Here is a 71,358-nt window from a genome sequence, read left to right as displayed (position 1 = left end):
TCCTTACCCTTTCAGGCAGCAAGAGGTGGTCCTGGCTCCCTGAAGGTGGAAACCCCAGGAAATGATACTTTGCCTTAAGGCTTTTCTATATCCTGTGTTCCTGTGCTCTGTAAACATTCCCTTTATTAAAACTACTCTTGGTTCCCCAGGCCCACTCCTTCTCACTAGGACCCAAGAGACACAAAGTTGTGGATCAGATAGCATCACATGGGTGTGCTTCTCCCAGGTGCCCCAAGGTCCACCCGGAGTAGAGCCTCCTTTGTCTCTCTCCTCCTCTCCCCCGGATGCAGTCAGGGTTCTCTACAGAAGAACGTGAATGACCTTCACCCTTTTCCCAGGAGAGACCAAGCTGGGGTCCTGTGTACCTCAACAGGCCCTTACTGCCTTCGCCAGCCCACCCCACAAACTCTGGACCCCTGAATCAGAGCTGAGCTATGCGAAAGGGCAGAGCACGGACCAAAGTCAGAGGGCCTCTGCTCTTTTCCTGCCCTGTGACTTTGGGTTATACACATGCCTCCTCCTTGGGGATGATGTGACATTTCATCAAGTCAAGCCATGAATAATCTTGTAGCTGAGAAAGGCCATGTGACTCATTTCTCATACATAAAATATAAACATTCCAATGGTACCATCAATTTCCCTTTTGTTTTTACCACCTTGCAATGCAAACATGATGGCTAGCACTTCAGCAGCTACCTTGGGAAGATGAGGTGATAGCAAGAGGGGAAAGATGAGAATGGCAGAGATGGTGAGATGGTGACCTTAATATTAGTAAGCCACTGAACTAATGCTAGCAATCGGCTACCTCCACAACTGTGTGTGGGGTGTGTGTGTGTGTGTGTGTGTGTGTGTGTGTGTGAGAGAGAGAGAGAGAGAGAGAGAGAGAGAGAGAGAGAGAGAGAGAAAGGGAGAGAGAGAGAGAGAGAAAGGGAGAGAGAGAGAGAGAGAGAGAACATTAATCCTTCTTTGTTTAAGCCCCCTCTTAATTAATTTTTCTGTTGTTTGCAGCCAAAGGCATTCCTGTCTGATATAGTGAATAATGTGTCAATAAAATAAAATCACTTCTCCTTCTCCAACACCCCATTGGCTTTTTACATTGAAATCTGTGTAGTGTAGATTTTTTGAGTTAGAGGGTTAATCTGTTTAACCCCCTTTCACCCTCTTTTCAGCAGCTCCTGTAGCCCCTTGAGAGCAGACGCCACACTGACATTTACATCCCTAACGATCAACACCACAGTTTCCGTGTAACTGGCATTCGATTAAAGACGGGCTTCAGAAGGTCCACGGAGGATAGTACAGTAGCTACCATTTATTGAAGGACTAATACATGCAAAGCATTTTCCAGTTCTCATTTCAGACACATCATATCTCTATTGAGCAAGTCTTTTTACCCTCATTTTACAGATGAAAATCCTGACACTCAGAGAGTTTTCGTCATTTGGCCAAGATCCTGAAGCTTAGAAATGACACAGAGGAAATGTGAAGCCCCAGTCTCCCAGCTCCCCTGTAGACATCGTCCCTGTGAGACAAACCATGCAGAGTGTAGAAACCACCCCCGGGGACTTTTTCTCATTTTAGCATCTGAAGACACCAACACACCCAGCCAGGTGCCGACCTGCATTGAAGCAGGCTCTGCATTAAACCTTCAAAGAGTCTAGAATTCGATCCCCGGAGGGTTCAGAGGATGCTGGTTTTGGGCTATTGAGAAAGTGCCCCTTTCCACTCTCTCATTTGCATGCTGGATGTCTACTGAAAGTTGCTATGGTGATCCGTTTGACCAGAAGTTTCCGCTGAATCATCCCAACACATACGAAAGCAGAGATGTGGTTTGGGGACCCAGAGCCCCGTCGCCGGGGGAAACGTCTCCATCTTTCACTTGTGACTCACTCGTGGTCACGCGTAGGCCCAGCTGGGACGAAAGCGAGACCTCTGGGACAGGTGTCGCTCCCTGGAGACATTTGCACAGCAGGGCACGCTGCAGTCGCCTCTGGGGACCCGAAGACTGGAGAAGGAGAGGTGGGAGCCGGCACCTGAGCCACGCCCTGCTCTGCAGGGTCGTTCCGGGGCTCAGGTCTTCTAAGCAAATGTCTCGGTCTGGAGACCCCTAACAGCAGAGGCTGCAGTAGGCACGTGGGTTCAGGTAGTCTATCTGAGAGCTGATGTGAGGAAGCAGAAGGGAAGGGGATTCTAAGCCAGCGTGAAGGGAGAGCCTTACCAGTGTGCTATCTGGGTGCTGCCGTGGGCGCTGCCCTGCTTTAGGATCTGTTTCTAGAGTAACTGGTGACAGAACGCAGAGACGATGGAGCACGGGACTCCATGTTCAGGTCTCCTGTGTTCAGGTCTCCTCTCTGCTCAGCGCGGTCCTGGTTGTAGGCCTTGATTTCCCTATGCACAGAAATGTAGAAAAGAATACCTCGTGTGGCTTAAAAGGAAATCACGTACATGGTGGGACCTGGTGCAGGGTCTAGCATGTGGCATATCTTCAGTCAGCTTTGCTTTCTCTCCTCTTCGCCAGAGCTTCAGCTAAGTGATACCGCTGCTCTTGGCTGAGAACCAGGCGTAGGAGCTTATGGACAAACAGTTAATTTACAAAATGTATAGATATGGGACTTCTCTGGCGGCACAGTGGTTAAGAGTCCGCCTGCCAGTGCAGGGGACATGGGTTTGAGCCCTGACCCTGGAAGGTCCCACATGCCACGAAGCAACTAAGCCCGTGCGCCAAGACTACTGAGCCTGCGCTCTAGAGCCCGCGAGCCATAACTACTGAGCCCTCGTGCCACAACTACTGAAGACTGCGCGCCTAGAGCCCGTGCTCCGCAACGAGAGAAGCCACAGCAGTGAGAAGCCCACACACCGCAACGAAGAGTAGCCCCCACTCGCCGCAACTAGAGGAAGCCCGTGCACAGCAGCAAAGAGCCAACGCAGCCAAAAATAAAATTAATTAATTAATTTTAAAAATACATATATAGATGGAAAGAGATCTAAACATAGCTCTCAAAAATTGCCCTTTATTTTGAAGTAAACGTTATTTGACATTTGATCTTCTTTTGAATTATGTCCTGTGTAACTAGATGAACATGGGTATCTTTAGAGAGAAACAATGTAGATACATAGAGGAAGTGGTGCCTATTCCCTTTTTTTTTTTTTTTGGCTCCTTGGAGACATTTAAAGGATGCTGCTGGTTGGGGTGCAGGGGGCTGTGTGGAACAGAATGTGGAAAAGTGGTCAAAGGAAAAACTCCAGGGCAGTCTGTTGGAGTGCATTAAAGGAGAGAGATTGCCGTTCAAATGGAGGCTGAGCTTTGAAAATTATGTAACACATTACATTAGCAACATGTTACATTTCTGTGTGGAAAGACAGGTACAACTTTTCTAGAAAATACTTTGTCATATCAGCACCCTAAAATACGTATACCTTTTAGCCTGCATATTAGTCAGGGTTCTTCAGAGAAACAGACCCGATAGGATATGTATATATTTCCTGTTGGATAACTATCTGTCTATCAATCAATCAGTCAGATAACCTGGAAGCTGGAAACCCAGTAAAACTACTGGTGTCATTGAGTCTGAGTCCAGAGGCCTGAGAACCCAGGGAGCCCACTGTGTAGATCCCAGTCTGCAGGGATCTGGGACCCCTTTTTTTTTTTTAATTTTTTAAAAAAATTTATTTATTTTATTTATTTATTTTGGGCTGCATTAGGTCTTCATTGCAGTGCGCGGGCTCGGGCAGTGAGACAGGAAAAAAAAAAGGGGCTGGAGGAGCAGGGGTGAGGGAGGTGAAGCTCTCCTTCCTCTGCCTTTTGTTCCACTCAGGCCCTCAACGGAGTCACCGATGCCCGCCCACACTGTGGAGGGCGTCCACTTTACTGAGTCCACAGGTTCAAATGCTGAGCTCATCCAGAAATATCCTCACACCCAGAAATAATGTTTCATCTGGGCACCCCGCGGTCAGCCAAGTGACACATGAAATTGACCATCACAGCCTGGTAACCCCAGTTTTTTCTCTCTGTCTTACAGAGATTATCAGATATTCAGAAATGTACAAGGGTAGAGATCAAAGCAGTATGTATATTACTGAAAAATTGGAAAGTATTTGAAAGTCCCACAATAAGTGAAGTAAATTCTTTTATGATCATGTGATTAAGTGCTATGTGGGCAGTAAAGACACTCTTGCCAGGAGTACTCAGTGATCAGGGAAAGCGTTGATGGTAGATTATGAAGTGAAAAGTTGGTTAATAAAGAGTCCATCTGATTCCAATTCTGTTAAACATACCCTTTCGTCATACAATTGCCTATCTGTGTATATATTTTTGTATACTCATTACCCAAAGAATAACTTAGGGGAAACACTATTAACAGCCACTGTTTCTAAGTGGTTCTCTTCCCTTTATTCTTGCTCCTTTTTGTACTTTCCAGAGTTTCCATAAGGAGGAGAAAACACTGTCATAATCAAAGAAGGAAACGATAGCTGTGATTTCTGAAGATGCTGAAGAAGTCAAACGTTAGATTCCTGCTCCTTTTGCTTCGGCTCCATTTCTCTTCAGAATACAGCCGGATCTGCCCCCGGAAGGTGAGGGTCAGGTGAGCTGCAGGGCCACAGGGGTCAGGACACTGTGCTTTGATGTGTGGCCTCCGCCCCCCAGGACAGAACAGTGTGGAAGGCAGCCATCAGAGGACAGCGTGGAGGGTTGGTTAGTCTCCCCAGGACTCAGGGCTGTGACACATTACAGTGCCTGCTGTCGCTTTGGACCTCTGGGGGTGCGTCCTTGACCGTGCAAAGAGGATGAAAACTAGAAGCTCCCCGCATCCTAACCTCCTGACCGGCTGTGTTTTCTCTCCTTTGATGGTACCTCCATTTCCACACCCCTCCCCCTTTCTCTGTGGCCCCCACCTGTGTCGTCCAGCCGGCTCCCAGCCCACTGGTCTGCTTCCACTCACACCAACATCTCGTGTCCCTCACTGACGATGCCAGAGGGTCACAGAGAGAGAGTGACCACGATTCCACCCACCGCAGAGATTTGTGAGACCCACAAAAACATCAGAATTGTAGTCAGGAGACCGTGTGGTTTGAATCTCTCTCTCTCGCCCTGCCAAGCTGTGTGGGCTTGAAAAGGTATCTTCACTTCTCTGAATTTTAGTTTCTTCACCTGTAAGCAGCCTGCCGCCTAATCGTGAGAATGACGTGAGTCTATTAGCCTCAGTAATCACGAGAGCTGCACAACAAAGACCGCAAGCTTCGCGACTTGAAACAACGCCCACGTATGATACCGCGGTTCTGTTGGTCCGAAGTCTGAGTGGGCTGAGGCAGGTTCTCTGCGGAGGGGCTCGTACAAGGCCGCAGTCAAGATGCCGGCTATGCTGAGCTCTTAATTGGAGGCCCTGGGGGAGAATCTCCTTTCAAGCTCATCCAGATTGTTGGCAGAATTAATTTCTCTGTCGCTGTGGGGCTGAGGTCCCCATGGCTTTTGTCAGCTGGGAGCCACTCTCTGTTGCTGGGGAGCACCCACCTTCCTTGTCACGTGCTCCCCCCACACCCGAAAGCTTCAAGCCAGCGACAGCCGGCCCAGTCCTCCTTGGGCTTTGAACCTCTCCAACTTCCCCTTCTGCTTCCAGCTGGAGAAAACCCTCTGCTTTCAAAAGACTCATGGAGATTGGAGACAATGGTGCGTGTAAATCGCTTAGAACGGTGCCTGGCATTTAGTAGATCAAGGTTGACTTCAGGACGGATACAGCCCAGGATACCTAGAAGGTTCTGGATCGGCTTTTATGGAATAAATGAGTGCATGAATGGATGCAGGAATGAATGAGCAAATGGGGAAAAAAAAAATCAGCTGTGAAGTTGAGTTCCTATTTTGGAGGGCGGAGGCAGTCAGCGAGGGACATCTCCAACAGCGAGGGGACCTTCTGATATGAATTCCATCAATCCACCCAAAGTGAGGATTCAATTAATACAGCTACTAAATAAGGTTTCGTCCTGCAGCGTGAGAGTACCTGGGGTGCGTCGTCTGAGCCCGGCTTCTCTGCTCGGAAAGCATCCCCCTCCGAGGCCCCAGGAAGTCTCACTGGCAATTACAGCCAAAGGAGCAAAATTCTGTCTCTAGGCACTTCCCCCCTTCAGCTTCAAATTGCTCTTGGGATCGCTATGTTTCTCCCACACGGGCTCTGCGCCAGGTGCCCAACTCACTTCCTGCCGCAGGAGGGGCAAGGACGTGGGTTCTGGATCTGGCCAGAGGAGCCTGGGGATTCTACCCTTAAAGTCTCAAATCCTTGTCATTTTAGCAGTCATCAGAGCATCACTGAATCATTACATCAGGCACCTCCAACACCTGTGAAACAACTCAGGTACCAAAGAGAAACAGAGCGAAGATGAAACCTGGTGTCCGATGGGCAGCAGTGCACTTGGTAAACTTACAGGCACCCCTGGCTTCCAGACCTCCTCCAAAGGGCTTTTATAGCTTCCTGAAAATGCTTTAGCACTGGGTTTTAATTAAACATTTAATATGCATCATGCAAATTTATTGCTTCTGCCAGGGGGAAAAAGATGAATCTTGTTATTTGGACATCTCCAGCTAAGAACACTCATATTTTCCCGGGGGTCACTAATGGAGCCCGCAGCTGCATGCAAGTTTGAACAGCACTGCAGGAGCCGGGGAACATCCTGGTCTGCACAGTCATGGGCTCGGAGCAGTTGTGTTCATTTCAGCTTCTCAGACTCAGTCCTAATACTAAGGATGTAGGGAGATGCAAGCTGTTGAAATTAACACGAAGCATTTAAAATGGACCCCTTTGTCATAGGGTCTCCTTCTGTGTTCATCTCTTCCCCCTTCCCATCACTCCAAAGTTCTGATCTCTGAAAAGGATGATCCAAACTACCTGGAAAAATACTTTGAGGAAATGCCTCAGTGTACAGGATCATACTATCTGCCTGACCCAGGAGGGTTAGGGTCCCACTGAGTTGGTATCTATTGACCAGAATTTTGGAATGAGGAATCTGGCATATCAAATATTCTCATTTACTGCAGATCAAGCACAAACTCTTTTGATTTCCAACCTTGTTGTGCAGATTTCTTCTAAATTCATACAGGCCTCATGTCCTGCCTTATTAAAGGGGAATTGGCTAAAACTCTTTGGTAAGGAGGGGTTGGAAATACCCTTGGCTGGTCTCAGCTCCAGTATTCATTGAACAAGACAATAGCCGTAGAGTCGTGGTTCTCGACTGGATGAGTTTTTCCCCCAAGGGACCTTGGCCATGGCTGGAGATAGTTTTGGTTGTTACAGCTGCGGAGGTTTGGGGGGCAGGAGTTGCTACTGGCATCCAGTGCCTGGAAGCTAGGGATGCAGAAACGTCCTACAACACACAGGATAACCTCCTCCACAAAGAATTATCCATTCCCAAATATCAATAGTGCTGAGGTCGAGAAGCCCTGATACAGAGGCTAAAAAAAAGGTTTGTAATACAGGCTGATATATTCGATGGTCGTCTAGAAGGAAAGATTTAAAACAAACACACAAACAAAAAGCCTTTGATACGAGAATCCAGTGGGGAGTCTGCCATCAACCAGCTGTGTGGCCTTGAGCAAGTTAATACACTGAATATACTGAATTCGATTTATTTACTCCTTCATTCGGGCAGCTTTGTGAAGAATGGCACGTTCTAATCTAAGCAGAGGAAGCAAAATAAATGATATGTGCAAAGGCTCAAGGCGGGAGAAAGCCAGTGTCCAAGGAAGGCCAGAGTGACTGGAGAATCATCAGCAAGAGGGAGGGAAAAGCAGGGGAGATGCTTCTGGACCTACTGGCCCAGAGCTGTGCTTTTATTCTGGGTGTCACGACCCAGCTGATGCTTTAATATCGGCTGACTGGACAGGACCTTGTCTCTCTGGTTCCCTATACAGGCTCTAAAAGTGTCTGTTGGGTGAGAGACTCTGCTCCCTGCTGCTGTGGTGAGGAGACCTGACCAGAGGGAGGGGACAACACTGGGGGCAGAGAGACCACTCAGCAGGCCACTGTGTGGTCCCACAAAAAAGAAAACAGCGGGGCAGTTCCTCACACAGTTAACGTTGTGCCACCATGTGACCTAGCAATTCCACTCATAGATGTGGACCCAGGAGAAAGGACGACATACGTCCACCCAACACCTTGTACACAACTGCTCATAGCAGTGTTGTTCGCAGCGGCCAAAGGGTGGAAACAACCCAAAGGTCCATCAGCTGATGGATGAAGCAACAAAATGTGGTGTATCCGTACAACGGAATAGTACTCAGCCATAAAAAGGAATGAAGTACCCACATACGCTACAACGTAGATGAACTTTGAAAACATTAAGCTAAGTAAAAGACACACAGGACCACATTTTGTATGATTCCGTTTATATGAAATGTCCAGAAGTGGCAAATCTATAGAGACAGAAAGGAGATGGGTGGTCGCTGGGGAGAAGGGGGAATGGAAAGTGATAATAGGTACAGGTTTGGGGGGGGGTGATGAAAATGCTCTGGAATTAGATGGGGGTGGGGTTGCACAAATTTGGATACTAATGGTATTTGCGGGGAGGGAAAACCAGCAACGGAGGCTGACTGCCTGCTTTCTCTGTTGCAGCTGCTGCCGCTGCTCTGATCTCTTCCTTACGGGGTCACATTCAATAACTACATGACAGTTTTCCCCACATCTACCTCTTTCTTCTTATTGGAGTGTAAGCTGCGGGGGAGGAAGTGCTTTGAGGAAGGGAATTTGCTTTTGCAGAGGAATCAGAAAACTTTCTTCTTGGTGACCTTTCCACCCTTCATTGCCAGAAGAGTTTGACCTCTGACCCCAGGGATGCTGGGGGAACAGGCTCCGGACAATAGAGCATTACAAATGCAGTGGGTTTTTCATGGACAAGATGTGGCACATTTTAGTGCAGATGGCTTTCCCCAGGTAGTAGTCAATGTACAGAGAGAGAATGATGGTGCTTCCTTTACTTAGAAACTTATCTTAGCCTTTCCTACACAAATAAGTGTCATTTCTGGTAAAGTCAAAAAGAGAAAGAACATTCTTTTGTGCTGATGAGAAATGAAGATAGGAAAAAAAAAAGCACGACTCAGGAACACAAAACTCATGGACATTAGGCATCAAGTTCTCGTGTCATTTTGGGAGGAAGGGTGAGTTTCAATCTGGTTTTAATTATGCTGACAGATAACAAACACCCTTCTGTCCTCACAGGAGTGTTCAAGGCTGGGGCAGGAGGCGACTTTCCTCATCGGACCCTGAGACAAGGAGATGCCCTCTGGCCCCAGAGGCCCCCCAAGAAAGACAGTCGCTGATGTTCAGAGCAGTAGCTAATTTCCAACGTTATTGACTTTTCATTCATGTAATGAAGCACATGCCTTTGGAGTTAAGAAGGGGATGAAGGTAAGATTCCATCCCTGCCCTCAAAGAGCTCACAGGTATATGGAGATAAAGACAGTCAATGATAAACTGTAGAAGTAGTATTCAAAGGGTGATATGAGAAGCATCCATTGATTGGGAGGTGGGTACACGATGTGGATTACCAAGGTGAGCGCATCGTCACGATGCAGCCGGCCTTTTATAGGGGCCCCGATAAGCCATGCACTGGGGGTACTGGGAAGAGAAATAAGGGACTTGGGTCATTATTTTCTTGTCTTACGTTCAAACGTCATTTAAGGTCTGCACTAGAATCGAAGGACCTGGGTTGCTCTCCTGGGATTTCTCAAGGCTTAGGTTAGACCTCCAGTCCCATCTTTCAAAGGCCAAGTGGTTTGGTGGCTCCATTCCCTCAACCAGGCAGCACCCGCCCCTCCGGCGGCCCTGGCTTCCCATCAGGGGAGACAGACAGGAGGCGGGTCTCGATCCCCAGGCTCCCACCCCTCCCCACACGCCGTGTGCCCTCCCTCCCGCGCCTGCCCGCCGGCACGGTCATCCTGGCTGCTTGTGTGGAAGGCTGTTCACCACACACTGCTCTGAGCCCTGGCTCCTTGCCCCGCAAGGCTCCCCTGCAGCCCCCTGGGGACTCGGCACCCGCGGAGGCTCCGCTGCCCAGGCCGCTGCCCTCACACACCACACGTCCTCCTTTCCCAGGCCCTGCTGCCCTCCCCTCCTTGGCTGGTGGCCCATCATGGCTGACCGACAGCGGGTCTGTGACTTTCTTCCTTCCTTCCCGGGCACAGACAGGGTGGAGCCGTCGGGGGGAGAAGCCGGGCTGTGGTCTCCCTCTGCATCCCCAGGGCCCCTCCCAGCTTCCTGGTTGCTGGGCTCACAGGCGCAGAAGGAGCTGGCGAGCCATCCCATCTGAAAAACCAGCTTGCTACCAGCAAACGGAACAAATGTAATGCGGAAGTCACCAGGAGAGTAACCAGGGAACCCTGCGGACTGTGTCATCTCCACGGAGTGGCTTTGCCCGGTCCTCTCAGACTCCAAGCCAATTAGAGCCTGGCTAATTAGTTCTGGGCACTGAACAGCATTTGTGGGGGAAAGGTCACTTTGGTATACGATTTTCTTTCTCTCTAAGCCACAGAACTTCCTCCAAGGAGCAGGCACTCACCTCCGGTTCTCAGAAGCAGAAGAAGCCAAGTCACACGTTTCTATGAATTCTCTCAGAAAGCCGATGATTAGTAATAATAGCAGTAGCCGTGTCTATTGATTGAGCACAGGTGCCAGACTCTTCACAGATCTCGCCTGTAAGGGAGCCTCCCAGAGATGTGGGCAGCTCCCTTCATAGCTAAGTCAACAACGTCTCAGCAGGGACAGTGAAGAGAAGCAAGGTCGTCTCTTGCAGAGCACGGGCCGGAAGTCCGGAGGGTCAAGGTCGTGCCCCGGCCCCAGCCGACCCAACGTGGCTTGGGCAAGACTCGTCTGCCAGTGGACATTCCAAAGCACTGTACCAAAGAGTTATTAGCTGCAGCGAGAAGGCACACGCTGGTGGATGATTTGATTGAAATGAAGTGTCTGTACAATGCGAGCGGTACCCCCAGCAGATATACTGACACCTCCCAGTGCCTCCCAAGTTGGAAATCAGGAGGAAACCAGTTTCCGGCTGCTGCGTGCCAGGCACCGTGTGGTGTTTCTGCTACACGCTTTGACACAGAAACAGCTTTGAAAAATGTGGGTGCACACATAGAGGCGTAGACGTCTAAGACATACTCCTGTGTGCCTCTGATGCAGCTCTGACATTTTACGGAGAAGAGACTCCCCTAAACATCTTATCCAGACAGGTTAGTTAACACAAGGCATAAGTACTGACTCCCTAGAGCAATGAGAAAAGCCCTGCCTCTGAGTGGGTCGTCAGTAATTATTCCCCAACCCCGTAAGTTGTGCAAGGGTATGTGGCCTTGACGACATCAGACCACAGCACGGTGCCCTGACTCGACTGTGCCTGAAGACAGCATAAGCACAGTTGTAAGCCCAGGCTTTGTTTTTTCTTGCATCTTCTCTCTTCTCATTTGTTTAGTACGTGTTTTCTCTTCCCAGCTTCTGTTGCGTAACATCAGAATTTGTGCCAAACCTTTGTAGACAAGGATTTGGCAATAGGGGTGCCTGCAGTGAGACTCTGTCACTGTATTTGGAAAAATTAGGTGACCAGCCAGTGGGATTTTGTTTCTAATAGCTGGGAAAGATCATCACAGTGCAGAATGATGGGAGTGTTCATTCACCGGCACCAATGAGCTCTAAACTGGGTTCAACGAGACACGCCTTTAAGCCTTCAAGGGCATATTCCATTCCATCCAAATCCATTGGTTCTCACAGAACCACAGGAAACCAGTGAGAATGACCCAGTCAAGGTGCCCTTCTGTCTGTGAGATGTGTCCCGTCACGATGAAGCTTCAGGAAGCCTCAGCAAAGTTGTTCAGGAGAAATTTTCTACTTCCCCAGGTGAAAGGGAATAATCACAGGGAATTCCATATGAAGTAGATTCCCCTAGAGAGATGAACAGATAGATGCCAATGAGGGAAAAAATAATATATTTTTTTCATTTCCCTGAGATTTTCATTTCTGGAAAACCAAAACACAAAATATACTAAGTGCCGGGGGCACCAGGGGCCTATCCACAGCAAGGGTTTACCTTTCTGTCAGATTTTCCAGTTTTCTTACTTAAAGCAGGAGGGTAATAACACCGGTTCCTTTTGTCACCAAGAAGCTGTCCTACGTGTATTCTAAGGGGCTGATGTTATGTCTAAGAGGCAAAGATGCGTTTGTGCCTAGAAGGTGCCTCAAAGAAGTTCAAAAAGCTACTGCTTTGGACTTCCCTGGTGATGCAGTAGCTGAGAGTCCGCCTGCCGATGCAGGGGACACGGGTTCGTGCCCCGGTCCGGGAAGATCCCACATGCCGCAGAGCGGCTGGGCGTGTGAGCCATGGCCGCTGAGCCTGCGCGTCTGGAGCCTGTGCTCCGCAACGGGAGAGGCCACAACAGTGAGAGGCCCGCGTACCGCAAAAAAAAAAAAAAAAAAAAAAGCTACTGCTTCCATGGCCTTTCCCATGTCCCCTGGAGCTACTAAAAGAAATTTGCACTCTGTACATGAAAATGGGTGGATGGACGCATGGATGGACAGGCGGATGGGTGGATGGATAAATGGACAGGCAGATGAAATGATATATGGCTAGGGATGAGTAACAGGATTTGTTATCCCTCTGTCTACCCGACTAACACAAAATCTGACACAGGACGAGCTTTCCGTGAGTAAAGACCTGATACTTAAGGATTTCAATGAGGGTCAACCGGTCACTCCCTTTCAGGACTTGGGCTGGGGGAAAACTCAGAGTCATCTTACATACGTTGGTATTTGTTCATTCATCAAAACCTAGGGATTCAGACTTGTCATTGGTGTCTTCATGCGTCAGTGATGCACGTGAGTAGGTCCTTGGGGTAATTTGAGGATCCCTGCTCCTCCAAGACGGTTTCCAAAAATCCTAAGAGTAGTAGGATGAAAAGCAAGAGTGGGCTAGAGACCAATTAAAGAAAACTTGCCTTCTTCCAGATCTGTCATGAGAAAGTCTAAAGAAAAATCCCAACACTCTTGCTGACGACCTCCAGTTCCTTGCTCAAGGCACTGTCCCCATCAGGGGAGATGTCCCCATGGCCTGAATCACCACGAGTCCATTTTCAAGTGCATTAACCTCAGAGCCCCCATATTCATGGAAAGATGATGCAAAAGGAATAAAATTAGGACCAAAAAATAAAAGTCAGGTGTACATGTTTCATTTTGCAGCGAAATCTACCCTTCCCTTAATGCAGGTTTCTGTTTGAATCACCCGAGGGGATGGTATTTTAAGGCCGTATGATGCCAGAGTTACCACTGAGATCTCCACAGTCCTCTCTAGAGGAAAAGTTCCCTTAAGATCGTACGTTGTTAGTGCTTCGTGCCTGGAGATGTTTTCTCTCCCTCTTGGCCAGACCCTTTCTAGACAGTATTCTGAGTCTCCTCCTCTCTTACTGTGGTAGAATTTGAGTCTCTTCTGCAAGCTTTCACGTAGGAGCACCTAGAAGTTAGGTGCTGGTATGAGTTAGCCTGAACCAGGACGCAGAGGTGAAACATAAGACCCTTGGATCAGGATGCTCTCAGCATCGTGAGGAGAATAGAGAGTAAACAGGCAATTACAAAAGTCTAGCAGGAGAGACCCTTGCGATGGAAATGGGGTGCATCCTGACCACGTTGGGGCGATCCTACAAATCTACGCATGTAATAAAATTGCATCTTATTCCCTTCAGCTGCACGTGGGTCTACAATTGCCTCAGATTTTCAAGAAGTCAAATATATATGGATAACTACAATGCACAGTCCAAAGGCCGTGCTGGCATTGGAGCATAGAGTGGACACATACCGTCTCACCGTGATTAGGAGAAGCAACCAGAGAAGGTCTCCCCAGGCAGGGGACCTCATCACAGGTAAATGCGAGGATGTGGGGAAGGCCATGCAGTGTAGACACTGGCCCGTGCCTCCCCCGCAAGCCGGCGCTCCCGCCAGTCTACCGCTGCCTCTCTGGGTCTGTGCCACTGCTTTGAGACCTAGCAGAATGTCTGCTTTAATCTGTAGCAGTCTCCCTTTCTCCCCTTCTCTTTTACAGGTCATTCACTTGTCAAAGAACCTGGAGCCTTTGTCTTAAAGAATTGCCCATATTCTGGATTTGAATGGTTCCTTCTTCGTGGGGTCTGGATCGTTTCTCTATCCACTGTTATCTCCTGATAGTGGTCATTTATCATCACCATCGTCATCATCACCATCATCATCCTCACCATCACCACATTGTACCAAATCGTCCCAGCATTGTTGGAAGGGTGAGAATGTAGGCAATCGAGTGCTACTTCTAGAAGTCTAATTCCCCTGTCGTGTAACTTTAAACCAAGCCTTTCTTCCCTGCGACGTAGAACACGGACCACGATCTCATGTTGGTGCTCAAGTCTGGGGAGTGATTCCCGTACAGAGACAATGCACGGACTTGTGCAATGGCCAAGAAAGGCCGGCCCTGCAGCTGCATTCAGAGCAGGGAGTTTCTGGAAACAGACCTTTCTGACGGTAAGTTCCAATAAAGCTGGTGGGTGTTATATTAGTGACTAGGCTCTTAGTCACCTCAAGGGAGCTGAGATCAGATGACACCAGGACGGTAGAGGAAGGTGAGATATTCGCAATTTGGACTGCAGATGTGAACATAATTTCACGGGCATTTTCATAATCGTTCTTATGCTTCGATTAAATGCGTCACATACTACTGGCCTACAAGCTGGGAGGCAGGGGCTGAAGTGAGGAAATCCAAGGTTATTTATTTGCCTTCAAACCTATGCTCTGAGAAGGCCAGGAGAGGGGATATACCTCATCTTTAAAACACAAAATCTTCACTTCTCAGCTCAACCTGTGCACTTTAGCACTCAAAAACAACCCACAAACAGACCAGTGCATAATCGTGTGTAGCAAACACCCATTCGGGGATAGTAACAGAGATTTCAAAAATGTCAAAGGCACTTTTATAGAAGGAGGGAAAAAGATTAAGTACAAAAGCCCTGTACCATTTGCCTTTGACCCTTAACTCGTTTTCCACCTGCCTGTAAAACAGACTTCCTGGGGTCTTTTCCACCTGAAGCGTCCAATAAGACAGTCTTAGGGACACGCAGGGTCAGCCTGACATCTCTAAACACCCACTACCAGTGGAAGCCAGAGGGCTATAGGTCTAGAAATTTCAGCTCACCTGATCTTTCCTCAAACTTTCTTCTTTTGATTATTTGTTCTTCTTAGGTGACCGAAACAAACATAGGAATGTAATAATAATGATGTTACCATGGCAGAAACAAGGTTCTCAGATCAAAGGATCCTCACTGTACTCATAGAATGACTCATTTGGTCAGGCTGGTCAACACTTATCCAGTACCCGTGATGCTCCATGCTGGTGATAGGTGTTCTCGGGATGGATACAAAAATGGACCACTTCCTTGGGAATTCCCTGGCGGTCCAGTGGTTAGGATTCTGAGCTTTCATTGCCGAGGGCCCAGGTTCAATCCCCGGTTGGGGAACTAAGATCCCACAAGCCGAGAGGCACAACCAAAAAAAAAGGACCACTTCCCAGTGCCTTTCCTCATATGATATATGATGTGATTTTACATACAACGCTATATTATATTATATAATACTATACTAACTTATGTGATACTATGCTATACCACATTACGTTATATAGTATCTTACAGTATCTGTTATTTGTCTATGTGTTTCTGGTATATCTCCCTCTCACAATAGATAATAAGATGGTTGGAGCATGAACTTTGCCGCCATGCTGGATTCATACCTTGTACCCCTCACCGGCTGAGAGACCTTGGAAAGTCTCCCTCACGTTTCCGTACCTTAGCTTCCTTCTCAGCTACATGGAAATAGCAGCACGTATCTCTGACGGCCGTTGTGAAGAGCGAGTGAGCTAAAGCCAAGGGCAGGGCCCGGGTGAGTAGCATGTTCGTTCTGGCTGTCGGTCATGTTGTCGTTTGGTGAGGGGCCCCATGCTGCGGAGGACAGCTCCTCCGTCACACTCCGTGATTTCCCGTGTCCCTGCCCGTCCAACCCCTGTGGCAAAGGGATGAAGTATGCTCACTGACTCAGACTCAGACTCACTTCCCGCGTCCCTGCCCACCCCATTTCTGAGTCTAATCTGAGTCAGTCAGCATATTTCATCCCTTTGCCGCAGGGGTTGGATCGGGGTGGGCGGATAGCCAGTCACGTGAGCCAGACCATTTCGACCCCAGCCATGACTTCCATGTGCCCGACTGGGGACTCAGCCCGACTCCCATTGGACCTGCTGGAGCTGGAGCTGCTCCCACAGGGAGCCCTGGCCTGGAGTCCAGGCACAAGAGGGGTGAGGAAGCCGGTGCCAAGGACATCGTGTGGCTCCTGCCTGCAACCAGCTCCGTTCCTGCACCTTTGGGGCACGTGGGCCCAGAAGGTCCCTTTCTCCTTCATTCAGTTTAGGTCCCAGTGTTTTCACCTGCAACACCAAGAGGGCCAATAGTTGGCGCCCCAGCATGTGCTGAAGACCAGGACTGGAGGAGCACGTAAAGGACTCAGAGCTCACACGGCGAGGAAGTAGCAAAAGCCCACCTTGAACCCGGTTCTGCCCAACCACTCCACCATGAGCTCCCAGAGCTCCAGAAGGCTCCGGAAGGGAGGTCAAGATGCACCTGTGGGAATCCACAAAGAAAAGGCGGGAGTCGGAGACGGCTTCTGGAAGCAGCAGCAATTGCATTAACGACCAACCTTTACTAAATGCTTATCAGAAGCCAGTCCCCGCGGTCAGAGCTCCATGGAGCCTCGCGCCAGAGCTGCGCCTGGGGGATGAGCACGATTTGGGCATGTGGAAATGGGGGCAGGCGGGCTTTCGTATTTGAAGATGACGAAAGAGTGTCCATGTCCCTCGAAGCCCTGGGGAGGCAGCTGTGACTCCAGGCTGGAATGGGGCCTGCTTCGGTGGCGGCGGCCAGCGCTGGAATACGGGTGGCACACCTTGGTACACCGGCGTATTTAATCACTTCCCTCCATTCATCCCGAATTCCATCCCAGCAAGACTTGCTGATTTCCACCTCAGTTCCAGGGCCCGCACATCTCCACCATGTTTCCACCCACTTCCTGCTCGGGAAGACGCAGGCCGATTAGGGAACAAGATAAGCGTCCTGGTAACGGAGGGATGCGCCACTGGACGAGTGAGAGGTGAGCGTGGGGACTGCCTTGCTGCAACACGGCAGCCACCTGGGACACTTGGCAGGACATTTCGTGTGCCTTAGCACTTCAGAAAGCAAGGCGAGGAACCGGAATGTTCGTGTAGTCACTGTCATTGAATAAATATGTGTTGAGCACCTACTGTGTGCAGAGCACTGCAGTAGGCGAAGAAGCTGGAGAGATGAGAGCTGTCGTCCTGGCTTCAGGACACTCACAGGGCAGGTGGGGAATTCACGTGGCACCATGAGGGCTCAGACGCAGTGAGCACAGGGACCGGACACCTAGCCCACCTTGGGGCTAGTGGACTGGCACAAGGACTCAGGTAAGGCTGTTAAGAGGAAACCCAAGACCTGAAGAAGGATCAGAATTAGCCAGGAGATAGGACAGAGGGAAGATGCGGGGGGGGGGGGGGTGGGGGGGGGTGTGGCGTGGAGTTCCAGGTGGGCGAAATTATACAAAGTCTCAGGAGAAAGGGAAAGAAAGAGGAACTCTGCCAGGTTTGGGGCTGACTACAGCTTGAAGGCAGGAGCAGAAAAGACAGAAGGGAAAACGTTTCCTGAGACCCTGGAATGCACGAGGCGTCATAGATGGAAACGGTGTGCGTGGGACGTCAGCACGGCCTTTGGCACATACTAGGAGATCAGTTCTTTTGAGCACTCACCAGGGGACTGGCTGACGTATGCCAGGCACTGGGTACCCATGCTCATCGTGGTGACAAAAACTCTCTCCACCTTTGACCCGGGGGAGACTGAGGCCCAGAGCCTGGGTCAAACAACTTGCCCAGGTCTCACACCTGGGATGAAGCAGGATTCAGACCCCATGTCGGCCTGCTGCCAAAGGGCAGCATCTCCTGGCTCAGCAACCCTCAGAAATCCATGCTTTACCTTCTCACTGCTCGGCCACTAAAGGCTCTGAACATCGTTGACCTAAAAGCCCAGCATCGTCTGGCCTGGAGATGCAGGAGGCTTTGGCCCTCCCATTCTGCCCCACCTCACTGGCTCTGTCATTTTGACCTCAACGATATCGTGACCTTGTCATTGAGACCCACCAGTGCTTTACAGCATCACAGCATGTCAGCTCTGTCTCTGCATACGGGTATCTGGGCCATGCTTACCTAGCCCGTATTCAGCCTCAAAGGGCCGAGAACATTCCCTCCGTGCAATTCAGATTTGTTTTTTAACGTCTTCGTGCAGTCCAGCCCATTTTCAGCTTGAAAAATGAGCTGGAGAAGACAGGGAAGCTTTGCTGAGGTCAGAGGGTGAATCAGCAGCCTGTCTCCATGCCGACCCACCTTTCCCAACCGGCCAGCGCCCACATCACTCAGCCCCGATTAGCAGCTCCTCACAGAGCCTGGAGGCCACAGTCGGTGACGCTCGCCTGGAGAGTCCCCATCACTCCCCCGGAGCCCCGGTGACGATCCCCGGCCGAGTCTCCTGCAGCAGCCGGCACCACGTTCTCAGGCAGGACAGAGACCCCAGAGAGCAGGTCATAAATACCCACCGGCTCCTTCCTGCTTTCACGCCCAGCCTCCTCTGCAAGGCGGTGAGATGGGAACCAAGAAGGGCAGATTCTGCGAAAGCCCTCACATTGAGATCCTTTCAAGAGAGACCGGGGGGGACCAGTTGCAGCTCAAAGGTGGACACTGGCAACTCTGAACTCTTCTGTTCAAGAAAACGCCTTGCCATTGTAAAGCAATTATACTCCAATAAAGATGTTTAAAAAAAAAAAAAAGAAAATGCCTTGGAGCCTCCCGGCTTCCAAACTGGCATCGGGAAATGGCAGGAGAGGTGGTGATCGAAACCAAAAAAACCAGGGGGGAAGGAATGGATCGCTAAGAGGCTTTCATACACACACAGAGTTCTTCTGCTTAGTTTTTCTAGGTTACATCTATTTTTTATTAGTCTCTGAGGTCCCAGCTTTGGACAACTACTATATTTTGACAGGGCGAAGGTTTACAAAGATCAGGGCAGGTGAAACTACAAACAGTTGTCTAAGTCACCTGCCATCTACAACAGAGAGCTCTGTCTATACCAAAAACAATGTAATTTTAGAATTGATCAGAAGGGTGGGTATAGGACATCCAGATGGGGTAAGTTAGTTTAAAATTATTCCAATTACCAAATAGGCCAACTCCTTTTTCTTTCCAGCTTTATTGGGATATAATTGACAAATATAAATTGTATATATTTCAGGTGCACAATGTAACGTTTTGGTATACGTATACATAGTGAACTAATTACCACAATCAAGCTAGTTAAAATATCCATTACGTCACATAGTTACTATCTTCTTTGTGTGTGTGTCTGTGTGTGTGTGTCTGTGTGTTAAGAGCACTTAAGATCTACCCTCTTAGCAAATTACAGTACTCAATATACAACACAGTATTGGTCACTACGGCCAACATGCTGTAGAACAGATCTCCAGAATTTATTCATCCTGCATAACTGACACTTTGTACCCTTTGATCAGCTTCTCCCCATTTTCCTCCATCCTTTAATCCCTCATAACCACCATCCTAATCTCTGCTTTTGTCAGTGTGACCTTTTAAGTTTCTACATATGAGTGAGATCATACAGTATTTGTCTTTCTGTGTCTGGCTTATTTCACTTAGTATAATGTCCTCCAGATTCATCCATGTTGTCACAAATGTCAGGGTCTCTTTCTTTTCTAAGGCCGAATAATATTCCATTGTATATGTATACCAGATTATCTCTATCCAGTCACCTGTGGATGGACACTTAGGCGGTTTCCATATCCTATTATAAATAATGCTGTGATAAATATGGGAGTCCAGCTATCTCTTTGAGATACTGATTTCATTTCCCTTGGACATATACCCATAAGTGGAATTGCTGGACCATATGGTAGTCCTATTTTTAAGTTTTTTGAGAAACCTCCGTACAGTTTTCCACAGTGGCTGCACCAACTGACATTCTTGCTAACAGTGCACAAGCGTTCCCTTTTTTTGCCACATCTCCACCAACCCTTGTTATCTTCTGTCTTTTCGGTAATAGCCATCCTAACAGGTGTGAGGCTTTCTCATTGTGGCTTTGACTTGCATTTCCCCGTTGATTTGGTGATGTTCTAGGCCCATTTAATTTTAAATGTCCACTAGGGGACTCAGATAATCCAGCGGGTCATTTTGTATAATGGGGGGACTGGGAGGGGCCGTCTCTACTGGGTTGCTGAGGGGCTTGGTCCCTTGCAATGCTGTCATCAGCAGGTGAGGGGGAGGGTCAGAAGTGCAGAGGTCCCCAGCCATTTATACAGCTGCCCTGTGGCCTCATGTGGTGAAAGCCACTTCACAGGCACAATCTCTGATCCTGCCCACCTCCCATTTTGCAGGTGAGGGGCCTGCTTCTGAGAGGTTAAGCGCCTCAGTTTCATTTGCAGCTGGTGCAAAGGTGGGAAGTGAATTAAAACTAGTCGATGTCACATCCTAGATTCAAAGAGATTTAGGCAGCAGGGAACAGTCTTGATCGAATGAGATGGACCCTAGGGGGATCGTTGTATGTTTCCGTGCTTGGGTTCAAAAACGTTAGCCCACAAACAGAAGATAGGGGAAATACGAGGAGAAAAGGCCTGGGGCCGTGCTCGATGAGTCCCTGGTGTTATGTGTCTGCCGGAGAGGTCGGGAAATTGTGGTCTAGCGTGGGGAGCAGACAGGCTGCAGCTCAAGGAGGCAGAGGGTGGGGCTACAGCCTGGGGATCTGGGTTCAGCTCTGGAACCTGAACCCTCAGGTGGGGGCAGCGACCTCGAGGCAGGGGCGCTTGAAATGCAGGCATATGTGGAAATGCTAAAGGCACTGACTATGTCTAGAAATGAAAAGGAAAGGCACGGAGAGGGTGTCATAGTGGTTGTCTTCTACTCCTCAGAGCCCGCAAAGGATGTAAGGATGTCGCCTTCTGAGTGTATAAAATCAAGACTCATGTAGAGAAGAAGGGATATGACTTGATAGTAGACAAACAGACAAACAAACAAACAGCTTTCCTGACAGTCTCAGGACCGTGTGAAGATAGAAGGTAAAATAGGGAGGTAGTGAGCACCCAATCACTGGAGGTAATCAAGTACATGCTGTCAGGACCACACACGGACTTGTGTGGGTGCTACGTGCTTTGGTTTCCATGGACTCCTTCCACAAGAAAACTTAATTAAATTTTATGGCTTTGTTTGTATACTGACAGAGTCCATGCTAGATGATTTTCATTTCTTTAACTCTGATTTTAGAAGAAATGAAAATGTTTTCCTGGGCCCCTCCGAAGTGAATTCTGCCAAAGAACAGAGGAGTGCCCCAAGCTGCTTTTTGAGATGGTTAGGGTGCGTGTGTTGCCAGGAGCATGGCGTGAAGCATGGCGTGCCTGCTACGATTCCATTCTGTAAGGAGTGTCCACCCGGACCCCGACTGTCATAGATGGTCACACCTGAGACCACGATTAGGGGACCAGAGTGGAGGTGAGGCATTGTGGTTCTCTTGTTTGATGTCCTCCCATTTCTGTCTTGTTCAAATGTTTATATTTAACCAAGAGCATGGATCGCTGTTTATAAAATGACAAAATAAGAATACTGGCAAAAGGTCTATACGATGGACTTTCATTTTTATTGGGGGTTAGGGGCGGGGATATTTCACTCAGTTCTCTGTTCAACCAGCAACACCGCCATGACGGATAACACCGTGAGGGTGTCACTGGGCGAGTTTGGTGTTTTCAGTGCACAGAACAACACGTGAGAAGGTTCAGCAAAACCCATGATGCAACCGAGAACAAAGACATAACACAGGCCCCAAGGGATCTCTTCCCTCAGGTCCAGCCAAACAAACTGAGAGACACACAGATTCAGAAATCATCTGCATCAGCAGACGCTTGCAGTCAGCACACATGTATTTAAGTTTGGTTTGTGTTTTCTAGAACTCCAGGTTCCAGCTCCCAGGTCGAGTGGCTGCTAAATGCCTCTGGAACAGGACCTAAGAGTCACCCCAGACCCAGGGGGAGGAAGGAGAGTGACCAAAACTCTACAGAGGCAGCACTACCACCAGCCTGTCCCCTGGGTTCCCCTGCACAGAAGACACATCCTGAACAGACACTGTCCCAGTATCAGGTTCGTTTCTTTATTCCTGCCTTTTTAAAAAACATCAGTTCTGATTTCAGCACAGTAAATCTTTGAAGGGTTGAATGCTTTCGAGACAAGTTCCCTGCGTGGTACAGCTGTGAGTAGAATCAAAAAGGGTAACAATGGAATGGTGAATTGCAAGTGGTTCCTAATTGAAGGAAAAGAAAAAGCTAGGGAGATGTCCATGGCCTGAAAAGAGGAAAGAAGGAAAAAAGAAACCAACAAGCGTGGAAATCTGTTGATTTGGAATGGCGAGAGTAGGGAAGAGGCCCCATCATTTTGGATCTCCATCTGGTGCCTAAACCCCAAAGAAGTCCTTTCGTTCAAATGCCGGTGTGTGCACAGAGCTATTATCAATCACGTCCTGTCTGCCAGGCCACACTGGGTGTCTGTCGGGTGAGGGAGGGAGGAAAGCTGGAGGAAATCTGGGAGGCTGTCCCGGGAATTCTCACTTGAGAAAACATCTGGCTTTTCCACATCTCTGGTGCAAAACAAACAAGGATTTTATTAAATGATGTGTATTGTGTTCTAAGGTAGAACTCTTCGGGAGCCTGACACAAACAAGCAAACAAAACAAACAAGACCCCAGACTCGGGCACTTGCTACCAGGGTCCTTCACAAAGGCACAGGTGACGAGTTGTGGGTTTTTTTTCCAGAATCCACTTTCCAGTAAACAATGTAAACAGTGTATGAAGACCCCAGACCCTTCTTCTGCCCTCGTCCCGCTGCCCACCCGCACCAGGCCTATACCCGCATCGAAATGATAACCCCCCCCCAAAGAAACCTCCAGATGCCATTTGTCTACTTTTCGCCCTCTCCTCACGATTACTCCCCTCCTCTGATGGCCTGCCTTCCCCGAAACCAAACGTGAGCCGTTCCCTAACTGCACTGGAAAATCAGAATTTACTGTACATATGTTTGTGTTCCACTTAATAAAAAAAAAACCTATATTTTAAGATAAACTTTGTTAGTAATTCATGAGGTAAGTGACTATTTACGCTAATCAGGCAGAAATATATTCTCAGGCATAATGCATTACATAAATTTGAATGTAAAATGTTCAATTATGAAGTAAATACAGGTAATGCAAATAATAAATTACCTCTAATAAAAATTATAGAAGATGTGTCTTCAAAGAGAGAGCGGCTTGAACTTACAACTGTGAATTGCTTAAAGAGAAAAGAATTAATAAATGCTGATTTACTCTGATGATTATTTAGCACATAATTCACCTATTCATAACGACTCCCAGTAATCAGACTGTTGTCTCACATTCTCCAATATGAGGCAAGACTGTTTCCTCAGCAATTTTACCCTTATCAGATTATCTCGTCTGATTCGATTAATTTTCGTCCATGAATCTGCTAACAGTGATTTCTGACTTACTTGCCCTGCTCACTAAAGACTGCTGAAAGGATTTTTCTCTAACACTACAGCTAGGAACAACACTCCATGCCTTATCATTCAGTTCCTCTGAACAACTCTTTTCTCAAATCGATTTAGTTGGTTTCAGAGTGAAACTCAGTGGACACTGGTTAGTTCTGCACCATAAAATCAGCTCCTGGGTAAAAAGAGTTCAGACACTACCCGTGATGCCTCTTGTTCTTTTTAGATTATATGTGTCTGATTCCAACATGATATACCTGAGTTGCTGTAACTCACAGTCAGGAAAACTATATTATCTTTCACTTTTAATCATTATAATTTGGACGTAAACAGGGTTTAAAATAGGTTTTTTTGCAAAAAGTTATTATGTATGTACTGACATGAAACCAAAATTGTGTTTTTGATGTTACGGTTTCACAATCTCCTACGTGATCCGACCCATGCCCTCCTCCCTCCCGCAAATTCTTCTATAAAGATTCACTGCTTTCAGGAACCTGAATGCTACTGGTTTGAACTGGTCAATAATGACAAATGCATGGTTTCTAAATTACTCTGTATTGTTCTACAGAGATTACTAGAGTATATATAGCAAGGGAGTATTAAGCAGTAAGAAGACACAGTTCATATTGTATTTGGATTAGATTGGCTTGGAGCGAAGTGAAACAAACAATGTTAGCAAAGAAATCTAAAGAAATGTGGCCTGCTATAATTGTAGAGACTCAAAAACCTCAATAGTACTAATTAAAATGAGAGAGCTCAATTGTTACAAGAGAAATGCCACTAACAGAAGACTGTAAATGTTTAGACACCCCTGTGAATCACCAAATAATAAAGGAAAAGGACAAAAATGAGAATTAAGTTATAAGCTTGAGGGCACTGCTGCTCCACGTCTAAAAAATAATTCGGATCCTCCTTTTTTTTTTTTTTTTCCAAGAGAAAATGGGAGACTATAAAAGATTCTGCAATGAGAGAAAAAAAAAGATATCCTGCCTGGTTTGACAGCAGTGTTCAAAAGTAAACCATAAAAATGTGCAGATAATGATACATTTATCTGACCAAACATGGGTATTTAATATCTAGAAATGACACATAATTGCAACAGTTAGGTGCATGGCCATGAATCTATATCTCATGGTCTTCCTCATTGGTGAACTTTGTTTATAAATGTTCTTTTATTTATAAGTGTAGCAGTTTCAGTGTTCCTGACCAAAAATACTTTCATGAAAGGCAGGGATCGTATCTCACAGCTTTTACCAAAACTGTGATGCAAAAGGATTAAAGAAACAAATTCTCGTAAAAACTGAATTACTTCTTCCTAAGCATGCTGAAATTCATACTTTACATGCAAAATAGAAACTTCAGACATTTGTGGCTAGTGACTTTAAAGAGGCTTAGAAAAGTATTGCTATAGACAATGCTAATGACACGATATGTTTATGTAATTTAAGCAGTAAATTTTCCTCTGAATACATAAGCTGTAATCCCTTAACTTCATTACTAGGTGAAATACTGTTTGAGAGGAGGAAAGCAAAGGAATTCTGTTAGGTTGCATAAATATTGACATAATCTTCACTCTTTCTTCCCCAAACTGGTAATAGACATACCTCATTCCATCCCGACAAAGTACTCCCATAAAACCAAAACTACCCATATAAACAGCTTCTCTGCAGTGATGATGAAAAGAAAAAGTGCTTTTCTAGAAAACAGCAACAGTGCTGTCCTTTTAGGGTAACGATGTGCCTACAAACGTTTTGGGGAATCTCTCGTTAGGGATTCCAGGGTTTGCTGAAACCCAAGGCTGCCAGCATGAGAGAAATTAACACAAGTCTAATCTGGTGTATGAAGCCAATGAGTGACACCTAAGGTCTCGTTATAAATAGTAAAGTATGCTGTCCGGTGGGTGAGAGCATTCTGAAGTGCAGTGTTCAAGAAGCTGGCTTAATATATGACTAAGTGTCAGAAGTCAGGTTTTCTGAGAATTACTTTTCAGATAAACAACTTTATAGCACTGCACTTAATCTTACTTACTAGAGACATCTCATTCATCACTGAATTACAAGTAACTTTAATTCTATTGATATTGCCATAAAGCCCGTCGAAAATCCATCCTGGCACTTTTATAGGGTTTGGGGCCCTGTTTGTTACATGGGATTCTCTTGCATAAGCCTCTCAGCTGTAGTTACACTTGGAAGGCTCCTGGGTCCCCTGGCCTCTGTATTCACAGTCAAGGGGGATGGTAGAGAAAAATGATTCTCGCACCTGCCAGCACTGCCTTCAGCCCCTTTCCTAACAAAGTCGGGTTCTCCCACTGCAGTCAAACTAACTTTCTGTGCCTCTTTTCTCCTCCCACCTAGGGAAACCAGCTTCTTTTCATTTCATCAACAAAACTGGACACGGATCAATTTCAACTGACCTTTGCCGAAAGGTGGCGCTGTTGAGGTAAAAACCAAGTCGGTCCAACAATAGTTTTCACTCTTCGATCGTTTTGCAGGCTTTTCAGAATTTTTTTTTTTTTGAATGCACCGTCCTAGCGTCCCCCCCCGTCCCATAAAATAAGATAAATATGATTAACACCAAATGCATTTCATTAATTGGAGGAATCAACGGTCCAACATCCAAGCGGGCGGGCTGGTCTTCCAAACGCTGGATCGGCTTCACGCACTCTGCTTCCCCCCAAGTCAATCTCGGCTTCTCCATCTGGTCTATCGCTTTAAAATCTTAGAAACAGAGTTGTTGGTTCTTTTTTCTTTTCTTTCTCTTTCCTTCCTTTTTCTTTTTTGCATAAGCTTTAGAAGGATCGGTCTAGAAAACTGAATAGTCATTAGCATGCGCGACCCCGAGGGGGAGATGCAGCCCCCCACTCCACTCCACCCCACCCCCACTCTAGGTTTCCGGGCCCGTCCGAGAAACCGCCGTTTAAAATTTAACCCTTCGAGGGGAGCTGGTGAAGGCTGGGTGTTTGTTTTTTTTGTACCCCTTGTTCCACGCCACGATCAAGTCTGAAATAATTAAGTGAAACGTAAAAGTGCAAAGGGCGCGCGGGACCCTGATAAACAGGAGTCAGATTTCATAAGGGTGTGTGTGTGTGTGTGTGTGTGTGTGTGTGTGAGAGTGAGGGGGGGAGAGAGAAATGAATCTCAAAGGCCAAACTCGGGCCAGAGTCGGAAGCCGGAGGGTGAGCCGGGCTGACCTGACTCCGAGCTTTCCCGGAGTTAATTCGCGGAGGAGTTCGCTCCCCCCGCAAGGGCACGCGACGCCAGCGGGCAACCAGCCCCCGCGCGGAATGGCTCCCGAACAACTTAGTTCACCTCCTTTAAAAGAGGGTGATAAAGCGCGCTTTCTCTTTCCGCCGACTCCAGACCGCCCCAGCAGGCGCGCGGCGGGGCGACGTCCTCCGCGCCGTCTGGACCCCTGCACACCCGCGCGCGGCCACCGGGAAGAGGGACAAAGAGTTTGGGCCAAGTTTGAGCTCCGGGCACTGCCAGGCTCGGGGGAAGGAAGGTTCCCCCGGGCGGACACCTGGGTGCCAAAGGTGGAGCAAGGAGAAAAAGCTACCCGGTGAATTCACGACCCTGGGGATGGTGGTCGGCGGGGTGTGGTGGGGGGCGGGGGGCGGCGGCCAATCCCGGCCGAGCGAGTGGCGGGCGAGCTGGGGCTCCGGAAGGCAGGCCTTTCTCGCTCCGAAGTAAAGCCAACCGTCCTGCCGGTCCACCCGGGTTTCCGCAGTCCCCCTGGAAAACTCCTTCCCCTCTTGCACCAAACTTTGCGCCGGGCTTTGCAACCTCCCGAGGAGGCTGCGGCACAGGAAGGGTTAAGACTGCCAGTCCCAGCTGACAGTCAGCTGATTGGGCCCTGATTGACAGCTCGGAAAAGTTTCCTTGTTTCTATATTATGCTAATTGCGGCCGCTCTCGCCGCCTCCCATTGGTCCGGAGTACCAGTCAATTTCCCTTTTGGGCCTGACGTCACAAGTGCTATAAAACTCAGCAATTGCTTTAAACTCTTCTTGCTGGATCAGAGGCTTTAAAATCTTTTTTTCATCTTCGAGCTGTAGCTCGGGCTGCTCGTCGGCTCGGCCTCTCCCCTTTTGCTCTCCGCCTCGCCTTTCCCCAGGACTTCGCTATTTCGCTTTAAAAAAAAAAAAAGGCAAGAAAGAACTCCGCTCCCCCCTCCCTTTCCTCCAGCCCGGCTGCACCTCTGTCTTGCACTTGGCACGGAGGGAGGAAGACCGCGAGGTTGAGAGAGAGAGAGAGAGGAAAGGAAAAAAAAAAAAAAAAAAAAAGCCAGGCAGAAGAGGAGGCGAGAAGCATGAAGTGTTAACTCCCCTGTGCCAAGGCCCGCGCCGCCCGGACAGCGGCCCGCCGCGCCTCCAGCCCCGAGCGGCCGCCGCGCGCGCCCCGCCTGCAGCCCGGGCCGGCGAGGCGAGCACTCCTTATGCAAAACGCGCAGCGGAGCGGCGAGCGGGGGACGCCGCGCACCCAGCCGGGCTCTTCTGGCTTCGCCGCCGCCGCCGCCACCGCAGCCCGCAGAGGACCTTCCCGAGCCTGAAGCCGCCGGCTCGGCGCGCTAGGAGGCGAGCAGGCGAGGAGGGGCCGGGGCGAGCGAGCAAGCACATTGGCGTGAGCAGGGGGGAGGGAGGGCGGGCGCGGGGGGCGCGGGCAGGGCGGGGGGTGTGTGTGCGCGCTCGGAGGTTTCGGGCCAGCCACCGCCGCGCGAGCTAGAAGCGCCCCAGCCCGGCAAGCTGGCTCACCCGCTGGCCACCCAGCACAGCCCGCTGGCCCCTCTCCTGCAGCCCATCTGGCGGAGCGGCGGCGGCGGCGGCGGCGGCAGGAGAATGGCATCAGAACTGGCAATGAGCAACTCCGACCTGCCCACCAGTCCCCTGGCCATGGAATATGTTAATGACTTCGATCTGATGAAGTTTGAAGTGAAAAAGGAACCGGTGGAGACCGACCGCATCATCAGCCAGTGTGGCCGTCTCATCGCCGGGGGCTCGCTGTCCTCCACCCCCATGAGCACGCCGTGCAGCTCGGTGCCCCCTTCCCCCAGCTTCTCGGCGCCCAGCCCGGGCTCGGGCAGCGAGCAGAAGGCGCACCTGGAAGACTACTACTGGATGACCGGCTACCCGCAGCAGCTGAACCCCGAGGCGCTGGGCTTCAGCCCCGAGGACGCGGTCGAGGCGCTCATCAGCAACAGCCACCAGCTCCAGGGCGGCTTCGATGGCTACGCGCGCGGGGCGCAGCAGCTGGCCTCGGCGGCCGGGGCCGGCGCCGGCGCCTCCCTGGGCGGCAGCGGCGAGGAGATGGGCCCCGCCGCCGCCGTGGTGTCCGCCGTGATCGCCGCGGCCGCCGCGCAGAGCGGCGCGGGCCCGCACTACCACCACCACCACCACCACCACGCCGCCGGCCACCACCATCACCCGACGGCCGGCGCGCCCGGCGCCGCGGGCAGCGCGTCCGCCTCGGCCGGTGGCGCGGGCGGCTCGGGCGGCGGCGGCCCGGCCAGCGCCGGGGGCGGCGGCGGCGGAGGCGGCGGCGGCGGCGGCGGCGGCGGCGGGGGCGCGGCGGGGGCGGGGGGCGCCCTGCACCCGCACCACGCCGCCGGCGGCCTGCACTTCGACGACCGCTTCTCCGACGAGCAGCTGGTGACCATGTCGGTGCGCGAGCTGAACCGGCAGCTGCGCGGGGTCAGCAAGGAGGAGGTGATCCGGCTGAAGCAGAAGAGGCGGACCCTGAAAAACCGCGGCTATGCCCAGTCCTGCCGCTTCAAGAGGGTGCAGCAGAGGCACGTCCTGGAGTCCGAGAAGAACCAGCTGCTGCAGCAGGTCGACCACCTCAAGCAGGAGATCTCCAGGCTGGTGCGCGAGAGGGACGCGTACAAGGAGAAATACGAGAAGCTGGTGAGCAGCGGCTTCCGAGAAAACGGCTCGAGCAGCGACAACCCGTCCTCTCCCGAGTTTTTCATGTGAGTCTGACACGCGATCCCAGCTAGCCACCTTGATAAGTGCTCCGTGGGGGTCCGACTCGGGTGTGGGCTTGCCACTTCCAGAGCCTTACTCGCCACCGCCTCGCCCCCTCCCCTCCCGAGCTTGCCCCCCCCCCAGTTGCCCCCTGCGCGCACGCACACGCGCACACACACACACACACACACACACACAACACACACCGTGCTCCGAGTTGGTGGTGGTGGCGACGGCTGTTTTGAAGTCGGGGAGGGGCAGGTTGTCTGGCTCATGCATTGCCAATCTGAAATTCTCCATAACTCGCTAGCTTGTTTGTTTTTTCTTTTTTTTAACACTCCCCCCCCCCCCCAACGTGCTCAATGTTCAGCGATCTCGGCAGAGTTCCTCATGCTCACCTTTGAAGCCTGCATCATTCACATATTTTTTTCTTCTTCAGTTCATGAGCTGGTGTTCATTTTCTGTGTGTGTGTGTTTGTATTGTTTGGATTTTTTTTTTTTTAATTAGAGTTTTTGGAGCTTGCTGTGTTACCTCCTTTTTTTTCCTCCCCACACTCCACCCTCACTCCCTCTCCACCCATCTCCTCTGAGATAAAAGAAAAAAAAGAAAAAAAAAAAAGCTAAGTTTTTTTTTTTCTCCTCCTGAGTTCTTCGTATGAGATTGAGCTTGCAAAGGAAAAAAAAAAATGTGAAATGTTATACACTTGCAGCGTGCTGAGTTCCATCGGGTTTTTTTGAGCATTGTTATGCTAAAATAGAGGGGAAAAATCCTCGTGAACCTGCCACAATCAAGCCTGCATCAACCTTCTGGGTGTGACTCGTGAGTTTTGGTCCTTATGATGCCAAATCTGAGAGTTTAGTCTGCCATTTAAAAAACTCATTCTCATCTCATGCATTACGATGCTTGCTACTTTGTCTTAGCAACAATGAACTATAACTGTTTCAAAGACTTTATGGAAAAGAGACATTATATTAATAAAAAAAAAGCCTGCATGCTGGACATGTATGGTATAATTATTTTTTTCTTTTTTTTTTTTCCTTTTGGCTTGGAAATGGACGTTCGAAGACTTATGGCATTGGCATTCATACTTTTGTTTTATTGCCTCATGAGTTTTTTGAGTTCAGAACAAAAAAAAGTGCAACCGTAGAGCCTTCTTCCCATGAAAGTTTGCATCTGCTCCAAAACTGCTTTGAGTTACTCAGAACTTCAGCCTCCCATTGTAAATGCACTGAAGGGATTCCTTGTTAAAGATGCCAGAATGGGTTAAAAAATTTAACACGGCCAACAGTAAAGAACTCTTAATGCTTTCTTTTTAATAAGAATGACTGCCCCACTGGGGGGACTAAAATTGTGCTGTTGCCGAAAGCAGTCTAAAATTTATTTTTTAAAAACAGAAATCTGCCCCGTTATTTTTTTTGGTTTGTTTTCTTTTTCTTTTTCCTTTTTTTTTTTTTTTTTTTGGCTTTTGGTCATTGTCAAATGTGGAATGCTATGGGTTTCTAGTATATAATTTAATTCTAGTTTTTATAATCTGTTAGCCCAGTTAAAATGTATGCTACAGATAAAGGAATGTTATAGATAAATTTGAAAGAGTTAGGTCTGTTTAGCTGTAGATTTTTTAAAAGATTGATGCACTAAATTGTTTACTGTTGTGATGTTAAGGGGGGTAGAGTTTGCAAGGGGACTGTTTAAAAAAAAGTAGCTTATACAGCATGTGCTTGCAACTTAAATATAAGTTGGGTATGTGTAGTCTTTGCTATACGACTGACTGTATTGAAAACCAAAGTATTAAAAGGGGAAGCACCCCTGTTTATATCTGTAGGGGTATTTTACATTCAAAATGTATGTTTTTTTTTTTTTCAAAATTAAAGTATTTGGGACTGAATTGCACTAAGATATAACCTGCAAGCATATAATACAAAAAAAATTTGCAAAACTGTTTAGAACGCTAATAAATTGATGCAGTTATAAAAAACGGCATTACTGCACAGTTTTAAGATGATGCAGATTTTTTTACAGTTGTATTGTGGTGCAGAACTGGATTTTCTGTAACTTAAAAAAAAATCCACAGTTTTAAAGGCAATAATCAGTAAATGTTATTTTCAGGGACTGACATCCTGTCTTTAAAAACAAAATGAAAAGTAAATCTTACCACAATAAATATAAAAAAATCTTGTCAGTTACTTTTCTTTTACATATTTTGCTGTGCAAAATTGTTTTATATCTTGAGTTACTAACTAACCACGCGTGATGTTCCTATGTGCTTTTCTTTCATTTTCAATTCTGGTTATATCAAGAGAAAGAATAATCTACAATAATAAACTGCATTTTTTTTTTTTGATTCTGTACTCAGTTTCTTAGTGTACAGTTTAACTGGGCCCAACACTGCGTTAGAAGTGTAAAAGGCATCCTTTTCTCCAGAGGAAGGATTAATGGAGAAGTAATGAGGCAATAATTCAGAGTGAAACATAGGCTGTTTTGTGAGGTGGAAGGCCAGTCCCTTCCAATAATTAGTAATATTTAATATAAATGTAAATTACAATCTCTCAAAATCCCCCTCCCCCAGAGTTTTCAGTTTTCAAATAAGTAGAGACATCATTGCCCTGGTGGAAACAAACAAACAAAAATCCCAACCAGAGAGCAGGGCCTTCTCAGCCTCGCCCTGAGCTTCTCATCCCACCACACAGCCATCTAGAGGGAAACGAGCCCGGCAGAGAAGGCATTGGCAGAGGTGGCTTGGGCACATATGCATTCAATGGTAAAGATAAACAATTCTTGCCTTTTGGCTCAAATTGATTATTTTTCCTTCTTCCCTTACATGCCATGATTTTCTTGTTAGCAAGGCCTGACAGGATTTCACATCAACACTTCGGACAAATTACAGTTGTTTGTTTGTTTCTTAACTTTGAAGGTCATTTGTCTTAAATAGGAAAAAGAAAAATCCACCTCTCACAGAAGTCCAAGTACGTATCTGGGTTTAAGCTGTTATTAAATCATATTTCCCTGTGAATATTTAGCTGAGGGCTGCTCCACGTAGATGAGCTGGTAATGATTTCAGAGCACCTTAGCTCCTGGAATACAAGCAGAAAATAATGCCTGGTTGGAATAAAGGCTGTGCTTTGATTTATCGGCCTTTACCCCAACACAGGCTACGTGTGCGGGCTCCCTTAAAAGATCCCTTGGAAAGTCTGGAGCTACCTTCACTAACAGCATTGACCTATTTTAAAATGACACAAATTCATGCAACTAATGTTACAAATTCCTGCAGTTTGCATTCTTCAGCAACGTCCCCTAGATGGCTAACAGAATGTTAGACAAAGCCAACACTGTTTTGAAAATACAGCCAAACACGGTGACTTTTGTTTTATTTTGTTTTCTGTTCTTCAAAAAATAATAATAACAATAATATTGCAACTCTGAACGAAGGCCTGATTTTGAGGAAAACAGGTTGTGCTTGGCGCTGATGAGCTCTGGCCGGTGTGTCAGCCTTCCTACCCTTTTTCACAGAACATGAAGACAGTGGATAGGGCCCCCGAATCCACACTTTATTTTGCTTTAACACAGGTCTTAATAGTAAACCTATCTCCATGTGCTTGAAGTTAGCTGTTCTTCTCTGTCTCAGAGTTCTTGTTTTGTTTTGTTTTGTTTTTTTGGTCCGATCCCAACGAGGAGATTTGCAGTCTCCCCCTGTAGAAGCAGAAATATCGCTTATACAGGAAGCCCAGCATCTGACACAAAATTTTAGGCAAACATTTTCAAAATAACAGTGACCTGGATGGAGTGACTGCAGTTACCTCATGAGGAATGCCACTTGCGAAAAAATACAGTGGTCCAACAATTAAGCATTTTGGTAGGCCCCTACAAGGCAGTTTAATATAATAAGCAGGTTTTTGCCCCAAATATGAAAACGCCAAATACAGAGGTGCTGGCAAAAAAGTGAGGTTTTGGTGGCTGCCTTTAAGAGAAGGCTAACTCCTAATGAAAGGCACTTTCAGAAATAACCATTACTAAAAACTTTGAAATGTAATGAGAGTGGTGAACACAAATACATGCTTTTTTTTTTTTTTTAAACAAAGAAATCCTGCCTGAGTGCCCTTACTACAAATAAGTCTCTACATTTTTTTTTTAATCATGTAAGGAAATCTAGCTTTCCCTTTACACTGCATTTGAGTCTTTGTCTAAATAGTGTTAAAATTCCTTTCATTCCAAATACAGAACTGAGCCCACTCACAGGTTGGAGCCGTCGGTGGGATACACCACATTTTGGAAGCCCCACAGCGTCATGTGCTTACCCGTGTGTTCACAAAATGAAATTTACGTGAGAACTGTATTTTTATTATTTTTATTACTATCTGCAGTCATGGAACACAGCCTACCCCTGACTTCTGTTTAGTTTCCTTTTTAAAAAAATAAATGTGTTAAGAGATGAAAGCTATTAAATGTATAAGCTCCCTGCTAATTAACTGTGCCTCCTGTCTGAGGATCATACAGACCCACAGAAAAGCACGCTGGTGTTTCTTACTTTACGATGCGCCAGAATGAATAGATGCGATTGTTTTCAACCTGTAATATTGGTTTTTTAAAAAAAAATCCACTGAAATTTATAAGGTATGTGCGTTGATATGAAGGGAAGTGTCACAGAAGGTTAACAGCTAGCATTTTTAAAGCCTATGTAGACATGCACACTCTAAACAGTACTTTTTCACGCTTCGTTGTTTCTCTGGCAGATAATTTTACTAAGAAGAAAAATAAATAAATAATTGACCCCCCCTCCCCAAGCAGATGCCACGGGCAGAAGCTTTAACAGAGCCGAGCACCCTGCTTTTCTCTCGGGCCCTGGATAGTATTGTATTTTCAGTGATGTCAAACGTGGTCATTCATCAGACAGAGCCGTAAGTGAAACCAATGTTAGTTAAGTACACCCCCTCCGTGTGCTTTTTTTTTCCTCCCCCTTCTCTGCTCTCAGGCATCCACAAAGTCACCTCCCATGTTTTCTTTTTTTTCCAGAACCGTGTAATAATTTTTTACAATGTATCCGACACGTTAATAGATTGACCTCAAATAGGCAGAGATTCTACTTCCTGATCTCAGTGAGGAAATGATGTGTAGATAATCATATTTATCTGCCTTCATGCCATAACCACCTGGGCTCTCAACAGAGGCCATTCCAATGCGAGATGCTCTATTTCTTACTGAACGCGGGATTCTAAGGCTCTGATCTTTTCCCCCTTATACCTTTACCCCGGTAGTTTTTATTCAGTAACGTTGATTCGAGATACTTCTGCTCTTAAATAGGACGTCCCCTTGCCAAACCACCAGCTTTAAGGTTAAACACAGCGTCCAGGGGGCAAATGGTAACCACGCTTGCAAACATGGGGCGCAGCTGTCTCAGTAGCCACATTCCCAGCGTGTCCTTGTCTGAAATGACTGAAGTGGCTTGTGACACATTCAGAGGTTCCCGAGTACAGTAGTTGGAAGGTTTTTGCTGTTGTCTTTGTTTTTGGTTCAGACCAACTTACTTCCGTATTCACCCTTGGCTTGATCAAATGTACTCCCCCGGTGTTCTAGGCCAATCAATGTATTTAAAAGTCTGCTGGCCGCACAGGTATCTCAATTTTTTGCCTGTCGGTAGTTAAAGACTAACAGAGATAGGTTGGAAGACTGAGGTCCACGCGTGACAACCTTTAGCCGTCTGATTTCCGTACCAGTAAAACACACAGCCAAAGCTGCGGGGCTTACTTCTCGTATAAACATGGGATCAGAGAGGCTAGGAAGCCAGGTTCACCCGCTTTACACTGCTCGTCTGCGAGGCTCCCCACTGCGATTTACTTCCGTTTGATATATTTTTAAATTTTGTCCCTTTTCTTGAAGAAATGTCTTCATTCTTAGGGAAGAGATAACTACCGTGAGAGGCTATCCTTTTCACCACTTCTGATTATTACTCAGGAGGCTAGATGAATAATTTGGGGTCGGTGCCTTCCTTGTTGTCCAGAGTAAAATAAGAGAAACCTAGTTTGTTCTCACTCTGGGCCCATCCTAAATTTAAAAGATGTCCCAAGTCCAAGGCTGGGCAGACAGTAGCCATAAGGGAGAGGTGGTCCAGCCCTCCAGCCCACTGAATCAGGATGAGTTCGTTTGTTTTTGTATTTGTTTAAAAACAGAGCAGGAGCCTTCACCCACCTTCTGATAACACTGCTTTTCTCACTTTTGATATAAATCTTCAAAATCTAGACATCACACAGCCCCAGAAAAGGGAAATTCTCTCCAAGCCTGGCTCCACCACGGCTCTTGAACAAACCCAGCTCTGTCTGGCATTTTTTTTTTCTCCAGCGGGGGTAGGGGACAGGGTGAGAGAATTTCAGTCTCCCAGGCTGTCTCATGATTGCCGGGGCATAAAGAAGTACAGTCCTGCAACAATGTGGGAACATCTTTACCCTTTAGAGAGGGACAAAACAAAAAACAAAGCAAATCAAATTGCTTGGCACGAAGGCGTAGCAAAACCCCAGGCTCTCCATTCCTTCGTAGCATCTGTGGGAGGTGAGAAATGAGGCAAGCCAGAGAGAACGGTGACGCAGACTTCGAAGGCAAGAGTCACCCAGTGTACACATTTGCACACAGGTGCAAACCAGGTTCAGCTGTCCGTTTCTTTCCTGTATGTTCACGTGTGTTTCTGTTTTGAAAATTTTAGAGATCGAACCCCAATCAAGAGCTCCGAGGAAATTGCAGATGTCTTAATTTGGGGGCATTTATAAATATTTCAATCCGTGATTTTGCAGTGGGGACATTGGAGACATTGGATGTGTTATGCCCATATTTCTGTGGTCACCGCAGTAGGTTTGATGGCATGGTGACCGTTTTTATTGCTTAAATTTGAAAGCCCTTTGTGTGTTTTCCCTAAGTTTGCCCAATATAACAAGGCCAATATAGAAAGAACACATCAACGGCACACAGAAATCAGACCTTTCTATGAATGTGCATCAGAGTTGGACGGTTTTAAGAAATTCACAAAATGCATTTTCCACAGAGAGGCTATGATTGGAATGCACAGTTCTCTACCCAGATCGTAGTCATCTGCTAAGCACCTCTTCCCTGTTGAACACAATTCATTTGCTTTTCCTTTCTTTTTGTCAAGTAACAATTTTTTCTATAATTAGAACTCCGGATTGCAAAATCACATTCCTCCCTTCTCCACAGATTCTTGGATCTTTCGTTACGATTAGAAAGGGGCATTAATTCGAGAAGGGAGGATGAGGGAGGGGTGTCTGTGGAGCTTTGGGAGAGGAGGAGAGGAAGTAGAAATAGTTCTGTGCTCACCTCCCCACGCCCCCTTGGCCTCCACCCAGCCCAGGCCTGGGTGTGAGTTACACGCTGGGGATTTGGATTCTGAATTTATTCTAAATATTCTGATCACCAACCTTGAGTGTTTCCAAGCTAAGATGCCAAAGAATGGTTTTTCCTTGTGGTTGGTTCTTTCGGTTAGGAAATAGGGGAGGCCGTGAAACCTTATAGAACTGGGAGAGGAGGCGTGGTAACCGCTCTTCTGAGAGACTCCCCAGAAAGGATGGTTGTGAAGGGAATCCTGGGCTGAGAACTCCGGTCAGCAGTGCCGAGTTCCCTTTTGCAACCAAAATCTGTCCTGGTTCTGCATGACTTCATCCATTTCTGGAAGCCTGTGGAAGTGGGTTTCTGGTCTCCTTTGGGGGATTTTCCAGAAGGAAAGCAGGCCTGAGGATCCCAGAAAAATAGGCGATCCCAAACTAGGCCCAGAGGAGCAGAGGGCAGGTAGCGGCTGGTGTGCAGGGGCTGGGGGGAGTATTACTAACAAGAGACAGACCTCGGCTTATGACCCCCAGTTGCCAGGGGTCAACTCTAGGTCATTCCTAGGGCCCTAGCTTCCCACCAGGCTAAATGTGTTTGCAGGGTGACTGACAGGCCTCTGGCAGACCCTGAAATCCCCGTGATCCCTAAAAGCAATAGAGATGTCCTTAGCTCCAGGGCTTTGGCCCCTTACCACCTGGTCCCTGTCCCATCCCAGTGTCCTCTCTATAATTTCTGGCACCTCTACCCCCCATGCCTAGTCACCAGGGCCATCAGAGAGACTCAGAAATCACTACCTTGTACCAGAAGGCAGTCACCTAAGCTGAGCCTTCGGACCCATTAAGTCACTTCTGGGGCAGGTCCAGTGCAGACAAAGGCAGGGATGCAGAGGAGAGCTGGGAAGTGGCTCTGGCATGTCTAAGGCCAGCGGGAGCTTCCCACGCCAAGGACTTTGAAGCCTGGAATGAAGGAGATGAAGGCGGGGAGGATGCTGAGGTCCCGTCTCCCAGTTTCCATGCATGCCCTCTCCCCACGCATGCCCTGCACCCTCCACCCCACCCGACCCCCTCCCGGTCTACATTTGTTCTGCGCGGCCCATTCACTCTGGGCATCACTGCCCTGGCCAGGTGCACTCCGCATCCTCAGGGTCCCCTGGCCACTGCACCAAGCGCAGAAGGACGGGAAGCAGGGCCCGCGCGGTCGGGTCCGGCGGCTGCCCGAGGCCAAGAGGAGTCCCCGCGTGCCTCAGGCCCTGGGCTGTGCCCCGGGGGACCAGCAGGCTCAGGACGCTAGCAAAGCAGCTCCCCTCCGAGATGCCCGCGCCCGTGCTGGGGCACCACCGGCGGCCACACCCAGCAAGCCCCAGGGCCCCGCACCCAGCCGGTGCCCGCGACCCAGCTGGGTACTTGGGTTTGTATTGGGATTTGGTTGAAAGTTTCCAAGAGGACTGCCCTGGCCACAGTGGAGCCCTTGGGGACATTGAAAATACCTGCTCTGCTGCGCTCTGGGGTGGGCGCATGGAAAGAGGGAGTGGGGTTCAGCCCTAAAAGGCTCCGCCTTTCACCTTGGGACACCCCCCATCCCACCTTCCAGCTGCCCCAGGAACCTTCTGCAAATAAGAGCATCAGCTCCAGATCATTTGATTTTTACTCTATTAATTTTCCAGCCCATTTCCAGATCTAGATTTTTTTTTTTTTTTTTCCTGCTCTGGTTAGAGACAGTGAAGAGGCAAAAGAAAAAGAAGGAAATCTAGATAGACTGTTTGAAAATCTTTCTAGAAATCTCCACACAGTTGGGGTTTTCCTTGATAGAGTTTGACGTTTATTGTAGAGGAAAGCTACTCGGGAAAACTTTATTAGGATTTCACCCACAGCTCCAGCAAGAGGGGCTTGCTTGCATTCCCAGATTTAACACAGTTGCTGTCAAATCTCAGGCACTCAGAAACTGTCTAAAGAGGAGAAACTTGAAAACAACTAATTTCAGAAGGGAGACCTTCCATGTAGGATTTTTTTCTTATAGGGACCTTCAGTTTTTTGGATCCTTGAGTGTGAAGCAGTTAAGCATCATTGCACCTTCTTAAATAAATCCCCCCCCCCCGCTTTTTTCCTTTTTCTTTGCTTAAGGAAGGATTCATAAATGTGCAGATAAATATGTTGAAACGAAAGCAATGATCTCAGCATCTGACGCACTTTTACACTGTCAGATTCTATGAGATCTTTTTTCTTAGAATGGGGGAAACCGGCAGTCATCATTCCCAGATGAAATCTGTTAAAAGATGATAGTCGAGTCTGTTTTCAGGCAATGGATCCAACATCTTCTTTCATCTGCCATTTATCTATCTATCTAATCTATTTATGAAACTGTAACACATTGTAGGGGGTAGGCTATTAAAAGATAAATCTACCATTTCCACATTAGGACACAGACACGATCACACGACAGAGTTCTTTTCGGTCTACTCTATGTGTTGGTAGGCGGGAGCCAAACCTAGCCTGAATGGTCTGTCTTAGAATAATCATCTTCCCATAAAACCTTCGCTGGACTTGGCATGACTCAGAGCATCGCAGAGGTGCGTGCTGCCCATCTGTATGTTCTCAGGGTGCACTGTCCGTGTTAATTCCCTGCACTGTACCGGTAGTGAGACCTTTAAAATCTTCCTTGGAATATCACTGTACATTCCTATGCTATTTTAAAAGTACTATTTAATGGTTAGGTAAATAGATCCCACTTTTCAAGGCTCTGTGCTAGCAGACGTCTGGCTTCGACTACACCGCTGGGGTCAGGATGGAAAATCTCCTCTCCTGCTCCGCTGTGAGACCCCTTTGCCCTCCACCACCCTTCCCCAGTGACTAGCCTGGGTGAAGGTGATGAGAACAGAAAATGGCAATGGCTTTTGGACCCTATTCAGGTGTGCAAACAGAATCTCTCTCTCCCCAGCTTTTGAGAGTAAATGCCTTGATAACAGGATGGGTTCCCCAGGTGGCCAGAGAATAGAGGTCATCTTGAGGAAAGGGACACCAATGATCTAAAAAGGACATCTACTTTATGAGATTTCAGGCAAGATTCCAAATACGCATTTAATGAGGTCCGATTCTTTTTCTCCAGAAATAACAGAGGCTATGAGTGAGCCGGTCAGGAAGGCAAAGGGGCATTTTGCAAAGTCTCCGTTCAATTATTGCTCTGTAATATTGTTCTAAAATTGAAAAATGCCTCACGAGTCTATGATCTCCTGTAAATATTCCTTGCAGAAGCTTAACATACGTTTGCACTGCCCCAAAGGAATTACAAAAATATTCCCTCCACAATCTCTTAAGCTTTTAAACTCTATTCATTAGCATTTCTAGAAGAATCTGATGTTCCTAAAGACTTTTTTTTTTAAGTGACCTTATATGGGAAGTTTTCTTGTTTTGTTTTGTTTGTTTGTTTGAGATTAGCCATTTGAAGTTGAAATGGAGAATAATTGATATCACAGATAACACTTCCAGGTTTTATAACTTCAGTATGTTTCTTCTTTTTTTTTTTTTTTTGGCATAGAAATAATTTATTTGGCAAAAGATTAGTGTATACTCTGACATGAAAGAGTATTTTGTGCCGTAATGTTTTAAAAGCATTTCTAACGTGAAATGTGGATGAAAGCCCATGATGTATTTGGGGCAGCTCTGACAGATATGAATACAAATTTGTTTATATGAGTATTTTAATGCATAGTCAGACTATTTAGATAAAGGGAACTGGGAAAATTATAGAGTTATGCTAAATGAAAATTTAAGTAAAAGATTCTGTCAGTTACAGCAGCCTACAGATTTCAGCAGGTGTATGCGTTGTGTGTATTTTTTCACACCAATTGTAAAGTAATTCAAATAAAAGTGGGGCAGATTAAAGAAGAATAACTGAATCTCCACGTTGGAAAAAAAATTAGATTGACTTACTGGTTTATCACAGTTATTGTACCCAGATTGACTGTAACCATGTTGAATTTTTTAAATTAGATTTTAAATATATTTTGACAGTCTGAACTTGTAGAGTGTGGCTAACTAGGGGGAGAAATGACAGGTCTGCTTTGTTATTAAACTGCTGTCTGGAAAATATTGGACTCCGTACAGTAAATGATAATTATTTTGCCACTTACATTAGTATAGCTAATAGCAATAAGGGGTTTTTGAACCATAGAAAGCTAACTACTTTGAATTACTGTGCTTTGTTATTCACTGTGAAGCAAAAAGACGTTTTTTTTTTTCTAAAGCAGTCTCATTTTCATATTACCGTTCTAAGCATTCTCTGCTACTAATTTAAACAGAGAGGAAGTTAATAAATAAAAGGGCGGTCTCTAAATGGTTCTATTTGTTAAGAGAACATCTGCAATTAAGGTCATCAGTACCAGCAGAAGAGACCAGGGCAATGGAAGAGGAGGGGGGAAGATGGAAGAGAAACAGGCCCTAGTAAAGAGCCAGGGTTTGGTTTGGGTTCCCTGGGGATGGGCAGTCTTTGAACACTTGAGAGACACCCATCAGAGACCATTCATATCCTCCTCCACTGTGAACCCAGGATCGCTTGGTTCTCTGAACTGAGGGCAGCTCTAAAGCTGCTCCAGGCTGCCAGGCCAGTGGGCATCACTGTCTCAACCCCCCGGGACCAGAGCAAGAGTGGAGAGGGGTCGTTGAAGAAGCATCCCACGCCATTCTCTTCCATGTGAACCCTTCCTCTGGCAGGGCTGAGACCAGGATGCCAAAGCAAATGGACCTAAATCACTCTTCTTTTGGTCTCATTCTGCCCTTTTCATAGGTAGTTAGGCTGCCTTGAACATACTGTCCTTCTAAAGCCCTCTTCATGGTTATTAATGACCCTTTGTTTATTTTAATATATTTACTAAATCAGGTACCCAAGGGAATCCTCTACATCAGTGATGTGAAAAATCCTGTTGCCTGAAGTCAAAGAGGTACATCTTGATTTCTGATTTGCATGTGCTTGTTTGAGTGCATTTTCCATGAGGGAGACAGCAAGCGAGCAAAGCGAGTGAGGAATGCTGATCGCTTTCGAGGCGCGAAGGTCTCCTGCTTTAGTGGTTTTAGCATTGGGGTTTCACATGTACGTAAATGGTGATACCAGATGCTGAAGTGAAGGATGCATTGTGTGTTGAGACGAGCATGCATGCATTTTTATATTGATTTCATGACGTAGGTGTGGTGTACAGAGTACTAATCCAGTCCGAGTGGATCTCAGATCTTTCGCCTTAACTAGCGTGAGTCTGTTGACTCATCTTTATATTTGAATGTCAGACAATTTGCGTTGTCCCCCTCCTGTGTCCAAATGTGAGTTTGGAGCCACTCCTCCCTTCAAATGTAGGCAGAGGGAGGCAGAAATGTGATTTTCACCTATGAAAAAAAATGAAATTAAGCTATTTAAATGGGTTTTCAATTACAGGGATCCCGGGGTGAATTTAATTATGAATCCTCTTCGCTTAGAGAGCTAGACCAACACTCTTACACCAATAATTACTTAGTGTTATCGTTTTATGTATTCCTGTTACGTCTTATTGGCTAATGGAATGAAGTTTGACTTTTTTTTTATTTTATTAAATTTGCTTGCTGAGAAATTTGCATGAAATACAGCTTTGGGTTTAAGTCCCACCGTCAAATTGCTACTGTTTAAGAAGGAGACACTTTAAGAATCCAGTGAATTGAGGGTGTCAGGAAACAGACCCGGATTTATTCCTGCTCTTCTGATATGGTATCTGATTACTTACTTTTACACGTTATTATAAGGACAGGCTTTGAATAACTGGACTGTGAATATTTAACATGATTTCTTTCCTAGCCTTAAACAAAATTAACATTTTCTTTAATAGCTCTCATACATAGATTTTAACTAAGTGTACACCTTTGGGATTAATTTGTGTATCCTTGTGTATGCATATGCCATACCGATACTTTATTCCTTTCTCTTTCTATTCCTTTCTTTTATCCCTGTCCTTCTAATTGCAGTTTGAAAGCCATCTATTAAATATAATGATCCAGACACACCGGGCAGGTTTTGTTACACCGAAACCATCCATTTTGAGCAAAGAGTTAATGAACTTTTAAGGCAAGATTCACCCGGGTCTTGACCCCACCCCCCGTAATATTTCATATAAGGTTACTGGCGGGAGAGAAATCAAATTTCAGCTGTGAACATGATTGACAGGTGAGCGTGAGGAAGAGAAAGGCATTTGGCTAGATGGGGAATTTGGAGAGGAGGACAATTCCTCCAAGTTACTCTGTGGTATTAGGTATTATAAGCTGATACATGAAAAGTTCAATACTTGATACTCCTGGGAGAGTTACTTAGTTTATTTTCAGAAAGTCACTTTGGTTAAGAGATTTCAGTCCTGGAAGCCAAAAATGGGGAATCACTAGCTTTCTGCTGTCTTGCTGATTTCCACTATGTACAACTTTGTGGCTTATTTCTGGCAACTTTCTAGGCTAGAGTGTGAGAATTAAATCACAAGCCATTTGGGGAGGCATTTGATTATTTTATTTATTCTCAGAAACACAGTCTAGATTATATTCTGGTTCTTGGGCATATTACAGAATAGTCATCCTAAGTGGTATCACAAAAAGATCAAATTCTCCATTTTCCTAGCATCCCTTGATCCTAACATTTTCCATTAGTGCACGTTCCAGCTTAACATACGCAAATCTACCCAAGTGCATGATTTATCAAGGTTGTGCCTTCTAAGCAAAGTCTTCTAACATGACGATCAAGAGAGACAACGGTCCCACACTGCCGTTTGATGTCAGTTTCTCCATGGTAGCATCCCTGGGTCAGGTGTGATGTTAGCATCGTCACCATGGAAAGAAGTGATGGTGTTGCTTGACCCTAAGACAAAGAGTGGCTTTGGAATTCACCTTAGAGCCTGTCTCTTAGCGTGAACTGTCAAAAGGAGGTAACACAACTACTCATGGTTGGCACCAAAACTGAAGGCAGGCCTTTCATACATGCTCTTTCATCTTGTGTGTTGAAACACTAATTTCGGGAGATACTGGTGGACCTTAGCCTGCTGATGTGTATGCTCTACCCATTACAGATGTTCCTGACATTGGCTAAGACCCATCCGGATGCAACCGAGCCTTAACAGAGCTGCCTTGGGGCAGGGCAGGTCGGACACATATAACATAGGGGAGAGGCCTGTTGGTAGCTTTCCTGTCACCCGTGGGAGTTTCCTGATGGAACTTGTAAAAACAGCTCTTCCCGGGTTCTAAGTACCCGTCACTTTTTTTTTTTCCTAGTCTTAACAATTAGCTGAGTGGATATGTTTTATCCTGACTGTACCTATGCTGACGTGAATTCAAACCAATGTAAGGAAGGCTTTACTCTGTTATGAACTGGGATATAAACAAAAAACACAGTAAAAGGACTCCGAAATCTTGTTTCTCCTTTGTATAACGTGTCCTCCCACGTTGCCAGGAATCACCCAGAAATAAAACGCAAGCATGGTTTCCCAATGTCCAGTGTCAATGTGGGTACCTGCGCCCAGCTATTTAATTCCAACATAAAATTAAAGATGTCATAACCATATTTCCTTTGCAGAGTCCATCAAAATATTTTAACAGAAATGGTGAATGAGGTGTTCTCAGGCAAAGGCCATGGGAAAACACAGACCGTAAGTTTTCGTCTCCTGGTGCCTCGGTTTGAAAAGCCCACGTGAGAACCGTGGCTTCACTGCAGACCCCTCAGGGCCTCTTGGTCCTCAGCTTTTAGAGTAACTGCCCCGTCCTGGAAGACAGCAAGGGGTAGGATGCTGTCTGGCACGCAGATCTGGAGAGCAGACCAATCCGTCACAGATGCCATGAGTATGTCTTAAGCACATTACATCACTGTATTTGTTGGCACTGAGAAAATAAGGGAAAATAATTCTGTTTAAAGCGTTTTATTACTGGGACTAACTTACCGAATTGTTTGTTGTTGTTGTTTGTTTAATCAGATTATGCTCCTGCCCAAGCCCCCCCTCCCCCTTTCCATACAAGGCTGCCTAATGTCTTCCTTTCTGTGGACACCGGCCCACTAGTGAGCAGATTTAATCAATTAATTATAGCAGAGCAGGTACAGGGCAAGCGGCTCAATGAACTCACATTATTTCCAGTCAACGTTAGAATGCTATCAAAGGGGCTGCCGTAAAGAAAGGAACATTATGCATTTGGGAGCATTTGGGGGTGGGGGGAAGGAAGAAGGAATTTTTGCACGAGTATAGCACTCGTTATTTAAAACAAAATGATGCTTCTGTAAAGAGCTTTCGTTCTAAAAGCACACATTCAGTCACCTGCCAAAATCTCAGATTTATTGCTGCCGTTCACAGATGCCAATGTTGAAACTCTCCTCGCCTGCCGCTTGCTGAGTCTTTCATTTCCTCGATCCAAAAATTACTGTAAAGTTGTTGTTTAGTGTCTGCCTTTTTTTTTTTTTTTTTGCTTTTCCTGGCACCTAATGAAATTATCAGCAATAAATGAGCTATACAGAAGGGTTGGGTTTGCTTTTATTTATTTATTTTTTTTGGTCTTTTTTTTTTTTTTGGCAGTATTTGGAAAATGCTGGGACAAGGGTAAGCCGGTGGGAATATTCGGACTGCCTCCCTTTCCAGCGTCTACAGGAAATAAAGCTATTAGCATTTATATAATTTCAGATGGGAACTAATACTGAGGGTGGGAGGGGGGAGGAAGTTTCGGGTGTTGAGTGGGAAACAACACAGCCCTGACCTCCAGTATAAACTGCTGGAAGATATTACCACCTAATTAACAAACCAGGGGCGCATCCTACACCTTCATCCCTGGTGAGGTGAAAATGACAAAAAAGAGAGGAAGGGAGTTTGTTTCTTGCCATTCCCTCAGCCAGCAATCATCCTCTAATGACGGGTCATCCACATGGAGCAAGTGACGATTTCTTTTTAGTCCTTTGAGTCTATAGAAAAGCACAGTAACTTCATTTGCTGGCAGGTAGGCAGTAGAGGTGAGAATTGAATTGATCTGAAATTGACCCTGCGGTCACGCCTCCTTTAAATTGGGTTCTTCAGACAAAGTTTCTTTTCTTCTTCCTGGGCTCCTGCCAGCAGCCAAGCTGAGTCTTGAGTGGGGTGGGGTCGAGGTGCAATTATTTAAAGGGATTCTGACCCCAGGGTTGAACCCCCAACGCAAAGTTCCTCAGGATGGAGACCTTTTGTTACAGATGGTGCTTAATTAAAGGGCTTGAGTCCACCGCGATGGCGTGCCTCTGGTTTGCTTATATTTTAGAATGAGGTTCATTCCTGATGTACAAGAAATGGCGGAGGAAGCATCTCTTACTGGGCTGAAAGTTTTGAACGGAGAATAGAATTTTCTGTTTCCTCTTAAATTTCTCTTCCTTATTTAACCGCCCCCCCCCACCCCGCCTCTTTCTGATGGAGCCATTAAAGGCCTTTCAATAAATCTTAGGGTGCACACGATACCTTTGACAGTGTTGGACATCCTGCCTTGCTTTTCAGATGGCCAGGAGAGCCTGCTGGACAGGAGGCCTGGCCTCTCTCACCTCCCAGCGGCGAGGGTCGCCAAGAGAGATCAGAAATTCCTTGACTCATTTTGACCTTTTGGACCTCAGCTGAGAACCGCGGTCTCATTCTTTGCTCCAGTGGTTAGTGCCTCCTGGTAGTTCTGTCCTGATGCTCCATGGCTGTTTTGTTCATGTGATAGTCAGTTTTCCCAGCCATTTTCTTTTCTTTCCTTTTTCTTCTTCTCTTTTTCTCCTTTTAAAGCCCGGAAGCATTTCCTCACCACAGCGTAGTAGAAGGAAGGTGCACGTGCTTTAACAGGCGTGTTTGGAGATGTGAGCCCGAGTTCCCCCGTGCAGGGAAGGAGCCACAGTTTGGTATGAGGACAGGATTTCTGTAGACCTCGGGGCTGCCCCGCGGCCCAGGGCGGAGGGCCCTCAGCTGCGGTCCTCTCGGCTCCGGCAGCCTCTGGAGACTCAGCACGCAGGCGCATGCGAGGCACCTTTCCCAGGAAGCCTGGCTTTCCCCCCACCCCCACCCCCGCGCTCTCCTGATCTCGTGGAGCCTCTGGAACCAGAACTCGCTGCTTTCAGAGTGTTCCCCAGTTTAGTTCTTAGTGATAAAACTGTTGGTAAAAATGGGATGCGTTCAAAACACTCTAGTCTCCACGGGGAACCTGGTTAATTAGAATGTTACCTCTGTTGGCTCTGCTCTTTGCTCACTTCGTAGCGTCCTGACAAGCCCTCGTGTAAAACGCCCGAAGGTCAGTGGAACGAAATAGCACGTGACTCGTGCGCTAAGCCCTCCCTACACGTTTGTGGGCGGATAATAGGCCCAGCTCCCAAACTCAGCTGAGAGGATTTGAGTTGGAGTGTGTTTGGGCCTTGCAGTCTGGTTCCTGCCCCGGAGCAGAGGCTTCCCTTGTCCGTCAGAGCTTGGAGCTTTCATAGCAGCGCGGAGACAGTCGCTCGGCTCAGGAGAGGAAAAAAAAAAAAGTAAGGAAGGATTTCGTTTTATTCTTTTCGAGCGCTCTGATATTAGTAATGAAAACTTTTCCATCCCTGTTGCTGAGAAATTTGTGTTTTTTAAGGCATTGGTGGGGATGTGATGGCGAGGGATGGGGGGTGAGATATTAGATCCAGCAAGATGTTTCTGTCTTTACTCAGCGTCTTACAGTGTTCTTCAGATTCTGCGTCCTCTCCAGCATCCTTTCCCAATACAATAAAAAGAAGGCCCTTTCCCATGTTTGCCACGGTTAACTTATCAGATGTTTCACTTTAGGAAAGATGGGATCCAAGTGTGTGATTTCATTGTAAATTCATCAGGTGTCTCTTGCCAAGCTATTGAGGACGCAGTTATTCTGAGAAGCCATCTTTTACTATTTCTTTAAAATGTAATTAAGATCAGGCCACTGCCTGGTTTCAACTGGACGGTTCCCCCGCCCCCTTTTTTCTTTCTTTCTTCTTATTTTTCTTTCTTTTTTTTCTTTTTGGCTATTGCAAGCTGCAGTAAAGTGACCTGTAATTTATAATCAGAGTTTGGTATCGTTAAACTGTAAAATCTGACTTTGGGGTTTTGCTCATAAAATAAATAATTGAAAAAATATAGCAATGAGGCTTGTACAGTGGAGGCAACGTCAGTACATGTATATCTGTGTATCTGAATATGCGTGTATGTATTTTTTTTGCTGGAGGCTCTTAAGCTAGCCCTGAAAAAGCATCTTAGAAAACCGTGACTGTCAACATCCAAGTAGGAGGATTCCCTGATAAGAATATAAGCACATTTTCTTTAATGAACTTTGAATTCGTTTTGTAAACTCCCTTCGTCATTCACGTTATTTTTTAAGGTGTATTATTTCGGCACTAAGGAGTCAGCATATACACGCTCGAACTCTCTGTCTATAGGCTATAGCGCGCCTTAGCTAGAAAGACTTATTTTTTCCTTTTCTTCTAACAAGGATGCTCATTTAGAAAGCAATGTTTATGTGAAGTGCTTGTCAGTTGGCATTTTTACTGGGTTGCTAACCCAAAGGTAAAATATAAAGCCATGTCTTTTCCTCACTGGCTTGTTGGCTTGTTGTTACTGGAAGGGTCCCTCCGTTGTTAGCTTGATAAATAATTTTCCTAGGGAGACTCTGCTGTATTTTTATGCTTGCTGTCTGTTTTCTGCTGGCTGCAAATAAATTTCTGTACTCAGAGGGCACTAAAACTCCAAACACATGGTATTTCCCCATTTTGCTGCTGGTCGCCTGAAATATTTATTCCATCTCATGTTTTTGATTCATTTTTTAAAGGAAAAAATAATTTGTGATTAACAGCAAACAAAAATTAGCCCTTTATTTCTCAGGACCATTGGGTTTGAACCTGGAAGTGTAGGTTGTTTTTGGAAGGCTTTGCGTGTCAAACCCTGTTTCATATTTGTCACATTGAAGACAAGAGTTATTCATTTGGGGGAGTCCTGAAGTTTTCTCATTATAGATTTCCTTCTCTGCCTTTCTAGCTGTACGTATTAAGCTGTTAATATGAGAAATGAAGAGGGGTATAGAATTCTGCCTAGAAACAAGACACTACACACATTCTTTACATTTGAAAAATGATATATTGTGTGAAAATGGAGATGAAATTGATCATAGGTATCAATATAGCTGTCAGCATCCCCCTGGCTCTCAGGCCTTGAGACTTGGGGTTCACTCCTGAGGAGAGATTGGTGTGGGTCAGTCATTGGGGCAAAATGGGAGGTTCCCTGGCACAAACCTAAACAAACACACCCGAAAACATTCCAGTAAAATAAAATACAATCCTAAAATAAAATAAATGAACATATTCTATAAATTACAAACACAGTGAACACAACACATAGTAGGGGTACAAATAATATGTTTAATGAAGGAAGGATGTTTATGCATGTTGGCAAAAACAAGTGATCATTTTAAATCATTGCCAGATTATCGCATTAATTGAAATATGATTTTTTCAAAGCAGATCTTCTACTTGCGGTTTGCTCATTAGCGGGGTCTTATTTTCTGAAACTGGAACATATTTTTACAAAGGTACCAGAGACATACATTTGAAGCTAGAATGCCAGCTCACATAACCAAGATGTTGAGGAGACTGAGTCACAGGTTTTCTGGAGTTCAGCTTCTGCAAAGATCAGCAAAAGGAAGAGGAGAATGTAGAAGAAGGGGCAGTAGACATACATATTGATTATTAAAACGTGTATGTATCTTATCAAACGTGTACACAGTTTATTTTCCTCTCCCACTTCTCAGGGATTTCAGAAATGAGCTAGGCTTCAAGCGGATGACTTGTTTTTCCCCTCTAACTCTGCAGTTGTGGAGACTATGAGAATCAGATTTTTTAAATATTTAACGCAGTTGATAGTCACCATTTCTTCCGGTTACTTTGGGGTGGTACCGGTTAGTCAGGAGTTAGAGAAAACTTCCATGGAGTTGAAGACCAAGATATTCCACCCAGCCCTGCCCTTTGGAGGTCATCCAAAGCCTCACAGGCGATGCTGACGACAGCTACCATTCATTGAGCATCTCCTGGTAGCCAGGACCTATGCCACCTTTGATCCTCACAAGTAGAGGGGGCAGATACTTTAATCCCTTTTATAGAGATGCAGAAACTCAGGCACAAAGCAGTTCAGATAGGATTTGACCTTACACCACAGTCATGCAGATTTTCTAGCTAGACACCATGCCACCCCTGCCTCAGCCAGCTCATTCCCTCCTTCCCAGTTAAAGAACTCAGTGTTTAACCTCAGCACATGTTGTGTGGGCTCAGCTGCCCTCCCCTCCCCGGTGTTCTTTTTCTGAGTGGGGTTGAGTGACGCCTAGAAGAAAATGCATTATAATCTCAGAAGGATCTAGAAGATCAGGGCTAGTACTTCTCATGAGCTTGACCCTGAGGACCCCTCTGGCTCTAAAAGCAAACGATTCTGTGGTTTGGGTTGTGGTAGGTAATGGAGCAGCCTTTATTCAGAGATAAAGATTGTCATTTCAAGAGCATTTAAAAAATAATAGATGGTACATTTCCTTAATACCCTGTAATGTGTAAAGTGTCAGGTGCACAACTGACACTCAGGAAATTGCTGGATAGTGAAGATAAATTAGCGTTAAAGCACTCCATTGAAAGGCCCATTTAATAAAAAGTTGTCAGCAAAACCCGTAGTCCCATGAAAAAGAGCACACACTTTCTGCATCTGTGAAATAGGGGTAGTCCCTCAAAGGCTTCTGCAAAGGATTAAATACGATATCTGTGGAAAGCGCCTGGCACAGAGTAAACATCCTGCCATACTTGGCCCTGATCGGTATTATGTGGAATAAAACTTTGACCTTGACGCTGTGCAAGCTCTGATTTGTTTTAGAATAACTTCGTGGTTATGATATTGGATATCTTCCCTCTGCTTTAAAATAAGCGTTGTCACAATTGGAAAATGGGGAAGAACCTAGAACAGTAGTTTATTATCTGCCTTCCCCTCAAAAACTACCATCACCCCTAAAAAAAATTTTTTAAAGGTGTACTTGGGAAGTTCTGCGGTCAAATAATTTAGGGAAATCATGGATTAGACCAAGTTAAACATTTAATTTTGCTATCCTCCATCTCGGAGCCTTTATATGCTAATATGTATTGTGACACTCCATAGGGAAGGACCAACGTGGGTGGCACACAACATCTTCCCAACTTATTTGAACGTGGAACCTGTTTTCTAATCAGCCATCTTGTGGAAGTAACAGTAGGGCAGTTTTGAAAAATGGTTGACTAGGTAAAGAAGTTCTGACTTAATTATTCTATTTAGTACCAAAGGACCCCTTTACTAATTTCCTCCTGTGAAGCCCATGTTTTCAAGGATTCATTTGTAATTCTGTGTGTTTGTTTTATTAATCAGAGCCCCTCCATAAAAGCTCTAGGGCTGGGCTTCCCTGGTGGCGCAGCGGTTGAGAGTCCGCCTGCCGATGCAGGGGACACGGGTTCTGTGCCCCGATCCGGGAAGATCCCACATGCCGCGGAATGGCTGGGCCCGTGAGCCATGGCCGCTGAGCCTGCGCATCCGGAGCCTGTGCTCCGCAACGGGAGAGGCCACAGCAGTGAGAGGCCCGCATACCGCAAAAAACAAAAACAAAAACAAATCTCTAGGGCTTCTGATCAGCAAGAGAAGTGGTATAATTCCATTGATGTATATTCAATCAAAAGCAAAGAAAACCTGATCATGGGGGTTATCCTGTAGGTCTTTACGATGATAGCAGTGGTTCATGGGGGCCATTACTGCCTTCACAGGCTCCCTGTGGGCTTTTAGGATGCCGGTTTGGGATCCTCTGCTCTGATTACAAAACCCAGGATCACTGTCAAATTCGAACTGCTGTTTGTGATTGGATGAGCCTTCCAAGGGACTCTGAGGTCTTGGCAGGAGCCCGTCAATTTCTTAGAATCTTGGACATAAAAACTGCCTTCAGGTTTCTGTTCCTTTATTGTAAGGATACAGGTGTACATTAAAGGCATGAAATGCAAGATGGAAGGTGGGCAGTGTTGGCGATGGGGGCTCACTCTCTCTGTTCCTCTTCCCTCCCTTTTCTCTGTCTGCACATCTGCTTCATTCTCCCTACAGGAAGCAGGCAGGCCTTCTTGCTTTGAAGTACCCCTGATTCCCACCCTCACCCCTACACATCCCCAGCAGAGGTTGGTTAGCAGCTCTGCTGTCCTGTTCAGAGGAGATAGCTGATAGGTTCACCTTGGTGAGGTATATCTTTTGTCCAGTGAGCACTGGCTAGGGGTGGGTCTTTATGGCCAGCTGCTGCCTAATCACATTTGCTGAGAATGGAGTTCTGCAGGGACTGGGAGATGGGGGAGATGAGCGTTTCCCAACGTGGGAGAGGGAAACTGGTACCCAAGAGTCACGTACACCTCTTAAGAAGATAGGAATGAATAGAATTAGGCCATGAACAGGTCTCTGAACCCAGAGGCTGGATCATCAACCTTGGATAAACCCATGGGGCTTTTAAAAATGTTGATGCCTTGCACCAGACCAATTAAAGCAGAACCTCCACAGGCTGGTGGGGCTCAGGCATCAGTATTTTTTTTTAAAAATTAATTCCCAGTGATTCTAATGCACAACCATGATTGAGAACTCCTAGTAGAAGTGTCCAGAGACACAGCTGTGGAAACCCAGAAAGTGAAGAAGGTGCTGGTGAATTTCCCATCTTTTATTGTATTGTCTTACAAGTCAGCATTTTTCAGGTCCAGTTTAAAATTAAAAGGGATGAACAATGGCTTTGTGTTTTTCCTGCTTCCTCAGGCCTTCCTAGTGCTCCATTAACATCAACTCTGTTTTTTATAAGGAGGGCTCAGGCATTCAGATAAGGCACACAGGGAAAGAGAATCTGAGTTGATGTCCAGAAGCCCCATTTTTTACACCTACCTTGGCCACTAAACAGCCTTGTGACCTGGGCAGGCCACATTCCCTGGATTACCCTGCTGGACTTGATTCTTGTGTTTTGGGAAATGGATCAGCTGAGCTCGAATCAGAGGCCGTCTATGAGTCTACACATCAGCTAAGGGACCAGTTTGTCAGGGATTCAGCACGTGAACCAAGAGAGAGACTGAGCGTTTTGAGCCGGCACAATGGCTGATCTTAAACATGGAATGGTGTTGTAAAAAATTCTGCGTGGAAAAGAAAAGAACGTATTTGGTTGTCAAGTTACAAAGATAGACATCGTGCAAATTCTTTGCACGTACTTTTGCAGTTACCAGTGAGATATTTGTGTTACTGGTCGTCATAACCGGCAGGCACTTAGTCAATGGGTGATCGGGGTGGTGGTAGAAACAGGACCGAGGAAAATGCCTCTGGTTAGAGTTAACCAAGATGTGTGATCACGCACTGTCAGGCACACTGATTCTCCACTAAAGCATAGCATTAAACCGCACAGAAATGGGCCCGCTCTGGAGGCGCTCTTTACCTTGTAAGACAATTACCTTTTAAGTTTCTCGTCTTCTCTTAGGCTCTAAACTCTGTGAGCCTGGAGTACGTGCCTCATTTATTTTTGTACCCAGCACAGCCCTCTCCCGGGGAGCAGCACGGGGCATCTTTGTCTCAGATCCTCCTGGGAAAGTGGCAGAGTGTACCTGAATCAGGTGCTCAAACAAACAAACAGGGAACAAGAGCCTGGTAAGAATTCCTTAAATGATGAAGATGACATCTTTGCAGTCTGTCACAATGAGAGGGTGTTCTCTTAAACCTCTCCCAGCTTTTCCACAAACCCATATCCCGACATTTCCTTGACACTTCTGTGGGCTGAACTTCCTTTCCTGGACAGCTTGTTAAATATGGTCTACAACAGACCTATCTCTTAACGTCCTCTTTTGGAGAGCTATTGGAAAATAGACGCTTTTGCGGTGGCTGGTTGGGCCTCAAAGTTGTTATGCTTTATCTTAAGATTTTATTCAACGAGCACTTGTTTTGCACCTGCTGTACACTAGAATATGGATTTGGTGCTGAAGGATTCAGGAGCAAATAGGGCACAGTTCTTGCTCTAGAGGTTTATTATTGATGCAGACAGACAATTGAAAACAGTACATGCTGGTCCTATTTGATAAACGCTTCCCCAAAGCTGTGGGGTTTGTGAAGAGGAGGAGGGTGGCTGTTTTGTGAACATCCTATGTGAAGGCAAAAGCTATGAAAGTGGCCAAAAGAAACTAGTTTTGTTTTTTTTTTTTAAACTTAGGATAGGGAAGATCTTCCTTAGCCTGACGCAAAACCCAGATGCTGTACAGCAACGGACTGATAAATCTGACTACATAAGCATTTAAAACGTACGCATAGGAAAAATGCCATGAACAAAATCAAAAGACAAACAAACAAGTCGGGAAAATCGCAGCCCACAAGATGGACAAAGACCCAATTTCCTTAATATGAAGAGTTCCTTTAAATTCATAAGAAAGAAAGTAAACAACCTGATAGGAAAATGGGCCGCTTTTAGAAAAAATAAATACAGATGACCAATAATCTTCTGAAACTATGTTCATCTCACTCGTAACCAAATAATAATAATAATCCCTTTGGGCTGGAATCTGGGGCCATGGGCAGTCTCATACACTATTGTGAGCCTGTACATTGGACAACATCTTAGGGGGCTAATTTTTGTAATATCTGATAGCACAGAACATTCACAGACCAAATACCCTCTTCTACGCGTTTTGTGCTCTGGGATCTTAATTCAACACAGCAGTGCGGGCAGAGCTGGAATAAACTCTGTGTTTCTGTATGTGAGCTGGGGAGGAAGGATTGTCCTGGGCGTGGACCAAGACGGGTAAACAGGGTTCCGATGGAGAAGAAATTGCAAGGCCAGACCAAAGAGGGCATGGAAACAGAAGACAGAAGGAGAGAGAGGAATGAAGTAGTGTGGCTGGTGCCCTGAGGGTTGGCGTGTTTCCTTTCTCTGGCCACTTGTGCCCAGCACTCGTTTTGACACATGTAAAACCATTCAGGTGTGACCCTTTCTCTTGATTAATCCATCTCACTCCATGCTCCCCACCAGATAAAAGACACCTGTGTAGCAATGAGTCAACGGAGCCCTGTTCCCGGAGCCCTGGCAGCCGTCCCTCTCTTCTAGCCCTTTTCTGTGTCATCTGCATTGTCCCAGCCAAAAGTGTTAGCAAGAAGAGAGGGAGGGGCATTTTTCAAAGAACTATGTGGGGATTTGGTCACGTGCCCGTCATTAACATCAATCGCAGATGCAGGGCAGAAATGCCTGGTAAGTTCCTACACACGCCTCTTTGAAAAAGGTCCCCTCTGGTGTGGCTCCCAGGCTCCCCTCCACCGATACAGGATTTGGGGCCTTTGAAGTCGGTTGTGGACATTTGACTGCTTTCTTTGACTCCAGCAAATTGCTCCAAAATGCTACAAATGTGAAAAGGTGGAAGGGAGTTTTAGCAGCAGCTTCGAGGTGCAATCCCCTTAAGCCATTGACAGAAAAATGTGTTTCTTCTTTCAGTTTTGAATTTGGGAGTTATATGTTAAAATACAGCAATGCCGTTGCAGTCTTCTCTTAGGAAGAGAAAAATGAAGAGTGAGTTGGGTACCAGGTGGTGAGTAAAGGGGTAGACTTTGCAGCCCTCGTTCTTTGAACTTGTCGCAGGGGCCAAGATGCCTGCAGAGAAATTGTGTAAAACAGATTTTGTCTAATGTGGTTGCAAAGCGTTTCCAACAAGGGGGCAAGCGTTTCCAAGGTGAACCTGGATTTGACTGGGTGTCAAGGCAGGTTTCCTATGCTGAGCCAGGAAATCCTGCAGACGCGTCCTGCAGGAACCCAGGAAAGGACAGAATAGGGAGATTTCAACCCACCGGTCTAGGGACAGGGGTTACTGGTGTGCTTAAAATTTTGCGTTTAGAGTGCTCCTTTTGCGGGGAAGGTACTTGGCCTTGGGTGCATTTTCTGAAAATTTCTCCAAAGTTATTTTATTCCCGTAGTATGCTAGCACTGTAATAAATCAGAAAAAAATATGGGGTCGGGGGACGTCCACTAGAAGGACCCCAGGCTTCAGCCACCACCTACGTACATTTCAGGATTTGGCACAAACCAGACGTTTTTCAAACTCATTTTGTTTTGTTTCGGCAGAGGAAGCATTTATTTGTAAAATGACAGGTTATGTGAGATCACTGGGTAAAAGAGAAATGAGACGCTTATGGGGGTAGAGCTGATCCTCCAAGTTCTGGACCCTTCTCTCTCTACCCCCTAGGGCTCCAGGATGTCTGCAGCCCACTTTGAACACCTTTGGGGAGTCCTTCTCTAAGGGAATGCCAGCTCAGCAGGCTTTGATGTAACAAAGGACCGCTTTCCCTCACTGGAGACACTGAGAGATTGCTCAGGGTGTTACAGACCTCAGTGCCAGACCTTTCCAGCTTTATGACTTTGGGAAAGTCTCTTCCCTTCTAAGTGGGCATGATAGAACCAACCTCCTGGAATTTTTCCACGGGTTAAATGAACAAGTCACAGCAGCGTCTACTAAGTGTGATGCCAGCAGGCTGTGGTCCCCACTCAGGCGGCAGCAGAAGTGACCAGTGATAACTGTGTCTTCTTTGCCTCAAAAATGTTCAGGATCCTTCTCCCCAGGATTCAAAGCAACCTCAGAGTCTAGTTGGTCAAAGTTGACTGCTTCCTCCTTTTTATTTTCCTTTTACCACTTTCTCTGCCTGTGATGGGTCCCTCTGCAAGACCCTTTTTCCCCTTTTACCGCTCTGGACTCTGATCCAGGACCCATGTCTTTCCTTCCTTTCACTCAGCATTTAGCACAGGGGATCGAACGGAGCATACTCCCAGTAGATGTTTGCTGGATTGACTGTCGTTGGTGAGCTAGCACCGCCCACTCCTGCGGGCTCCCGAGAGCCAGTTGTATGCGTCTCTTTCAATTCCACGTTCAGTGATTTCACGTCGCGGTAGCATGAAATCGGCTGTGGTGGGAATATTTGCAGCACGGAATGCAAGTGCTAATAAAATCGAGCCCCTTTCTCTGGCCTCCATCCTCTGCCAAAGAACCAGTTGTTAAACATTTAGCAGCACACCGCTGCATGAGATGCCCAGATGGAAAAAAAAAAATGGAAATGGAACAGAGCAGGATGGAATCTATCAAATGCATCACGGACATTGCTGCTCTGATGGTAGCACAAAAGAAGCAGAGAAGGAGTGATTATTGTAGACTGGAGGCATCAAAGAAAGATCTTAAAGGATGGAGAGTTATGGGCATCTAGGAAAAAGTGGTCAGATGTTCCAGGCTCTGGGGAACAGGATGGGAGAGGACACGGCCAGGTTAATAAGGGAGTGACTTTGGACTTTGCAAAGGATGGTGAGGAGATGGGCTTGCCCAGGGCGGAGGAGGGGTAGGTGAATAGTAGAACTAAAGGCAATGGCTGGAGGAAGGGATTGGGACCTTGGAGGATGCTTAGGTACTGTTAAAGGAGAAGTTGAATTCCATTTCCTCCTGCAGCAGTGATTCTGTTACCTTGTAGATATGTCTGACTTAATGCAAAGCATTCAGCTGCCAATTTTCGTGGCCTCCTTCACCTCTTGAGCTGGTGCGGAGTCCAACTAAATGCCTTCCAAAACGTTTTGAGATTTAGGTAAATCGATGAAAGAGGGATCCAAAAAGAGGGTCAGTGACAGGAGCTGGGCCGTGTGGGGCTGTGGCTTGAGGCTGAGAGTGGGGAATCGCTACCCGGTTCTTGCCACTTCCATCCAAGATTCGGGCGGATGGGTCAGGGGACCAACCTCAACTGTTTTTAATTTTAATGCTTGGACTTCGACCCATGCCTCCCTGAGAACCAGGGGCAGCTCCCTCGAGGTTGGTGGTTCTCAACCTCAGCTCCCCATGAGAATCGTCTGGGATACTTCCCAACCCGGATCAGTTAAATCGGAATCCTGAGGTGGTACCCGGGCATCAGTGTTGTTTGCAAAGAGCCCCAGGTGATGGTAGCGCACAGCCAAGGCTAAGACACACTGCTGGAAGGCACTGGGTCTCAAACTTCAGCGAGCACCAGATTACCTGAAGGACTTGTTAAAACTCTGATCACTAGTAGACCCCATCCCTCGAATTTCTGATTCAGGCATTCTGGGGACGGGGCCTCAGAGTGTCCATTTCTAACAAGTTCCCAGGTGATGCTCTAATGGGGCCACATTTGAGAACCTCTGCCGTAAGGTAACTGAAACAGCATTTGGAAGACGATTAATGGGGGATTCAGGTAGACTGGGGTGCCATTTCCACCTCTGCAGTCCCACCTGCATGACCTCATTGTTTGTTTAAAGCAGGGATGATTTTGCTCCACAGGGGACATTTGGCAACATTTTTGGTTGTCACCACTTAGGGGACTGGATGCTACCGGCATCTGGTGGGTGGAGGGCAGGGATGCTGCGAAGCACCTTGCAGAGCACAGGGCAGCTCCCACAGTAAAGCCTCATTCAGGTCCAAATGTCATTCGTTCTGACACTGGGAAACCCTGGTTTAAAATCTCTGAGCTTCTTTGGACTTCATAAATGAAACAGGAATAGCCATACTTGTTATTCTAGGTTGTTGGTGAGAATAAATGACGTCCTACAGGTGAAGCACAGTAGGCAGTTGTACGTGGTGGTGGTTGTTATCCTCCCAGCTGAGTCACTTGGTGATGTACACTTGGTGGAAGGACCTGACCTCCATGGACCTGTTTTCTCATCTGTAAAATGGGCACAGTAATAGGTCCAAACCCCTGAAGGGTAGACGTGAAGATTAGAGATATTCTATGCAAAGTCCCTAGAAGCAGTCAATAAACATGATCCATTAATATGCCTTCCCGTTCTATCTTGACCCGGACCATGATTCTCTCCCTTGAAGAGTCTAAGATGCTGACTAACTCCTTCTCACTTTGTAGGTCCTGTTAGATAGGTGAGAAGTCAGCTAGTTTCCAGGTTGTCAGGACTCAGGAACAAGAGCGGGAATCGGGCAACCTCCTAACATTCCAGGCCAGATCGAAGACTCTCAAGCCAGATGGCGTTTCCAAAGTGCCCAGCTGTGTGCGGCTCATCAGAAAAACTGATGTTTCATTTTGGTTCCAGAAACTGTTTCCCAGCCTTGGTACAGATCTCCTTTAATGAGAATTTGGTGACGTGAAACGTTTGGAAAACAAAACACCTCCGGGACCCACATCCCACAGGTAGACCAGTCTCAAGGCAGTAAGTGATTTAGGGTGCCCCTCCCCCACATCTTCCAGAGGGAGTATGAATTTGAACCCAGGTCTGCTTGACTCCCACGCCTGGTTTCTTGACCAGCCTTTGGCTCACGATGTAAGTTACAACAGGAACCCAGAAGACACCAGGGTCCACCAGGGGCCATCCACAGACACCTGGGCCTGCCAAGCCTCCTTTGCAGAGGGCCTCCTGCCCCCAGCCTCAGAGCTAAACTGTCCTTTCTCTAATCTTCACGCAAAATGGATTTTAGTAGCTGGATTTTATTGAGAAACTGACTCCCTCATCGCCCCACCCCCAGCGTTGAAAAACATATTGTCTTCTTTACTGTAGTTCATTTTGCTTTCCGAGGTGATTAATGAATTAAAGATGCAGTGTATTTATTCTTTTGCCTGATTACCATTCTGTAATAAATCTAAGCTCCAGAGTCTGTCGATACAGGAAGGCCAACCTGCCTCTTTGGAAAATAAAGGTTTGTACATTAAGCTGAACTTCCAGCTCTCCGACGCAGGAGAAAATTCAGCTTTTAGAGGCTTAGAGAAGTAAGTGGGAGGCTCAAAGAGCTACTGGCCGCCAGCTAGAAGATCCCATTTCTGTGGATGGGAAGGCACTTTGCTGACACCTACCTGGACATGGGGAGGCCTGTTAGCCTGTAGAGGGGATTTCTTTATTGGAAGTGCTGACTATCGGTCTCTTCTTGGAGGTAGCGGTAAGGAGGGATGTGACACCCACGAAGACCCCGTCCCAGACCCGCGAGATTTTATCATCAGTGTAAAACGGTGCTCTCTCTGAATTTCTCTCATCTCCGGCTGGGTGGCCACATTCTGAGCGTCATCTGACTGAGCACGTGGGAGTGAGGTTGCTGGTTCCCAGGGAGATCTTCTGGAGGGCAGGAGAGCACGGTGGCTGAGAGAGCTGCGGATGCAGACAGACAGGTCCTCCTCCGGCTCTGCCTTGTCCCTAAGTAGCTGAGTGACCCCTAGCAAATCTGGTTCCTCATCCATGCAGTGGGCGCGCTTCACCACCACCCCACCGCCGAGGGCTCTTGGGAGGTTGGTTGGCCCATAGCACCTGCAGGGAGTGAGGCCATGCTTTGCCTTCTGAGAATCTGACCTCACGTAACCCCCAGCCAGTTTGACCTGTGCCAGGACAGGAAAGAAACAAACGAAACCAGGCTGGTAATGTCATTGGCCATTGCCTTTTATTTATTTATTCATTTATTTTAAAAAGAAAAAACAAAACACAAACAAAATGAAAAGCCAGTGATTTATATAGGTTCGTTTCTCAGCTGCCACTGATCAAACAGAATATATATGTTACATATTTTTTATATAAGATTACTACTGTATTATGAAATGTATACATGTAAAATACATATATGATGAAAAATATATTCATATAGTTATTTCATTGTATATTTATATTCATACGTATTTATTATATATTTTTATTATATATTTTACATATATACAATTATGTGTATATGTATTTGTAATATATATTTATATATATATTACACATATATGTAATATATATTTTTATATATATTACATATATTACTTTACATGATAAAGTAGTAATCAAAAATCAGATCAGGCCTTCCCTGGTGGCGCAGTGGTTGAGAGTCCGCCTGCCGATGCAGGGGACACGGGTTCGTGCCCCGGTCCGGGAGGATCCCACGTGCCACGGAGCGGCTGGGCCCGTGAGCCATGGCCGCTGAGCCTGCGCGTCCGCGGCCTGTGCTCTGCAGCGGGAGAGGCCGCAGCAGTGAGAGGCCCACGTACCGCAAAAAAAAAAAAAAAAACAAAATCAGATCAAATGAGTCCCCCCTTTCTAGCTCATATTTGCATTTTGATAGTAGGTAGCCTTTCTTTATATGCAGTTTATCCATCCCCAGACAGCCCAAGACGTACCTTCAAGGACCTTATAAAATCCCCTAGACCCGGGATTCAAAATTCCATCCAAGTCCATTTTTCTGGAAAGAGAGTCCCTGCATTCATCAGAGCCTCAAAGGGACCGATAGCCAAGGAGAGTCTGAAAATCAAACCACAGGTACCAAAGCCCTTCTCTCTCCTCGTGAGATTCCCAGGCCCAGGACTTGTGGGGATAAGTCAGGAATGGGTGGTTTCTCAGCGCCCTTAACTCTACAGGGGGACACCGTGCACGTCACGCTTTGACCTTGGTCCCCTCCCATGGAAAATAGGGATGACGGGATGCATGCTGTGGCATGGTCAGAGACTTAGGTGGCCGGGACGCAGCAAGGTGCCAGGCCAGCATCAGCCCTCCACGCGTGTCTGGTTGGCGAGAAGTTTCCACGGTGTCTTCCCCCTGAAGCCATCAGCCCCCTCATCAAACGAGATTCCACTTCCTGGGCTGGGCAGCAGCGTGGTGCCTGGCTTCTCATCTGTACATCTTTCCTGACCAGCCTAGGCCCCTCCAGGCCCCTCCCAGTCCCCCCAGTTCCTTAGAACGCTGACCAGTTGAAATCTCACTCCAGCAGAGAAGTTATCAGACTCACAGATGTATTATTTTCAAATGCGCCAGCATGACAGGTTCGTAGGGCTCCACTGTGACACCATGGCCCTTATTCAGCTGTGGACTGATTCCTCACTTTCCTCCCCCAAATTCCTCCTGCCTCCCCCACTGCGACCAGAACACGAAATTTCCAGGTAACAGATGCCAGAAGGTGTCCCAGCAAGGTTGGCATGCTTCCGAGGACCGAGGAAGACTTCCACTTTCTCTCCAACAAAATAAAAAAATTGCAAAGGTGGAGAGGAGAGAGGCTGCCCAGCAGGACTGTACGTGTAATTATGCAGTGACAGCCTCTTAGTGGGAAGTCCCAGGAGGCCAGAGGAGGTGGCCGTGGCCATGGGGATGGGGACCTGCTGAAAGCAGGGCTTGCTACACTTGAGATGCATCCCGCTGGAAGGTTCACCATTTCTGCCTTCGAAATACACAGAAGTGTGAACTAGATTAAGAAGAAGCTTCAAACCCAAGCTAACAGTTTGAGGCTGCCTTTCCCAGCATCCCAAAACAATCACAAGTGATTGTGCTCTGAGGAGTCTGCATGACAAGTTTGTTTTGTTTTTTTTTTTCTTTGCGGTACATGGGCCGCTCACCGCTGTGGCCTCTCCCGTTGCGGAGCACAGGCTCCGGACGCGCAGGCTCAGCGGCCATGGCTCACGGGCCCAGCCGCTCCGCAGCATGTGGGAACTTCCCGGACCGGGGCACGAACCCATGTCCCCTGCATCAGCAGGCGGACTCTCAACCACTGCGCCACCAGGGAAGCCCTGCATGACAAGTTTTGAAAGTGAAAAACTTTACGGGGAGCAAAAAGTTTCCTCCTTCCCAACCAGAAGTGCCAGAGGTGACCCCCTGAATCAGGATGAGATATGAAATCAGATATGACAGCCCCTGAGATCATCCAGGCTGTCAAACCCATTTTACGTGTTGTGTTTGTTCTGCTAGCTTTTTTTTTATTAAGACACCCAGACCACTGCCGTCCCATAGAAATAAAACAAGCCACATTTAAAATTTTCACTTTTCTAGCAACCACATTTCAGAAAATAAAAAGAAACAGTGAAGTGGATTCTAATATTAGTTAAAACCCAATCCCTCAAAATAGTATGATGGCAACACGTGATCAATATAAAAATGTATTGATGAGGTATTCTACAATCATTGCGTGTGTGCAAAGTCTCTGAAATTTGATGTGTATCTCAGTGTGGTTGCCAAATGTTCCATGTTTACTGTGAAACAGAGTCTGACCCAAACAGTCAGGGTGTGCTTCACGGGGAAAAGAAAAGGTACATTGCTTTAGCTGATAAATTTAAAAGTAAAGCAGTTAAAAGCAGAGACAACTAAAAATTCAGTTCGTCAGCCACACCAGCCACTTTTCAAGTGCTCAGTAGCGACACAGAGCCAGTGGCTACATCGTTGGATGGTATCCCGAGCTCTAGAGTTTGGGAGTTATCTCAGTTATTGGGTTGAAAAACCACCAGCTGCCAGTGTGAGATTTAGCTCTGTCTGGTACCTGGAAAGTCCGGTGCCCTTACAGACATGGCCTTCGCCCTGTGTGTTAGATCTACCAGAGGTGCTTGTGTAGTATAGACGCCTAGCATGGCACCTGCGTGCAATATGTACTTAATAACTATTTGCCGAATGGATGAATGGACAGGAGAAGGGACAAATGAAGAACTTCTTGACAGGTAGATACGGGTGAATTTAAAAGAGGACCCTGAAGAGTTTTTTGGTTTGGGTTTTTTGTTTGTTTTGTTTTGGGGCGGGCTGTTCTGAAAATGGAGGGAGGCACCTACTCTGTTTCCTGGACCAGGGGAGGGGCTGGATCCAGAAAGACAAGGATGGGGAGGTCTCCGAGCCAGAGCCGGGACCTCGGTGGGATGATGTTTTCTTTCCCTCTTCCACTTGTTCTTTTAAGGAATAAGTCCTGGGTTAGAACTCCAGATAGCAGCTAGGTAGTGTGGGACCTTCTCCAAAGCAGAGAGGCTTACGAATGGGGGTTGGAGAGACCTTGAAACTCTGCACATGTTGGGAAATCTGCGTTTTTAGATCTGTGCTGAGGGACGAGGCTGAGAAGTGTCCTGTACTGTTAGTTGGCTCCCAGGGTGTAGATAATATACATGAATGATGTGTGCTTTCGTTAGACAATGGACCTTTATGCTTTGAAAATGGATTTTTCTGAGGGCTAAGAACTGTGTCTCTGACTACTAGATCCTGGAACGTGATGAGGAAATCCATTCACTTAGTCATTCTTTCCATTCATTTATTCATTCACCTGACACATCACCTATTAAGAAACTATTGTGTGAGGTAGTGGGGGTGCTGGAACATCATAGGTGGGCACAAAGCAAACCTTGTCCCTGCCCATCTTCAGCTTCCCAATCCCTTGGCATACCTTGGCTTTATTTTTTTCTTGTGAAGCCAAAAATCAGTATCTATCTATTTATTTAATATTTATCAGTATTTTTAAATTGACATATAGTTGATTTACAATGTTGTGTGAATCACTGCTGTACAGCAAAGTGACTCAGTTATACATATATATACATTTTTTTCATTTTCTTTTCCGTTATGGTTTATCATAGGATATTGAGTGTAGTTCTCTGTGCTATGGAGTAGGACCTTGTTGTTTATCCATTCTGTATATAAAAGCTCACATCTGCTCCCCCCAACCTCTCACTCCATCCCTCCCCAACCCCCTCCCCGCCTTGGCAACCACCAGTCTGTCCTCTATGTCTGTGATTTGGTTTATGTTTCATATATGGGATCATTTGTGGCATATTTCAGCTTCCACGTATAAGTGATATAATATGGTATTTGTCTTTCTCTTTTTCACTTAGTATGTTTATCTCTAGGTCCATCCACGTTGCTGCAAATGGCATTATTTGGTTCCTTTTATGGCTGACTAGGATTCCACTGTATATATGTACCGCATCTTCTTTATCCATTCATCTGTCAGTGGACGTTTAGGTTGTTTCCATGTGTTGGCTGTTGTGAACAGTGCTGGGCATCGCTTGGCTTTATGGAAGCAATTCACTGTCATTGTGCTCAGTGTCTTAAGGTCTGAGAAAAGAGTGCTGTGACAAGACCTGGTCTGGATATTAGGAGACGTGAAATTGACCTTGAGGATTTGAGGATGAGAAGGATTATGTATGCCTCGAGAAGTGAGGGGGGTAAAAACGGAAAGGGGACATGTTTTTCAGGGAGAAGTGGGAACGTGGGAGGCTGAGAACAAGAAGGTGCTGAAAGCTGACCAGCGAGTTGTTGTGAGCTTGGGACCAATGGTACCTGTCGTGTTGTGTCCATTCTTGGCTCCTATGTACCTTGCTTGCTGCCCAGCACACCGCAGGCTCTCAACAAATACACTGAATTAACGAAGGCAAATAGTTATCCCCGGGATTCCTAGCTTTGGGGGCCACTCTTGTCAAGCACCAGACACATCTCTTCGTCTTTTCTCAGTCCGTCCGGTTCCGTTCTGAATGGTGTGGATAACTGTTGTAACTCGCTTTGGCTTTGGAGAACATTTTCTGTCCCTCTTCCCAAGACATCTCCCACAATCCCATAGGTTTGGAGAAAAACAGACACCCTAGTTCAGGATACTTTTTATGCTTAGCTACACAGCCTATGTTTTTGTTTTGTTTTGTTTTTTAAATTTTCAACAATAGGTTGGTTCCACTTAATTTGCAATGCCCAGATGGAGGATTGCATAGGTTTCCCTGCTCTAGCCCTCATCTCCAATTCTTTTGATTTCTCTGATTTAACCAACTGGATCTCCAAAGCAATATGTGACTTACAGAATTCCTTTGAAGAATAGTGTCAGTGACAGAGACAGAAGGGAGAAACAGAAAATAAAACGAAACAAAATAAGCCAAACCAAAACAATCATATGTTAGTTAGAACTTTCAAAGACCCATGTTCTGCTTTCCTTACCACGTGTGCCCATCAGATATCCAAACCATGAACTGATGTGATCGAGAGGAAGGAAAACAACAGAGTGAAATACAGCTCATCAGCATTTTTCATTTCCGCTGGCTCCTCCAATTTAAAAATGGAATCATGTTTAACATCTTAATTAGGGACGGTAATGTACAACAGTTTTCTTTTTTATGAACATCTAGTAATTTACTCTCGAAGTAAATTATAGTCAATTTATCTGCAGTGACAAGTCAATAAAACAGTAGAAGGCTCAAGCTTTTTCAATCACCTGATAGTTGTTTCTCGTTTTTACTGTTGAATGGAAGGCAGGGAGGGCAACAGGTAAGGGGTATGTCCAGCTCAGGGTGAAGGCTGTGGCTTTTGAATCGGCCACTGGCAGGCTTCCCCCATGAAAGACGCTGTCTGATTTTTGCCAGCTGTCAAGGGTTTAGAATTTGCATAGAGATGCACATTGTTGAAGAGAAAGAATGACTGGGACCTTTGGGTCTTGCTCTGTAGATGGTCGGGGCGATTCAAGTGGTAAACCAAACTCCCATCTGCTTTTAACAGTGGTTCATTCTAATGAGAGTGCTACGTTCGTGCACAAACCATGAGTAGCCGGAAGCAAGGCGCCTCCTCGGGCTCTCTTCTTGGTGGTGCAAGCTTGGTTAATAGCTAAGCCCGCTCAAACCACGGCCAGTGTCCTCAGGCACGATGCTTGTGTTTGACGGGTTGTACTGTGGTTTCAGAAGCGGCAATCAGATCAAAGTCGACAACCCCCAAACAAGCACACAGTGACCAGGAGAGATCACTAAGACACACCCTGGGTAGGGGTTTTTGTGGTGTTTCTGTTGGTTCAGCAGAGAAGTGCATGTGTCCAGCCAAGAATCAACACATTCTCTGAATGATTTCCTGACTTCAGAGAAAGGAAGCATGAAGGTTACCCTGTCATCATCTCTTAGAGTTTAAAAGCTTCCTAAGGATCGGAAGCCCCCATTACAAACATGAGAACCAGGTTAAAAGGGAAGATGGGCGGTTTGTTTTGCTCTCCCCGGGAAAGCCACTGGACTCGTGAATGGAACCGCAGTTAGATGGTAAGATTCAGGAAGACAAGGGATATCGGCTTGGCTCGATGGTGCCTCCAAGCAATTCCATTCCAAGCCTGGAACTGCTTTCCAACTTGCAGTGGAAACTCCCCCATTCTGTGCTTCCTCAGGGGGCTCAGCTACCCCCGTGCTCTGCTTTTTTTGTACAGTATAATGGAGCTGATCCCCAGAAGTTTGACCCCAGCCTTCCCTTTGCTCTTAAGTGAGAAAATAAATGATGATATAAAGTCAGCTCCAGTAATGCCTTTTAATGTTAACCTGAAGATAGAAAGCACTGAACCCTTGGAAATGACAAAGCTGATCAAAGTGGTTCAGCAGAGAGAAGGGTACATGACTTTAAACCATGGCATTTCCTTGCGATGGGCTGCTTCAACCAACCAACCTCCGCCCCGCCCTCCCTCCCTCCCTCCCTCCCTTCCTCCCTTCCTTCCTTCTTTCCTTCCTTCCTTCCTTCCTTCCTTCACCATCGAACTCAAGCATAAATGGACACCTTCCCTTTAACACTTTGCTTTCTGGCTTTTTACGACACTGTTGTGCTACTGTAATGGCTGCCGCAAACCCAAACAAGCGGAGACCAAAGGGTTCCGACTGTAAGGTATGTTGCCTTGGATGGTCTGTGTCTGGTCTGCCCCATGCAGTGGTCAGGTTCTAGGACAGAGTTTCACATTCCCATCTGCGCAAGTGGCCGAGAGAAGCCACTGAGCTTCCCCTGAGCTGCTCGCATCAACCTGGAACGTTCACTACCCTGAAGCACCTTGGCTTAAAGGTCACTCCCTCCAGGAAGCCCTCTCTGATTGCCTGAGGTTTCGAGTCTTAGATTTATGGCCCCAGCCCACCTGCAGTCTCCTTCGGATGTGCAGCTCAACTGGCTGGGATGAATCTGTGTTTCTCCTGTATCCTCACCCGTCACAGAGTACTCAGCATACGCCAGGCACTTCATATGCATTCGTTGAAGAAAGAAGAAATTACAAATGACCCCTGTTTTTGTGAGAATAGCTAGCATTGCTGAAGGATGACCCTGTTCAGGCATAACAGTGATCATCACACTTAATCTTTACAACACTCTGAAAGTTGGCCACTGTTATTTTTTCTTTTCCGTTATAGTTTATTACAGGATACTGAATATAGTTCCCTGAGCTATGCAGTAGGACCTTGTTGTTTATTTTATATATAGTAGTGTGTATCTGTCAATCCCCAATTCCCAATTTATCTCTCCTGCCCCTTTTACCCTTTGGTAACCGTAAGTTTGTTTTAGATGACTGCAAGTCTGTTTCTGTTGTGTAAGTAAGTTCATTTGTATCGTATTTTAGATTCCATATGTAAGCGATATCATATATTTGTCTTTCTTTGTCTGACTGACTTCACTTATGATAATCCCTAAGTCCATCATATTGCTGCAAATGGCATTACTTCACCCTTTTCTATGGCTGAGTAATATTCCATTGTATATTTGTATCAGTCTTTTCTATCCATTTGTCTGTTGATGGACATTTAGGTTGCTTCCATGTCTTGGCTATTGTAAACAGTGCTGCTATGAACATTGGGGTGCATGTATCCTTTAGAACCATGGTTTTCTCCAGATATATGCCCAGGAGTGGGATTGCTGGATCATATAGTAACTCTATCTTTAGTTTTTTAAGGAACCTCCATACTGTTCTCCATAGTGGCTGCACCAATTTACATTCCCACTAACAGTGCAAGAGGGTTCCCTTTTCTCCACACCCTCTCTAGCATTTGTCATTTGTAGACTTTTTAATCATGGCCGTTCTGACCAGTGTGAGGTGATACCTCATTGTAGTTTTGATTTGCATTTCTCTGGTAATTAACAATGTTGAGCATCTTTTTGTGTGCCTATTGGCCATTAGTATGTCATCTTTGGAGAAATGTCTGTTTAGGTCTTTCACCCATTTCTTGATTGGGTTGTTTGTTTTTTTTGTTACCGAGTTGTGTGAGTTGTTTCTGTATTTTGGGTTTGTATATTAAGGGTAAATTAAACCCTTGCTAGTTGCATCATTTGCAAATATTTTCTCCCAGTCCATAGGTTGTATTTTCATTTTGTTTATCGTTTCCTTTGCTGAGTAAAAGCTTGCAAGTTTGATCAGGTTCTGTCTGTTTATATTTGCTTTTATTTGTTGCCTTGGGAGACTGACCTAAGAAAACATTGGTATGATTTATATCAGAGAATGTTTTGCCTGTGTTCTTTTCTAGGTGTCCTGTCTTATATTTAAGTCTTTAAACCATTTCGAGTTTGTTTCTGTGTATCGTGTGAGGGAGTGTTCTAACTTCATTGATTTACATGAGCTGTCCAGCTTTCCAACTCCACTTGCTGAAGAGACTGTCTTTTCTCTGTCCTGTTCAACATATTCTCGCCTCTATTGTTGAAGATTAATTGACCATAGGTGTGTGGGTTTATTTCTGGGCTCTCTATTCTGTTCCACTGGCCACTGTTATGATCCCTGTTTTACAGATGAGAAAACTGAGTCACAGAGACTCTGACATGCCCAAGGCCACATAACTAGTAAACCGTTGCCAGGGTACAAATTGTAGGCTACAGCCAGCTCCAGGGACCAAAATACTGTTAGTCCATTTGTGCTCTGCATTTGGGCTGACTGTAGTGGTGGGTCGCTTTCTTCTTGCTTACAGCCAGGGGTGTTTTCACACCCCTCTGCACTTGGGGGCCTGGAAAATGCTGTGACAAGATCGCTGGCAAAGAGAAGCTCCAGCTTTCTCCTCCTCCACCCTCAAACTGCTGATCTTGGCCATTGTCTCATTTTCTCCTCCAAAAACGGAAACTTTGGGAAATCACCTTGGCAGAAAAGTCTTTCCTAGCTCTTGCCCAGCAGCCCAAGCATCGATATAGCTGGGACTAGCAATGGAATTGAATTTAAAAAAAAATAAATCTCACTAGCTGAAGTCAGATAGGGTGTTGGCTGAAAAGAGCTTGTATGTGTACAAAGACGGCAGAGAACCCATAATGGAAAATCACCAATGTGGCTGACGCTTGTCGAGCACCGTTCTAAGCTCGTCACACGTATTAAGTCCTTAGAGCAACCCTGTTCGTGTGGGTATGATTAATTACCCCCATTTTTTGGATGAGTAAGCTGAGGCACAGAGAGATGATCTAATGGCCTTGATCACATAGCTCATATGTGAAGGTGACAGTTGTGCTTGGGATGAAGAATACCGAAACAAATTTTCCAAAGCTGCTTAAGTGTCTGTTCTCCCAGCTCAACCCTCACCCATCATTTCTGTTATTTTATTGTCAAGTTGGTCACAAAACATCACCAACATATTCCAAGGCTTCAACTTCTTTAAGGCTGTGATTCCCTCATATGAGATCCCGCAGCTTAAAAATCTCCTTCTGAAGGTCTAGTCTTGTGGGTTCAGGCAGTAATGGCCAGGGACCAGAGAAAGCAGAACCCAACGTAACTGTCTATCTAAAATAGATATGCTGGGACTTCCCTGGTGGTGCAAGGCAGGGGACACCGGTTCGATCCCTGGTCGGGGAACTAAGATCCCGCATGCTGCGGGACAGCTAAGCCCACGCGCCTCAACTAGAGAGCCCGTGTGAGCAAACTACAAAACCCATGCAGTCTGGAGCCTGTGCACGACAACTAGAGAGAGAAAACCCACACACCGCAGCTAGAGAGAAGTCCGCGCACCACAGCAAAGAGCCCGTGCGCCGCAGCTAAAGATCCTTCATGCCGCAGCTAAGACCCGACGCAGCCAAAAAAAAAAAAAAAAGAATAAAATCACTATGCCGGACCAAATCATGGCAAAGCTGGTGGGTACTCAGGATATGCTGTGATCAGTGGCTTGAGCTAAGTGGTAAAGGCTGTACAGGAATTTACGGGCTACCCAAAGGGAGATGAGTGTATCCCCCAGAGATGGAGTAGCATGACTGCAGGTGTGAGGTAGTAAACTGCATTGGATGTTACTGACCGCCTGATATGATAAGCTTGCACTACCTTACACAAGCTGATTGTCAAATTTTCAAACATTTTGGGACCCCATTTATTGGGAGCCATTATTTAAAATTAAATTACATATAATATTACAACTAAATAAGATTATATTAGGTAATTATATTACAATAAGGTAGTAAGTAAACAAAAACATCACTTCCTGATTACTCTGTTTCGCTATTTATGCCCTTGAGGTTATTTCTATCTATTGTATCTGTTGGGTAGAAATACCGTATATCAGCGTGATAATGTACATCTCCTCCCAGCTCTGCAGTTAGTGATGTCCCATCGGTGGTTTAAAATCAGCCACAGTGAGAGCATTTACACCACAGAAATCAGCAAACACAGGGCTTTCCCCCTCCCTGGAGAGCCGGTTGTTAGACAATGACCAGCACACCACCAGAGGTAAGGGTACCCGAGAGATAAGAAGGGCCCAGGTACCGAAAGACACCGAATGTGTTTCAGAGACCTCAGACTGTAATCTATAGAGTATCGGTTCTTGACTTAGCTCAGATTCCTGAAAAACCAAAGCCTGAGGCAAGCATTAAGCATGATTTTTTTTTTTTTTTTTTTTTTTTTTTAACTAGAAAATGCAATCCCGGGGCGTCACAGGTAAGGGCACAGGGCAGTAACAGAGTTGTGGATGGGGCAGTACAAAGCGATGGACTGGTGGAGAGGTGAGGCCCAGGAAGCCCAGGGAGCAC

The 71,358-nt window shown here is 46.4% G+C and overlaps 1 protein-coding gene across 4 annotated transcripts; it reads left to right on the top strand.

The window, feature by feature from the left end:
* The first annotated feature begins 27,694 nt into the window (after positions 1 to 27,694).
* Positions 27,695 to 59,519, top strand: MAF (MAF bZIP transcription factor). 4 transcript variants are annotated; one of them, XM_059999976.1, is made up of 5 exons: positions 28,313 to 29,636; positions 33,848 to 33,950; positions 34,415 to 34,524; positions 41,825 to 41,885; positions 44,013 to 45,624. In XM_059999976.1, exons 1-4 carry the CDS (start codon positions 28,507 to 28,509, stop codon positions 41,856 to 41,858), a joined length of 1,377 nt encoding a protein of 458 aa, XP_059855959.1. In that variant the 5' UTR covers positions 28,313 to 28,506; the 3' UTR covers positions 41,859 to 41,885; positions 44,013 to 45,624. The 4 variants fall into 4 exon arrangements, with proteins under 4 accessions (XP_059855960.1, XP_059855961.1, XP_059855962.1 ...); XM_059999977.1 differs by lacking the exons at positions 33,848 to 33,950; positions 34,415 to 34,524 and adding an exon at positions 27,695 to 28,291 and having other exon boundaries at positions 28,465 to 29,636; positions 44,013 to 45,623; XM_059999978.1 differs by lacking the exons at positions 33,848 to 33,950; positions 34,415 to 34,524; positions 41,825 to 41,885; positions 44,013 to 45,624 and adding exons at positions 27,695 to 28,291; positions 58,836 to 59,519 and having other exon boundaries at positions 28,465 to 29,636.
* The last annotated feature ends 11,839 nt before the right edge of the window (positions 59,520 to 71,358 follow it).

The sequence above is a fragment of the Delphinus delphis genome, chromosome 20 (genome assembly GCF_949987515.2).
Source record: "Delphinus delphis chromosome 20, mDelDel1.2, whole genome shotgun sequence".
NCBI lineage: Eukaryota > Metazoa > Chordata > Mammalia > Artiodactyla > Delphinidae > Delphinus > Delphinus delphis.
The sequence above is the reverse complement of the archived record's forward strand: the minus strand, read 5'-3'. Positions and strand labels throughout refer to the sequence as shown.

Coding starts and splice junctions, on each gene's coding strand:
- MAF (XM_059999976.1), top strand. CDS start 28,507: ATGGCATCAGAACTGGCAATGAGCAACTCCGACCTGCCCACCAGTCCC. Junction 29,637..33,847: donor TCCTCTCCCGAGTTTTTCAT/GTGAGTCTGACA, acceptor TTCCAAATACAG/AACTGAGCCCACTCACAGGT. Junction 34,525..41,824: donor GTCATTCATCAGACAGAGCC/GTAAGTGAAACC, acceptor TTACTAAATCAG/GTACCCAAGGGAATCCTCTA.